This window comes from Emydura macquarii, unplaced genomic scaffold (genome assembly GCF_026122565.2).
Source record: "Emydura macquarii macquarii isolate MOO-44397 ecotype Brisbane River unplaced genomic scaffold, CSIRO-AGI_Emac_v2 contig_1437, whole genome shotgun sequence".
Taxonomy (NCBI): domain Eukaryota; kingdom Metazoa; phylum Chordata; order Testudines; family Chelidae; genus Emydura; species Emydura macquarii.
Window position 1 is genome coordinate 100,681 of NW_027131574.1, and position 71,545 is coordinate 172,225.

At 47.0% G+C, this 71,545-nt stretch overlaps 4 protein-coding genes and 1 pseudogene across 4 annotated transcripts; 2 read left to right on the top strand and 3 right to left on the bottom strand.

Annotated features, from left to right (window-relative positions):
* Window positions 1-11,451: 11,451 nt before the first annotated feature.
* On the top strand, window positions 11,452-12,709 carry LOC137156316 (olfactory receptor 51G2-like). Its single transcript, XM_067553039.1, has one exon. It carries the CDS (start codon window positions 11,491-11,493, stop codon window positions 12,424-12,426), a length of 936 nt encoding a protein of 311 aa, XP_067409140.1. The 5' UTR covers window positions 11,452-11,490; the 3' UTR covers window positions 12,427-12,709.
* Window positions 12,710-20,908: 8,199 nt separating this feature from the next.
* LOC137156317 (olfactory receptor 51G2-like) lies at window positions 20,909-21,844 on the bottom strand. The gene has a single exon (XM_067553040.1). The coding sequence runs from the start codon at window positions 21,842-21,844 to the stop codon at window positions 20,909-20,911; it is 936 nt and encodes a 311-aa protein (XP_067409141.1).
* A 15,682-nt stretch (window positions 21,845-37,526) lies between these two features.
* On the top strand, window positions 37,527-38,535 carry LOC137156309 (olfactory receptor 51G2-like). Its single transcript, XM_067553033.1, has one exon. It carries the CDS (start codon window positions 37,600-37,602, stop codon window positions 38,533-38,535), a length of 936 nt encoding a protein of 311 aa, XP_067409134.1. The 5' UTR covers window positions 37,527-37,599.
* Window positions 38,536-51,529: 12,994 nt separating this feature from the next.
* LOC137156318 (olfactory receptor 51G2-like) lies at window positions 51,530-52,465 on the bottom strand (annotated as a pseudogene).
* A 5,723-nt stretch (window positions 52,466-58,188) lies between these two features.
* Window positions 58,189-59,958, bottom strand: LOC137156310 (olfactory receptor 51G2-like). Its single transcript, XM_067553034.1, has 2 exons — window positions 59,038-59,958; window positions 58,189-58,212 (listed from the first exon to the last, which is right to left on the bottom strand). Exons 1-2 carry the CDS (start codon window positions 59,956-59,958, stop codon window positions 58,189-58,191), a joined length of 945 nt encoding a protein of 314 aa, XP_067409135.1.
* Between the last annotated feature and the right edge of the window lie 11,587 nt (window positions 59,959-71,545).

Below are 71,545 nucleotides of genomic sequence, written 5' to 3' on the forward strand. Positions count from 1 at the left end.
GTATAATTATATTCGTTATGTAGTTGTTAATATTCATGTTATAGGTGTTAATGTAACCAAATAAGGGTGCATGGGGAGTTGCTGGAAATGTATACATTTACATACTGTTATGGATAAAAGAATTGTAAAGTAACACCCTCGTTGCTCACCCGCGACGTCGAGGTGGAATGAGCAGGCAATAAAGGGTTCTCTCTCCCCAATCCGCCCCCGGGACAACCTGCTTGATTATTTCTAACACCAACTAAGGAAGATGAGCAAAAACATAGTCTTGGATTTACATGACCGATCGGAAGCGAGGCATTGCCAGACTGGATCGGACCTGTAGTTGTTGAGCTACTACTCTCTTGTGGGGCCAGCCCCTTTGCACTCCTTGCTGCCATTGCCATTTGAGGGCTCTGCTGGCCTGCCTCCTCCCTGCAGGGATTGAGTGTCCCCACCACTTCTGCTGCTGCTACTACCTGTGGGGGGGGCCCTTCCTGGCAAGATGGAACCTGCTGCTGCTGCTACCCCAGAGCCTGCTGCTGTTACTGCCTGGAGGAGGACAACCATCGCTGTTGCCTTTGTTGTGAGCCCCTGCAGCCCCCTGGTATTTTTTTGTTTTGCCCCTGTTCACTGCACCCATGAGCTGACACCACCCCACCCCAAATAAGGCCCCTATAACCCTTCCTTATCAGCACCCTCCTCCCCTGCCTGCAGCCTAGCAGGGAGGAGAGGTCAGCCATCCCACCCACTCCCTCCCTCCGTGCCCCCCTCATTTTCCCCCGGTGCTTGCCCCTGTGACCCTTCCCTGTGAGTACTCTCCTTCCCCACCCGCACATCAGCGGGGAGGAAGGGTCGGCCCTTCCCCCCCCCCTTGTCTTCTCCCACCTCCCCCAGTGCTTGTTCCTGTCCCCTCCCTCCAATGGATGGGGAGATTGTGGGGGGAACTCCTCCCCCAGTCAACCCCATCTACTGCTATGACCTATGCTGCTGCCGGATCTGATGTCACCACCGTGTCCATCGGGGCACCGGCGGCAGCAGGCATGGGAGGGACCTCCACCTCTGCTGCTGCGACTTTCTCAGCTGGCAGAAAGGGCCAGGGGAAAAAGACAGGCAAGAACCCTGCCAGGATGGCAAAGCTTCCCGGGGCAGGGGCTGCTGTCCACACTGCGGCCCCACTATCAGACATGGTCACCCCTTCTCCTGTTGTCCCCTCCACCAGTTTTGGGGGTGCTCCTGCCTCAACCCCCAGAGCATACGCCCAGGTAGCCGCCACCCCTCCAGCCTCTGCCCCTCATCTGCCCATGCCGCCTCCTTGAATAACATCTCTAGTGGCCGAGGCCCCTTCCCCACCCTGACCTGGAGGCACGGCATCTGTTGCCTCCTGCTGGCCACCTCACCCCACGTGGAGACTTATGTGCAGGCAATGGTGTGGGTGGTGGGGCCCTCGGCCATTGCGGCAGCCTCCAAAATGTACAGCAGGGTCATCTTCTTTCTAGCATCAGCGGCCACCGCCCAGGAGGTGGTAGAGAAGGACCTGGTGGTGAGGGGCATCTATGTTCCCCTAGAGCCCCTGGAGGACCTGAGCGTACGGGTGGTCCTTACCTCCATCCCGCCCTTCTTCCCTAACGCCGCCCTGATCCCCTTCCTCTCCACCCTGCGGAAATCTATCTCCATTATCAGCCCCCTCCCATTGGGCTACAAGGACCCTGCCCTCCATCACATTTTGTCCTTCTGCTGGCAGGTCCAAATCCAGCTGTTGCCGGCAGCACATGATGGAGAGGCCCTCTAGGGGTCCTCCCTGGTGCCCCATCAAGGGGCCCAGTATCTGAAGCACTATTCCTCGGGTGAGGCCCGGTGCTTCCTCTGCTGGGCGATGGGGCACATCCAGAGACACTGCCCCCTTGTCCAGCACGGAGGAGCACATGGGTCCCCTGATGTCTCAGTGTGCACTGGCCCTGTCACCGCTGGCACCCATGAGTGCCCGGCCCCCGTGGATGCCCCTCCTCCTCCTCCTGTGCCTCTCTCCACCACCGCTCAGGACGCGGGGGCAGCCCCCCTGTTGCTCCCAGACAAGAGGAAGGGCCTGTCGCCACCACAGAGAACTCTGGGACGGGGCCCCTGGAGGAGAGGGCAGCCAGGTTGGCCCTAAGTCTGGGAGAGGGCTTACCCCAGGGGAAGGTTTCCCATCACCTTGCTGCCTGCCCCTGCCCCCTCGACACCCGATGCCATTGCCCTTGCCACCTGGCCCTGTCCCCAGTGGCCAGTCCTCCACCACCATCTTGGAGAGCTGGGTGCTCATTGAGGGGAAGTGTGGCAAGCGCAAGAAGGCCCAGAACCTCCCCACCAACTTGGTTGGGAAGGAAGTACCTTGAAAGTCTCTGTCAGAGGTTGCCACTGATAGGACCTCTTCTGTGCCCCCGACGAGGTCCAGCGGGAGATGTCAGTTGAGGAGGAAGTCACAGCAGTGTAGAGGGGCACCACAGTCCCTCTCCTTGAGGCCCTTTTAGATTCCCTCCCTGGAGAGGCCTCAGAGGGATCCGCCCCTGCTGCCTGGTCATCTGCATTCCCCGTCAGTGCTGAGATGATTGCCGCCTTGCCTCCCAGTGGGGTGGCCTCCGTGGTGGCGGAGGAGGACTTTGGCTCCATCTTCGAGGCCCCCCCAGCATAGGTCCCAGGGCTGCTCAGTACAGGAAGCCGATGGGGGATCCGTGCTGACACCTAGGGGTCAGGTAACACGACTGACAGAGACTAGAGCTTGGCTGGAAAACAGAATTTTCCACAAATAAAAATTTGACCCATAGTAAAATGTTTCTTTTTCATCCATTTGTTGGGGGTTTCATATAAAACTGATCATTTTTCATTGAAATTATACTCAGTTGCCATGGTGCTGCTGACAAAGGGAAGAAAGGAGAACAGAAGAATATGGACCCTGGACTTCAGAAAAACAGACTTTGACTCCCTCAGGGAGCTGATGGGAAGGGTCCCCTGGGAGGCTAATTTGAGGGGGAAAGTAGTCCAAGGGAGATGACTATTTTAAAGAAACCTTATTGAGGGCGCAGGAAGAAACCATCTGTGTGTGCGGAAAAAATAGCAAACAGGGCATACGAACAGCTTAGCTTACCGAATAACTCTTATATTAGCTTAAGCACAAAAAGGAAGCTTACAAGAAGTGGAAGCTTGGACAGACGACTAGAGAGCAGTGTAAACATCCCGTTCGATCATGCAGGGGGGAAGTCAGGAAGGCCAAATCACAATTGGAGTTGCCACTGGGAATGGATATGAAGGGTAACAAGAAGAGACGTGAAGGTTCCTACAGCTATGTTAGTAAGAAGAAGACGGTCAGGGAAAGTGTGGGCCCCTTACTGAATGGGGGAGGCAACCTAGACTGATGATGTGAAAAAGCTGAAGTGCTCTATGTTTTCTTTGCCTCTGTCTTCACAGAAAAGGTCAGCTCACAAACTACTGCAATGGACAGCACAGAATAGGGAGGAGGTGAGCAACCCTCAGCACTGAAAGAAGAGGGTCAGGACTATATAGGTAAGATGGACTATCACAAGTCCATGGGACTGGATACAATGCATCCGGCAGTGCTGAGGGAGTTGGCTGATGTGATTGCAGAGCCATTGGCCATTATCTTTGAACACTAGTGGCAATTCGGGGAGGTCCCTGATGGTTGGAAAAAGATAATTCTAGTGCCCATCTTCAAAGAAGGGAAAAAGGAGGAACTACAGACCAGTCAATTTAACCTCAATCCCTGGAAAAATCACAGAGCAGGTCCTCAAGGAAACCATTTTCAGGCACTTGGAAGGGAGGAAGGTGATCAGGTACAGTCAGCATGGACTCCTCAAGTGTAAGCGGGGGATGGGCCTGCTGTGGTGAGGAACTTTCCTGGCTCACACACAACCCTGGTGCAGTTAGATAGCAAAAGGATCTGAGTGCTCGCTCCCACTCTCTTTACCCAGAGACCCGCCTGACCTCAAGGGCTCCCCGTCCACTCTCATCTGTGGTGGGGTGCCTGTAACCCCGACAAGGCTGGGCCAGGATCAAACCCCCAATCTTGCCATGGTCCCTTAGGGCAGAGGCTAAGGTGTCCCCACTGAGGGCACTAACTCTGCACCGGGTGCATCCCTGACCCACTGATCAGTACATGCAGTGCACAGTCATACAGCGTATTACACAGACACCAACTGGACAGCAGACACACACACAGACAAGAGGGGAAGGTGGAAGGCAAACACCCAGCGCTGCCCCTGGCCCAGGGACCACACACGGCGTCTGTGGGGTGTGAGGGATGCTCACAGTCTGGGTCACATGTCGCAGGCCCTGGCCCAAGCCTGCTGTGGGGCAGGGATGCCGTGGGTCTCACACGGGCTCTGGGGCAGCCTCACGCCCCAGGCGCTAGGGGGCAGGGCCCTTCTCCCAGCGTCAGCCCCCCGTCGGGGTCACGACCCCTGAGTCTGGCCTGCGCGGCCTCTGAGGTGGGGGCATCTCCCTGCGCCGGGCCCTGCCCAGGTTCACCCCCACGTTGCTGCCCAGCCGCTCACTGACCGCACCCGGCCCAGACGGCCCCAGCCCCAGCCCCAGCCCCAGCCTGGCCCCGCTCTTTGCCCAGCTCCTGGGCCTCTTCTCTGCCTCCAGCAACCAGCTGCTCTGTCCTTAACTCAGCCCCGCTCTTGTCCCAGGCCCAGGAAGCTCCAGCTCACACGGAGAATGGGACCCCCCTGCCCTCCTGGCTCCCTCATTGGCCAGCCCATCCTGTCAGTCAGGCTGACCTGAGTTGGCCTCTCTCCAGTGGCCCTGGGGCTGTCTCTGTTTCAGGACCCTGCTCCCTCAAGAGATGCCAGCCAAAAAGACCAGCTCAGTCTCAGTGAGAGACTGATAGACCCTTATACAAGGGCAAGTCATGCCTGTCGAACCTGATTGCCTTCTATGATGAGATGACTGCTTCTGCGGACGTGGAGCAAGCGATTGATATGATATACTTGACTTTAGCAAAACTTTGATATGGTCTCCCACAGTATTCTTGCCATCAACTTAAAGAAGTATGGGTTGGAAGAATGGACTATTAGATGGTTAGAAAGCTGACTAGATCATCAGGCTCAGTGGGTAGTGATCAACAGCTCAGTGTCTTTTTGGCAGCCGTAACAAGCGGAGTGCCCTGGGGCCAGTCCTGGAGCTGGTTTTCTTCAACATCAATAATGATCTGGAGGATGGCGTTGATCACACTCTCAGCAAGTTTCCTGATGACACTAAGTTGCGGGGAGTGATAGATGTGCACATGATTTATGAGGAGAAACTGAGGGAACTGGACTTTTTTAGTCTGCAGAAGAGAAGTCTGAAAGGGAATTTGATAGCAGCCTTTAACTACCTGAAGGGGGTTCCACTGAGGATGGAGCTAGGCTGTTCTCAGTGGTGGCAGGTGACAGAACAAGGAACAATGGTCTCAAGTTGAAGTGGGGGAGGTCTAGGTTGGATATTAGGAAAAACTTTTTCACTAGGAGCACTGGTGAAGCACTGGAATGGGTTACATAGGGAGTGGTTACGTAGACGTTTTTAAGCCTGGCTTGACAACGGCCTGGCTGGGATGATTCAGTTGGGGCTGGTCCTGGACTGAACAGGGGTTTGGAATAGAAAACCTCCTGAGGTCCCTTCCAAACTTAACCATCTAAGATTTTTTGATTTGATGCCCATTTGCACCTCCCTGGATCCCCAAGAGAAATTGGATCTATTTTGTTTGCCTCTTCCTCGTAACAGCAATGAAGGTGGCACTGCCTGAGTCTCTGGCTGCACTCTGGGTATGGAAAAGTCTAAACCGCCTCCCTAGTCTGTGACTGGGGTTTTGTGGCTCACCAGTTACTCTAACCAGCCTTCCCTTCTCAGTCCAGCCCCTCCACCCTCTACAACGGCCCTGTGGACGTGCCCCTAGAACTGGGGAGCAGCATTCGGGTTTTCCCCTCTCTGGGTCCTCCTCAGAGGGGGACCACCCCTCCCGGCTACCTCTCACCGGGAGCAGTCTTGTGCCCTTCTCAGGGCAAGCAGTCTAAGGCCAGGCCCTCAGGCAGGGCTGGCAAGGTAGAAAGCCGCTCTGCAACGGCACGGTGGGGAAGGCTTTCTCACAGAGGATAGGGATGGGGGGAGGGGGACGTAGGATAGGGATGGGGGGAGGGGTCCCAGGCTCTGTACTGCTCTGGCGGGTCCACTTCCAGCTCCCAGGCCCCGGGTGTCTCAGGGGGGTTCTCCTCAGGCTCGTCATCAGCGGGGAGCCCCGATGGGTCTTCTTCCGGCTCCCAAGCCATGGGGGCCTCTGGTGGGCCCTCCTCCAAGTCCCAGGCCGTGGGGTACCTGCGGGAGGCCTCTGCCAATCCCCAGGCTGGGGTTAAGGCCGGCCACTCCCTCTCAGCACAGCTCCCCAGCCCAGCCTTAGCTAGGAGCTTAGGAGGAGACACGTCCTTCCTGTTCGGCCTTCTCTCCCCAACTGAGCTCACCAGCCTGGTTCTTAAAGGTCTAGCTCCGCCACCATGCTTCCGGTCAGGTGGGGCCACTAGGGCCTTTAAAGGCCTAGGCCCGCCCCCTTGCTTCCGGTCAGGGCTTCCCCTGGGGCAGGTCTCTGTCAGCCAGGGTGGGTCTGGCTCCCTCTCTGGGTCCTCCTCAGAGGGGGACCACCCCTCCCGGCTACAGGCCCCTTTAGCAAATGCTGTTGCACTGGCTAATGTGACAGGCCTCGGTAGCACATCACCAATGAACCTGTGCTCCCAGGGAGCTGGAGAGGGTCCTAGAGCAGTTGTGGAGGCACAGAGATTGTGGGTGGGAGGGCCTGGCTATCGGTGTATCACTGAGATCTGTGCATAGCTTTGGGGATCCATGGATGCTGGGTCCCCCTGTTTATATCTCAGGGAGAAGGTAAGGGACCTGCCCTACTGGGACAATCTGAGGGAAATTTCAAGGTAGAAGCTGTGTGGAATCTTCCTTCTCCAGCCTGCACCGTGGTTAGTAATGCAGGAAAGGGGGCTGCTGGGAAAAAATCTGACCCTACATAACTATTATTAGTCTGATTTACTGTATTGCAGCAAGATTACAGCTGTAACAGCATCAACGGTACCACCCGGCTGCCCTTGAGGGACCCTGTGACTCCTCTGAGCCGTACGCACAGCGCTGACAGCCTGGATTGCAGGAATAGAGCCTGTGGCAGGGCTTGTGCTGCTGTCTAGTTTGGTTTCATCACCGTGCATCCCCTGGGATTGGGCTTCCTGCAGTTTGCCTTTGGCCATGACAGGGTTAAAGCTGGCACACACTGAACCAATCAGCTGAGGGTCCCAGGTGGCAAAGTGTTCCCCAAGGAAATGGGCAAACACGCTTCATAAGGACAGTTGCAGCCTGTCTGAGCAGACACTGCCTGCTGCCCGTGCAAGCTCTGCGCTGACTCATTCTCCGTTACGGTGCAGATCTCTGTTGGCAGCTGCTCCCCTTCTCGCAGGCATTGGGTACGTTGGCAGGTTTCTGTGTCTTTAAATCTTTCAAACGCCAAGGGAAGGGTGAAGGCTGCCAGCTGTTGAGATGGGTAGAAGTTCTGTGCAGTGGCAGCTGACTCTGCTGGGCTGTGGGTGTGACTCAGTGACAGGGGCTGGAGAGCAGGCAGCACTAGGTAGCTGGGGGACCCTCCACTACATGTGCCCGTGGTCTATGGGGGATCATTCCAGGTAAACAGAAACCCCAGATTCAAAGAGAGCTCGGAATGTGAAATCCCAAATGCCGCGAGTCAGGATTTCTCAGTGGGTCCCATTTGCAGAAGTGCCGTGTGCTCTGGGCTGGAGAAGACCCTGTGGAATATCAGTGGGTAGTTTCCAAATCACCTCAGGTTAATTTACTGCTCAAATTTTAATCGGCAAATCCCTGTTGAAAGCTTTTATTCCCTGGTTCATTTGTGATTGCAGGAATTCAGAGCTGTGTTGCTTTGTGGTAAAAGGTCAGATAAGGCACATGGAATAGTTCTGTTTTCTGAGTGAATGAGGGCTCCAGCATTTCTGCCCTGAAGAAAACCCCTCACAGTTATTGGGCTACCTGCATCTCTCCCTCCTCTCTGGTCTCCAGATGCCAGATGTCAGCCTCATCCCTTTCCCTCTCCTTTGGGGGAATCCCACCATTCTCCCACCCTCAGACTGGGCTCTGGACTACAGTGCACTGTGGGCTAACTGGGCTTGCCCAACAGGTCTGACTGGGTTCAGTACCTGTGCTTCTTCCCTTTGGGAGTCTGTGATGTTTGGGAGAAGAGTGACCAGCCATCCTTCCTGAACCAAAGTAATTTTTAATCTGAACAGTAGGAATAAAACATCACATGAGAGAATAAACGGGTTTTATTGTCCCTTACCTCAATCACCCCCAACTCTGAAGGGGGCCCAGGTAGCCTGAACATTTTCTCACTTCCCCAGCGGTGTCTGTGTGTTAGTCTGAAATGGGGTCTTCACATCGTGAAGCTCAGGGGTTGTCTCTTAACCGCCCTGATGTGTTTACTGAGAGATGGCTTTTCTTGTTTCTGTTGCTGTTTGTTTTTCAGCAGCCTGTTATTAAACTAGGATTAACCATACTGGTAAAATCCTGATATTTAACCCACGATACCCCATACAATCAACAGCCCAAGAATTGGGTTTAACATACACATTCATAATTATGGCAGCTGAGCTCCATGCCTGTAACAATACCGTTCCAGGCTGGTGTGTATTTTATGAATATAAAATATAGACAGTCAGAAAGAGAGAGAGCAATAGATGAGTTTCATGTGTGAAATGAAGTTTGATTTCCATGAATACTCCAGCTTTTCACTTTAAACCTACTTCCTGCAAACCCTCATCATTGCTGAGAAAGAAGAGCTGGGTTTCAATGTAGTAGAGCAGTGATTTTCCACCCATCATCCACGGACCTCTGCGGATCTGCAGACTAGGTGTAAAATTTCCAAAGGTATTTGCACCTGCATCTCACATTCTGTAGTTGTCCGGAAATCAAAAAAGATTGCAAACCACTGTACTAGGGAGTTAGAGCTCAGGAAATAAATATTGTATATGCTGATCCCAAAGCCTGCAAAACTCCAGCTAAAGGCTGCAGATTGGTATAATAGAAGCTGAGGAGAACCAGTCAGCTACTAACCCAAGGTTAGTGAAGCTACTAGCTGTAAAAGATTCCATAGACTTTCGTTTGCTGACAGGCAATGAAATGAGGGCTGACGGGCTGCAATCTTTTCAGGTTCTGAAGAAATCCAGATGACACACGTTATGTTGTAGGTCCCCCTCTAACCTGAGAAATCATCTCTGAAAGAAGATCTGAAGGGCAAGAATGGGTTCACATGTGTGTGCTAAAGTTTACTTCTATAAATGTTATGCCAAAATGTTTCATCGTAATACAATTATTACAAACCAAACTTTCTTTACATGCATGTCTATCGAAAGCCAGCATCAGAAGTGTTGCAGCAGGAGTAACTTTATTACGTAATGGCTTTTGCTTTAGAAGGTATTTCAGAGATATTCCAAATTCTGTTTGCAATGGGTTTGTGCTATTAACTCTTTTTTAACTGAGCACTTGTATCATATTGTCTCCTGGTAACTGACCAGAAGCTGTTTGTAATACTCACATTAAGAATTGTGCACACAATAACACTGATATAATGGAACAAGGTGTTTCAAAAAGTCATGAAACAAGAGAGCCGCTGGTCTGTGTTTCAGCAAAGAGTACAGATGAGGTGCAGTCAAGGGGACCATATAGTGGTTGTATGTAATTTACACCCATCACCGGTTAAGTGAGCATGTCTGAAGTAAATTGCATTCTCAACTGGATAGATATTAGTGCAAAACCAGTTGTAGCAGGGTGTTAAGTGCCTGCCCTGCTTCTGCTTCTGTTCACAAAGTCAGAGGCCAATGGACCCTCAATTCAGGAATCACTGGTGCAGTTTAATTTACAGGTTGTGCTCCCACCACATTTTCACCGTACCAAGTTTGCCTTCTAGCATCTGCACCCAGGAGGGAGGAGCTATCGCTCTACTACTACCTCTTGTCTCCCGCTCCTGGATTCCCACCTCTCAGCTCCTAATGCAACCTCAAAGCTAACTGGGCAGGCAGCTGTCTCTGGTTCTCTTATTAGGTGCATGTTTCTCTCCAGCCAGTTCTAATTTACCTCCCTAACTTGGAGCTGGCATGACAGCTGGCTTCCCTCCTCTGATAACTTAATGTAGCTCCAAGGCTAAGTGGGCGGGCAGCTGTCTCCGGTTCTCTAATTAGGTGCAGGTTTCTCTCTCTACCTCCCTAACCTGCAGCTGACATGACAGAGGGCAGACTAAGCAGTTCTTGCTCAGATACCTGTCACACCGGTGTTTACACCATTTATCACTTGGGCCACCAATCCCTCCCCCGCCCAGCTGAAGTAACTCATTGTGTTAGCTTGGAACTTGCCAAAGATCTACAGAACCCTCGCATGACGTGAGTGTGGGGGTCCTGTGAGGGTAAAGAGAAGCTTTTAGGATGATTGACATGTCTGGATCCAGTCAACACTATCCAGGAGAAGTATTCGCCTTCCCTTGGAGGGATTCTTGGGGGTCACAGTGTAACACCGAGAGTATTTGTTAAGTGAAAGTTAATAGAACCTGATTGTGATCGAATTTACACATGTAAATCTGAAGTGATAATGCTATGGTCAAGGTTCCTCAATTCAGAATCTGGCCCTAAAATTGTTCTGTGTACTACAGAGAGGCAGTGGTGTAATCTTTTGGGAGTGGAGAAAATAAAATAAAAAAAACCCGAGGTAATAAATAAATGGATAAATAGCATCAGTGCAGGACAGATAATACAATGATCATTTCATCATATGCTCACAAGGTCACAACTCAAAAATCACACAGTGCTCAAGTAGGCTGTGGAACTCACAGCCACAAGATATCAATGGTAGGATTCAAAGACAGATGGGAGCTTTAAATGGGAACCAGAAAATCCCATTACAGTAATGAGAGTTTTTTAAAATGGCTTGAGAGGGCTATAAACCTTCCTGATTTACACCATAAAATATTTTTAGTTAGTGTGTCAGGAGGAATCTTTCCTTGGAAGAAGGTGATCTATCAGCTGTCTATTGCAGGCCTTCTTCAACCTTTCTCTGAATCTTTTGGTACTCGCCACTGGAAACTGGGCTAGATGCACTAGAGATCAGATCCAATCTGGCAATGCCTATCTTCCTATAGGTGGTATACATAAGACTATAAGAATGGACATATTGGATCAGACCAATGGTCTATGTACCCCAGTATTCTATCTTCCAACAGTGGCCAATACCAGGTGCTTCAGAGTGAATGAACAGAAAAGGTAATAATCAAGCGTAAATCCAAGATTCTGTTTTTACTGATCTTTCTTCACCTCTTGGAAAACTCTAGACTTGCACAGAGAGCAAAATGATTTCATGTTTAATATTGTCTAATCTCCTGTCATTTTTCCTTTCAGGAAGTAAAGTTCAAAACTCCTCGGAGCTGCCCAGTGCATCATGTCAGCTATCAATGACACCAAATTACAACCTCCAGTGTTCCTTCTCACCGGAATACCTGGGCAGGAAGACGTCCACGTCTGGATTTCTATCCCCTTCTCCATAATATATGTTACTTCGCTAGTGGGAAATTCATTCATTCTGTTCATTATAAAAACCGATCCAATCCTCCATGAACCCATGTACATTTTCCTTTCCATGTTGGCCATCACAGACATTGGCTTATCATTATCCACCCTGGTGACAACACTGGGCATATTCTGGTTTAACTCTAGGGAGATCAGCCACAATGCCTGTTTTGCCCAGCTGTTCTTCATCCACTCGCTTACATTCACTGAATCCTCCGTGCTCTTGTCAATGGCCTTTGACCGCTTTGTTGCGATCTGTAACCCGCTGAGATATGCTTCCATTTTAACACAGCCCAGAATAGCCAAGATGGGACTGGTGTCTCTGCTAAGAGGAGTGGTCGTAATAGTCCCACTCCCCATTCTCCTGAAACAGCACCGGTACTGTCATGCCAGAATCCTCTCCCATTCCTACTGCCTGCACCAGGAGGTCATGACGATGGCTTGTTCAGATATCAGAGTCAACATCATCTATGGTTTCTTTTTACAAGTCTCTTCACTGGGGTTGGACTTGCTGCTCATCCTCCTATCCTATGGGATGATCCTCAAAACAGTGCTGAGCATCGCATCTCACGCAGAGCGTATCAAAGCCCTGAACACCTGCGTTTCCCATGTCTGCGCTGTCCTGCTCTTCTACATACCAGAGATTAGCTTGTCTGTAATATACAGATTTGTGAAGAGCTCTTCTCCTTTGTTTCAGATTGTCATGGGCTATATCTATTTGCTAGCCCCGCCTCTGATGAACCCAATTGTCTATAGTGTGAAAACCAAACACATTCGTGTGAGGATAATCAGGGTGTTCATCAAGTGAAGAGTCAGTTCATTTCCCGGCTCCAGAGAATCAGCAGAGAATCCAGCCGGTCCAGCTGGCAGGTTGGTTTTAAGGTTTGGGATCTGCTCTGCCACTCAAGGTCCAAGGTCACACAAGGAGTTTATGCCAGGAGTTTGGAATAAAATGTGGGTTGTCTTAATTGTTGTCCCCTGCTTTACCCATCAGTCCTTTTGTTGTATCCTCCTAATCTCCTAAACAACAACAGGTGCTGGCCAGGATTTTCATGCATCAACTATGCATACTTTAAATAAAAGACAAATAGATCAAGCTCACTCGGGTGCCCTGGGTTCTCAGTTTAGAGCAGAATATTTTATTATTTTTCAGTCTTTACCAGGGCCAGGAATGTGCCTGGGGATGTGACGTCCACAAAGGAGGACATGAACCCTGGGCACTGTGACAGGATCTGACTAGATGGCTACTGGAGAGTGCTAATATTTGAGTTCCAGGTGGGGTTGGCAGGCGCAAGCCCTCCCGCTGCTAAAGTCCCCTCCCCCAGCCTAAGGAGACTAGCCACTGGACCCAGGACTTAACAGATTTTGTGGGACAACTGATGAAAAAACAGGAAGGGGCGTGAGGGTCACAGATTTAAACAAAGGGAACCAGACAGGGACACCGAGCAGAGAACTCCAGACAGCGCCCACTGCTCCCAGAAGGTGTCTAGGGAGACAGCAGGCGCTGGCCAGAGGAACTCTGCCCATATGCGTGAATGAATGGAAAAACGGAAATAGGACCCACAATCGCAGAGCACCCCACCAGAAGCTGAGACAGCAGTCATGGGTATGAGACAGAGGGATTCTGAGAACTCGGCCAGAGTGAGAGGCAGCTCCAATGGGTCCCAGTCACCCGGGCTGATCGTGAGAAGTTCGTTCCAGAGCCCTGTGCGGGTGCTGGCTTCGGTTGGATCCGGGGAGAAGAGGCTGGCATAGAAGGCCCTGGTCCTTCCATGCATCTGCCGGATCCATGAGGGGGCGCTGTCCTCTGCTAGAAGGCAGGTGACATGCTTTGTAGCCCTCCTCCATTTCCGCAGGGCATAGAAAAAGCGGGTGCCGTGATCCATCTCCCGAAGGAGGCAGCATCCTTATCCCGAAGGTCTTCGAGGGCCTGGAGCTCCTCCCGCTTTTCTTGGCGTGCTCCACAGAGGGACGGACCCTCAGGGCTGGCGGCCAGGCCCAGCTCCAGCAGCCATTGATGGACCTGTCCTCCGTGGGCCTGTGTAATTCTTTTTTGGGCCCAATTATATTTTTGACCTTCACAACATTCCCTGGCAACGAGATCCACAGGCTGCCTGCCCGGTGTGTGAGAAAGATCTTCCTTTTCTTTGTTTTAAATCTGCTGCCTATTAATTTCATTGGCTGACCCTGGTTCTTGTTTTATGAGAAGAGATAAATAACACTTTCTTATTCACTTTCTCCAAAACCAATCATGATTTTATAGATCTCTAGCACAACCTATTCATAAGCCTAGTCTTATTAATCTCTCCTTATGTGGAAGTTGTTCCATCCCCCTAATCATTTTTGTCATCCTTCGTTGTACTATTTCCATATCAAATATATCTTTTTTGAGATGGGCGAACAGAACTGCATGCAGTATTCAAGATGTGGGCAAACCAGGGGCTTAAACAGCGGCATTATGATATTATCTGTTATATTACAATTAGTAGTTCTACAATTTCATGTTTGCGTACCATCAGAACTCTTGGATGAATCCCATCTGGTCCTGTGCTCACACATTACTGTTTAATTTATCAATCTCCTGCTTACAATTGGTCTATTAGAGCTACGGTTTATTATTAAGCCCTGCATGAAGGATCCCTCTATGGCCAACTGCTGGGTCCCATCCCACTCCAGGCCCATTTGCTTGTGCATGGCTTTGATGCTCTTAAATGCACCAGATACCGGATCAAAGTGCCTATTTTGCCTATAAGTGCCCAGGGATCATGTCCTGCTTTGTGCGCTTCACATCCCCAGGCACACTCCCGGCCCTAGCTAGGACTGAAATATAATAATAAATTCTGCTCTAAACCCAGAACCCATGACAATCGAGTGAGCTTGATTTTTCTTATTTTATTTAAGTTATGCATAAGGAAAGCATGGAGATCCTGGCCACCAGTTGCTGTTGCTTAGGAGATTAGGAGGATTCAAGAAACGGACTGGACGTTTTTACGTGTGACAGGAACATGCACAGCTGTGTGTAATAGTAGCACAAAAAGAGGAATAGTTTTAATCTCTTTTACTTCCAGATCATAAACTTCTTCTCCCAGCTGTAATCTTGCTGCAATACAGTAAATCAGACTAATAATAGTTATGTAGTGTCAGATTTCTCCCCGGCAGCCCCCTTTCCTGCATTACAAACCCAGGGTGCAGGCCAAGGAAGGAAGATTCCACACAGCTCCCTACCTGGAAATTTCATAGAATCATAGAATCCCTCAGATTGTTCCAGTAGAGGACATCCCTTCCCTTCTCCATGAGTTACAAAGAGATTGACCCCGCATCAATGGATCCCCAAATTTACTCACACATCTCAGTGATCCCCTGATAGCTAGGCCCTCCCACCCACAATCTCTGTGCCTCCACAAGTGCTCTAGGACCCTCTCCAGTTCCCTGGCAGCACAGGTTCATCGGTGATGTGCTACCAGGGCCTGTCACAGTAGCCACTACCACAGGATCTGCTGAAGCGGCCGTTGTAGAGGTTGAGGGGGCTGCATGCAGATTGGAAGGCTGACTATAGTAGCAGGTGAGATATAGACTGGGCGGGAGGCTTAGACCTTTCCAAACCCAGAAAGAAGCCATAGACTCAGGCAGTGCCATCTTCATTTATGAAGAGAGGGAGACAAAAAAGCCTCCAATTTCTCTTGGGGATCCAGACAGCTGCAGCTGGGCAGGGCCATGGCGACTGAATTATCAACAGAAAATGATCAGTTTTCTATGAAAAGCAACCCCCCAAAATGGATGAAAAGCAAACATTTTATTGAGGATCAGAATTTTTCATGGGGTAAAATCCTCTGTTTTCCAGCCCAGCTCTAGCTCAAACCAGATCTGAGTGTCCTAACGGCAGAGCCCTTCTCAGCCGGCCTCATGGAGGAGCAGCCAGTCCAAACTGGAGTGGTGTTGCAACCCCATGCGCCTACTGGCAACTCCACTACCCATTCAAACTTGGCCTGCTGCCTTTCCTCAGCTTTAATGATACAAAGAGTGCTACAATTCCTGAGGACAGAGAACAGGTACAATGAGCACAGAAGGAACGCCAGCCAGACCTGGGCTGCTTTGAGACCTGGGACTCCAAACAAAATGAAGGTGGAAGCACTGAAGCTGCTGCTGTCAGAAGCTGACATGTGGGGTGTGATGTTATTGTCCAGCTGCCTTTACAGAAGCCTGTAATGAAAACTGTTCTAGTTATCGTGTCACACTGAGTGTTATCAGAATCAGTCCCTCAGTGTCTATAGGGGGTTTATAGTCTGCAAATATTTCCCAGTACATTGCATCAGTACTGGCAGCTGTAGTCCCTCATATTGGAACGTCAGGTAATAGGTCTGTACTTGCAGGAGCTCGTTGGGGCATAGAGGATACATTCCTTTCTCCCTTGTACGCTGCCAAGAGGCCTATTGGCATTATTCCAGACAGGACAGCTGATACACCGAAGGGTTAAGGCTACCATTTTCCATTGTCCAGTTATCTGTGGGATGTCACATTTTGTGCATCCACATTCAATGATATTAAGGCCAGAAAGGTCTGTCACAATCATCTATGCCTGCTGCTATTAAAATTTAGTAGGGAAAGGCTGAATTGGACGGGTAGCAAGACACCCGGATTCTTTTACGAGGACTCCAAAATCGATGGGAAAGAACACCCCAGGTTGAATCAATGAATAATTTTATTAATGATTACAAGCAACAAGACAAATGACAAGACTTCTTACAATCAAACAGTTATACAATTAACATTTACACTTATTCATTACTATTTATGGTACCTTATCTATTACCTATCCTTATCCTCCTTATCCTACAAGCATTGTTTTTTTAGCAATTGCCTAGGGGAGACATTATCCACAGATCTCAATTAAATCCCCCCGATTCCCTGAGTCTATAGACTCCTGAACTATTCTGTGGTTAACCATTTCACGTGGGTTTTGGCTGTCTTGCAGAAGTCTGCCTAAGTGCATCCGGCATTCTGTGGGTTCTCACCTTCGGCAGATGAACTGCCGATGAGCACATCTTGCGGTTAAGCATATTTCTGTGGTTCCGGTTTAGCTCTACCTCCGGCAGATGCCCTGCGGTTGAGTATATTCCTGTCATTACTTGTCGTAAGTTCCTTATACCACCCTGGTCTGTTGCAATTTCCCTATGCCGTGTGGTCAACTGCTGTAAGTTCCCTGTGCACTTTAGTCAATTATATTTTGCTAGGCCTTGCTTTTTATCAGGCCTGCTGTCCAATTTCATTATATCACGCTATGCTGAGCTTGTGCAAGACACAGGCCAGAGAGTTTTACTCAACTAGAGCAGATCTTTTCATCTAGGTCTGTAGAATCGCTGGTGCCATTGAAAAATTATGATCACACCCGGAAAAATTATGGGATAGTTTTAAAATAACCAGCTTTAAAATTATTCTATTTTGGGGTTCTTTTTATATACCTCTGTTTTCTGAGTCACCTGCATTGGGTTTTCTGGTTTTCTGCAACTTATTTTTAAAAAAAATCTTTTCAAAAGATTTAAATGCTAAGATTCCCATGCAGCTTCTGGATCTCATAAATAGGGGCTTTAAGAAAAAATAGGAAATAGTGCGATTTATTTCCAGCTTCCAGCCATTAGATTGATTTATAACTTTCTGTGCTAGATTGAAGGGCCCATTGTTAAACATTTGTTCCTCATGCAGGTGCTCACAGACTGTGACCAAGACTCTTTGTTCAGCTAACTAGATTGAGCACCTTGAGTCTCCCTCTACAAGACATGTTTTCTAATCTTTTGATCATTTTTGTGACACTTCTTTAACCTCTCTCTAATTTATCAACATCCTTCTTGAATTGTGTACACAAGAACTCACAGTCAACCTGGGACTGACTAATACACACAGCTCCTTCTCCTCCTCTGTCGTTTCCAACTAACCATAGCAATATAAAGAGAGGTGCAGGGAGTAGAAGTAGGGAGGTGGTTTCACTTCTGTAGGTGGCACTGGTAAGACCAGTGCTGGAATACTGCATTCGGGTCCAGGTGCCTAAAATTTATTTATTTTTAAATGGTAAAACCGGAGAGGATGCAGAAAGAGCTACAATAATGTTTAAAGAGCTGGAGAAAATGTCTTACAGTGAGAGCCTTCAAGAGCTGAACCTGCTTAGCTCATCCAAAGGAAGACTGAGCGCTGACTTCATTACAGTATAAAAGCACCTACACAGGGACATAATTCCAAGTCCTAAAGGGTTCTTTAATTTAGCAGGATAAGGTATAACAAGAACTGGCGACTGTAAACTGAAGGCAGGCAACTTACACGGGAAAATTAGTCACACGTTTTTCACAGTGAGGGTGATTAACCAGTGGAACAAACTCCCAAGGGAGGTGTTGAAATCTCCTGATATCTCCAAATCAGGTCTGGCTGCCTTCCTGGAAGATATGCTTTAGATATGAACACAAGTTAAGCTTTAGTCAAGCCCATTACAGGAGTAAATGGGTGAAATTCTGCAGACTGTGATATACAGAAGGTCAGACTAGATGATAAAATGGTCCCTTCTGGCCTTAACTTCTAAAAATCATTGTTTTGAGTGGATTGTTATCTTGGATGCAACTTGAAAAAGTTGCTACACTGAATGCTTAAATGCACTAAACAGGAAGATATGCTGGCCAAGAAGAATCGGGTCGTCAAAGTAAAACCGGGACATATGGTCTCAATACTATCTAAACCAGGTGTCTTCCTGTTTTGGGATGGAATCTCACAATTGTCCACCACTTCGAGCTGGGTACAACACCCTATCTAGGCCAAATGCTTATTAAAATGCAGGTCAGACTGGACACCTGAGTCTCTTCCCTTTGAGTGCTTGTGACCAGAGCTCTACTGTCACAACCAGCCTCTTTTAAACATGTGGGTTTATTAGCAAACAGCACAAAGAATTAGAGAAAATGGTTTCAAAATAATCAAGCAGCTGTGACATGTCTGCACCCATCTATCTCATGCAGCACTACAGGCTAAGTTAGACAGGCTTTGCTTTGGAGACACAAGAACAGAGCTGGCCAAAGGGAAGCGAAGGAACTTGTGGGATGCATCCTGGTTTCCCTGTGACTCTGAGAGAACACCTTCTCATTTGTTTGACCCTTTCCTGAGAAAGCAGCCTTTACTCAAAGCCTCCCTGTGGGAGCCTGGGCCCAATCACCATCGTGCTCAGCTCTGTCTGTGTCACGGCGTCAAGGGGTGAAACTGACCTTTGCCCTGAGACTGCTTTCTCCCAGCCAGGCCGTCTAACATGACGTCCCATGGCCGTTGCTCCATAGTTTGGCAGTTAGACCCATTCAGCCCCAATGGCTTGAGAACACCAGTCTGGTGTGTGGCCTGAAATCCTTGGCTTCCCCGTGACACTCCAACCCTCCCCTCAGAGATCCAGCACTTAAACCTCACTGTGGGGAGCAGATCAACAGTCACCCCAAGCACTGCCTCATTTGCCCCCAACACCCTGGGGCTGGAGTCACTGGGATTCCCAGAGGCTAGCTGTCACAGGAGGTTGTGGTAAGGCTGTGGCCTCTGACAGCCAAATGTCAGGGGCGTTGCTCTTTGGATCCCTGAGACACCTGATCTTAGGGTCTCCCCGGCCGAGTATCTGAGCACACTGAATGTATTCATCCTTCCGCTACCTCTGTGAGGCAGGGCAGGGCTATTATCCGCTTGTGTGGAGCCTCAGAGACAGTTGGGGGCTTGTCCATGGTTACGCAGGGTAAGGGAATCAAACCCAGGCTCCTGACACGCAGAGCAGAGCCCAAACCACAGGACCATCCTCCCAGCTGAACTGGCTGGATTCTCCCTACCCCAGAGCTGCCCCCTGCACTGTGGCGAGAGGGGATGGCAAGGCGCCAGTTAAAGGAGTTTGATTCTCTGGCCTTTACCCCACCATCCCTCTGTAAAATACATCCCTTTGCACTAGGTAGCATTTGTGCCAATTTTCCTCAGGTTTATAAGGCAACACGAGGACTGGGGCTGTGGAAGAGTCAGGCCCATCAGGCCCAATGGGATTATGCATCCCAGCTAAATGGGAAAAACAAAGGGAGGATTTTCCACAGAGATTAACGCTGGATGGCTGCTCATTGCCAGACAGAGCACAGCTGCTGTGCGCCTCACACTATTCAACTGCACAGATTTCAGTAAGGTTATTGCTCATATAGTTGCTATGATTCTGACTGTCCAATTGCCTCATTTCTTGTGTCAAATTCCCATGCAGAAATTGTGAGTGCTGTTAAACAGCTGCCTAAGGCATCCCAGCCAGTGGTGCCTGCGAATAGAGAGGCAGTGTGACCTAGAGGATAGAGCAGTGCACAAGTCCATGGATTCTGATCCCAGCTCTGCCACTGGTCTGTGGGATAACCGTAACTAAGTCATTTCATCTCTCTGTGCCTCAGTTTCCTTATTAGTTATCTCTTACCTAATGATATCCAACATTCTGTTAGATTTTTTCACTGTTGCTGCACATTCAGTGGATGTTTTCAGAGAACTTTCCACGGTGACTCCAAGATCTCTTGCTTGGGTGGTAACAGCTAATTTAGACCCCATTATTTTAGATGCAGGTGGGATTATGTTTTCCAATGTTCATTACTTTACATTTATCAATATTCAATTTGACCTGCCATTTTGTTGCGCAGTCACCCAGTTTTGTGAAATCCCTTTGTAACTCTTCGCAGTCTGCTTTGAACTTACCTATCTTGAGTAATTTTGTATCATTTTTTTATCATCCTTTTTCCAGATTTCCCATTTATGAATATGTTGAACAGTACTGTGCCCAGTACAGATCCCTGTGGGACATCACTATTTATACCTCTCCATTCTGAAAGCAGACCAGTTATTCCTACTCTTTGTTTGCTAACTTTTAACTTTAGTACCGCTTTCCTGGGTCACGCAGCAGCCAGAGTGCTCAGGAAGGGACAGGACTGTGACTGCAATTCAGCTCTGCAGCTTTTCTCATGGCCGCTGGGTGTTTAACCAGAGACGGGATAGAGACAGGTCATGGACAATGGGACAAAACATCCACGTTCCTTCTCTGTACTGATGTATCCACAGCAATTCTGAGGTGTGAACTGACACCAATACAGCTATTTATGCGATAATATCCAACCCATTCTTGGGCTCTACACAAACACAGTCACTTTGTACATGCTGCTGCCTGCCTTGGTCCCATTCCCCCAATGCGCTGTCCTCCCTTAGCAGCTGGTGAGGGAGATCACTAGCTCATCTCCCGTGTCACCAGTGATGGAGCTGGGTGACGAAAGGACCCTTCACTTTATAATCATCCTGATTATCCTCGCACGAATGTGTTTGGTTTTCACACTGTACACGATTGGGTTCATCAGGGGAGGGATCAGCAAATAAATGTTGCCCATGACAGTCTGAAGCAAAGGAGAAGAGGTCTTCACGATTCTGTATATCACAGACAAGCCAATCACTGGCATGTAGAAGAGCAGGACAATGCAGACGTGGCAGACACAGGTGTTCAGGGCCTTGAGGCGCTCTGTGTGGGACGCAATGCTCAGCACCGTTTTGAGGATCATCACATAAGAGAAGAGGATAAGCAGGACATCCAAACCCACTGAAGAGACTGTTATAAAGAAGCCATAGATGATGTTGACTCTGATATCTGAACAAGTCATCGTCATGACCTCCTGGTACAGGCAGTAGGAATGGGAAAGCATGTTGGCTTGACAGTATTGGTACTGTTTCAGCAGAATGGGGAATGGGAGTATTAGGACAACCCCTCTTAGCAGAGACACCAGTCCCATCTTCGCTATTCTTGGCAGGGTTAAGATGGAATCATATCTCAGCGGGTTACACATTGCAAGAAAACGGTCAAATGCCATGCACAAGAGCACAGATGATTCAGTGAATGTAAGCGAGTGGATGAAGAACAGCTGGGCAAAACAGGCGTCATGGCTGATTTCCCTAGAGTTAAACCAGAATATACCCAGTGTTGTTGGCATGGTGGATATTATTAAGCCAACGTCTGTGACGGCCAACATGGAACGGAAAATGTACATGGGCTCATGGAGGGCTGGATCTGTTTTTGTAATGAACAGAATGACTGAATTTCCTAATATTGAAGCAACATATATTAAGAAGAAGGGGATAGAAATCCAGACATGGATGTTTTCCAGCCCAGGTATTCCAGTGAGGAGAAACACTGCAGGTTGGAATTTGGTATCATTGACAGCTGACATAATACTCTGGGCATGTCCAAGGAGTTTTGAACGTTTCTTCCTGAAAAGAAAAATAAGAGGAGACTAGATGATATTTAACGACACATCATTCTGCTCTCAGTGAAAGACTTCCAGGAGCCCAACTACAGAAGATCAGCAAAAATAGTCTTGGATTTACACCACCGATAGGAAGATAGGCATTGTCAGACTTGATCGGACCGTAGTTCATCTAGCCCAGTATCCAGTGGCCAGTACCAGATGCTTCTGAGGAAGATAGAAGAACCTGCAGTAGACAGCTGTGAGATAACCTGCTTCCACAGAAAGTTTCCTCCTAACACGTACTAGTTAGAAAATTTTTGTGGTGTAAATCAGAAAGGTTTATAGTCCTCCCAAGACTTTAAAAAAAAAATCCTCACTACTGTAATTGGCTAACTTCTGAGTTCAGGAACATCGACTTCAACAGAATCACTCCAGATTTACATGTGTAAGTTTACACAAACTTTCCCGGTGATACACACAAACTTTCCCGGTGATACATACATCCCCATGAAAAACTAAAGTGTTTTGCCTAGCCATGCGGACTAAATCCAGAGAGGCTGATCATCCTACAGGCTCACAGGACCCCATCCTCTCCCCTGACAAGGGTTCTGTAGATATGTGGCAAGTTCCAAGCTAATACAGACAGTTACTTCATCTTGGCGGGAGAGGGATTGGCATCACAAATTATGAATTGTGCAAACGTTAGACTTCACTCATATGCAGTTGAGTGTGCAAGTTAGTTCAGTTGTACTCATGTAACAGGTGATGGGTGTAAATTACATACAACCATTATAAAATCCCCTTTCCTAAACCTCATCTCTACTCTGTGCTGAATCACAGACCAGCAGTTCTGTTGTCTCATGTCTTTTTGGAAAGTGTCACACAAGTACCACAGAGTTATTGTGTATTTGACCCTGAATGTAAGTGCTAGAAACAGCTTCTGGAAATGTACCAGGAGACAGTATCATGCAACTCCTCAAGGAAGAAAGAATTAATGGTACGAAGCCATTGCAAAGAGTATTTGGAATACTTTCTGCAGCAAAGGCTATTAAGTAGTAAAGTTACCCTTGTTACACTTATAAAATAAATGGTAGAATCTTATTCAGGGGATAAGGCAGCATGCCGCGTTTATTATGAATACAGAAAAGAAAAATATTTCAAAAGAAAACAATTGCCTAAAACACACTCTCATTCACTCACTCTCTCTCTCTCTCACACACACAGAGTTCTGCAGGAGGGATATAATTACCGCTCCTCTTTCCTGTAAAGATACCAACAACTCCGCTGGTGGCTTTTGATAGACATGCATGTAATGAAAGTTTGGTTTGTAATAACTTTATTACAATGAAAATTTTGGCATTACATTTATAGAACTATCCATAAGCACACACATGTAAACCCGTTCTTTCCCACCTAATCTTCTTTCAGACATATTTTCTCAGGTTAGAGAGGAAACTAAAACGTAGCATGAGGCATCTGGATTTCTGGAGAACTTCAAAAGATTGCAGCCTCTTGGCTGTCATTTAATAGCTTGTCATCAAAGAATAGTCTAGGAAATCCTCTGCAACTATTTGCTCCTATATAATTGGGTGAATAGCTGACTGGTTCCCCTGCCTGTTCTGTGAAGTCAATCTGCAGCCTTTTTTCCGGAGTTGTACAGGAATTGGGATCAGCATATACAATATTCATTCCCTGGGCTCTCACTCTCTACTATACTGCTTATTACCTTTTTTCATTTCCGTAAACCTAAACAATTTTAAATGAATGTTTGAATAGCTTTGGAAATCTAACACATAGTCTACAAACCTCTATGGGTCCGTGGAGCACAGGTTGAAAACCACTGGTCTAGTATAGAGTAACCCCAGAACCTTTCATTCTGCTACAATGGGGGTTTACGGAATGTGGGTTTAAAAGTGAAATCCATGAGTATTCATGGAAATTCTACTGCATTTCACACAAGAAAGTCATCTATTGCTCACTCTCTCTGTCTCTGTACTGTATTCATAAAATACAAGGCACCCTGGAACAGTATAGTGACAGACAGTATTTTGACAGCTGAGCTGTCATGATTATGAATGTGTATGGTAAACCCAATTCTTGTGCTGTTGATATGGCTATATTGGTGTTAAATATTGGGATATTACTGGTATGGCTAGTCATAGTTTAATAGCAGGTCCCTGGAAAACAAGCAGGAGGGAAACAATAGCTAAAGAAAATCCATCTCTCACTAAACACTTCAGGGAGTTTAAGAGACAACCCCTGAGCTTCAGGCTGTGAAGACCCTATTTCTGGGCTCCAACCAAGTTACACAGTTTGTATGGCCAGTGCTTGGAGTCTGTCCAGATGTAGGGCAGGTTGTTCTGAGAAGCTCCTCAAACTGACAGACACACAGACACCACTGGGGAAATCAGAAGATGCTCAGCCTGCCTCTGTCCCCATCTGAGTTGGAGGGCTTGAGAGACATGGATTAGAGGAATCCTTGACCATGGGATGCTGTTCCAGAAAGAAGGACGTCTGAGGAGAGATGGAGTTTACCTATCAAGGAAGGGGAAGAGCATATTGGGATACAGGCTGCCTAATCTAGTGAGGAGGGCTTTAAACTAGGTTCAAAGCAGGTAGGAGACCAAGGGCCAGAGGTAAGTAAAAAAGACCTGGGAGAAGGGCTGGAATTTGGGGGGAGCATGGGCTGTTATAGCAGGTGCAGGGGAGAAACAGGAGAAAACTGGGCGGGAGAGAGGCTTTACTGGATTTGATTTTGGCCAACAGGGAGGAACTGTTTGAGAATTTGAAAGTGGAAGGCAGCTTGGGGAAAAGCGATCATGAAATGATAGAGTTCATGACTCCACAGAATGGGAGGAGGGAGAACAGCAAAATAAAGACAATGGATTTCAAGAAGGCAGAATTTAGCAAACTCAGGGAGTTGGTAGGTAAGATCCCATGGGAAGCAAGTCTAAGAGAAAAAACAATTGAAGACAGCTGGCAGTTTTTCACTTGAAAGATATAAAGACAGAGAAACCTGCCAACGTACCCGATGCCTGCGAGAAGGGGAGCAGCTGCCAACAGAGATCTTCACCCTAACGGAGAAGGAGTCAGTGGAGAGCTTGCACGGGCAGCAGGCAGTGTCTGCTCAGACAGGGTGCAGCTGTGCTTATGAAGCATCTTTGCCTATTTCTTTGGGGGCCACTTGGCCACCTGGGACCCTCAGCTGACTGGTTCAGTGTGTGCCAGCTTTAACCCCTCACGGCCAATAGCAAACTGCAGGAAGCCCAGTCACAGGGGATGCTCGGTGATGCCACAACACTGGACAGCATCACAAGCCCTGCCGCAGGCTCTATTCCTGCAATCCAGGCTGTCAGCGCTGTGGGTACGGCTCAGAGCAGTCACAGGGTCCCTCGAGGGTGGCTGAGTGGTACCGATGATGCTGTTACAGCTGTAATCTCGCTGCAATGCAGTAAATCAGACTAATAATAGTTATGTAGGGTCAGATTTCTCCCTGGCAGCCCCCTTTCCTGCATTACTAAACCAGGGTGCAGCTGGTGAAAGAAGATTCCACACAGCTCCTACCTGAAATTTTCCCTCAGATTGATCCAGTAGGGCAGGTCCCTTCCCTTCTCCCTGAGATATAAACAGGGTGACCCAGCATTTATGGATTCCCAAAGCTATGCACAGATCTCAGTGATCTCTGGATAGCCAGGCCCTCCCATCCACAATCTGTGTGACTCCACAACTGCTCTAGGACCCTCTACAGCTCGCTGGGGGCACAGGTTCATCCGTGATGTTCTAGCGCGTCCTCTCAGAGTAGCCACTGGCCACAGGATCTGCTGAAGGGGCCGTTGTAGAGGATGGAGGGGCTGGACTGAGAAGGAAAGGCTGGTTAGAGTAGCTGGTGAGCCACAAAACCCCAGTCACAGACTGGGTGGGAGGTTTAGACTTTTCCATACCCAGAGTGCAGCCAGAGACTCAGGCAGTGACACCTTCATTGCTGTTACAAGGAAGAGGTAGACAAAATGGCTCCAATTTTTTGGGGGGGGGATCCAGGCAGTTGCAGCTGGTCATAAACTCAAAGAATCTTAGAAGATGAGGTTTGGAAGGGACCACAGGAGGTCTTCCATTCCAAACCCCTTTTCAGTCCAGGACCAGCCCCAACTAAATCATCCCAGCCAGGCATTTGTCAAGCCAGGCCTTAAAAACCGCTTGTTATTGAGCAGGATGCAGGAATCACAGGGTGAAATTCTAGGGCCTGTGCTATGCAGGAGGTCAGACTAATCAATCATAATGGTCCCTTTTGGCTTAAAAAACTAAGAATAGAAATATATGTGACCAAGGACAACATTTCACCTGCAGACGATGCAGCACCCCTTATCCCACCCTGTCTTGCTTCACCAAAAGTTAGTCCCTCCAAGAAAGGATTAAATTGCCACAGGGAGACAGACAGACAGAAAACAGCTCCCTTGTGGCTGTGCAATATCTTGCCCTGACTGCATGGGTTGTTGCAATTTAAGCTCTTGGGAAGCCACTGAGATTGATTTTAGCATCAAACTTCCTCATCTATGAGTGAGGAGCCACTAGACCTCAAGGCACCCCAATTCCCCTTCCCCCAAACAAAGCAGTTTCCTGCATTGCGTGTATTGACAGTCATGCTCCCGCCCAGATGGGGTCTCCGTCCTGATACACAGCTCTGCACTGGCCTTTGATTCCTTCTTTAACCCTTCCTCTTTCCTGAACCAAATCCAGACTTTTTCCCCAGTGCTCAGAGCCCCAATCTGAATTGTCCTGATTCACCTATTTTGGGACCCTGTGAAGTATCAGTTGGTGCTAGCGCATGTTAATATGAACTCTCTTACCCTGGAGAGAGCTGGGAAGTGTTCCTTTTTGCCAGCTGGCAGAACAGATCGAACAGACACTGGGGAATGTATGAAGATGCTTTGGTGTCTCTCTGCATTAACCACACTTATAGCATTCCCAGATCTGTTTGGATTTTTCCTCTGGACATCAACCCTAGTTAGCATCTGTTGTGCTGTAAATGTACACAAGGGAGTGACACCTCCACACCCCCATCTGTTGCCTTCGATGGCCAGCAAAAATGTGTATTGTGGCAGACTATTTTCAGACTATTTACATGTTAAACTGACTCAACGTCTGTCATTTCAGGCAGCCATGGCAACGCCGCAGTGTTTGCTGACGGCTGTGATTCTGAATTTCTTTCCTTCCATTTGGTCTTTTACTGGCAGTTTAGAAACACAAAGTCATTTTTCCTCCCATCAGTGTAGGTTTGGGGAATGGGCTTTCAGGCTTTGAAGGGATGGCATTTTTTTTCCTGAGAGAAATGATCCACCCATTCATCTTTCTTTCTGGCTGGCCGGCTGGCCCCTAACCCTCTCGTATCTGAGCAGTGCCACTCTCCTTTGACCAAATTCTGCTTTAACTGGGGAAACTTCACTAAAGTCAATGGGGCATCTCAGAAATGCATCTGAGGGCAGAGTTGGGTGAATCCATGTTTATTTTTGGTGGTTTGGGTCAACTTCAGACAGGCTGTTGCACCGTTCATGAGAGCACAGTGCATTTCAGTCTCTTCCCCTGAGTTCTTTGTTCATCGAATGACATCAGGAGAAATCTGGAGTAGGAAAATTAGCTGCCTGGATCTCCTCCTTCCTCTGAGGGATGTAATTTAGTGATACACAGCGTCTATCTCCCTGAGGGCTGATTTCCTTTCTGAAATTGCACTGGGAGCTTGGCTTTCAGACCTATATTAAGATCAGGACTTTGAAAGGGAAAGTGACGGAATTTCAGTTTCTAAAAATCCCTCTGCCACATACATTATACTGGCTCTGATTTGCAGAAGCACTGAGCACTCACTGCTGCCACTGGGAACTGTGTTTTGAACGCATAAAGAAGAATCATAGAATATTAGAGTTGGAAGGGACCTCAGGAGGTCACCTAGTCCAACCCCCTGCTCAAAACAGGACTAAACTCAGGTAAATCATCCCAGCCAGGGCTTTGTCAAGCTGTAGCTTCAAAACCTCTAAAGATGGAGATTCCACCACCTCCCTAGGTAACCCATTCCAGTGCTTCACCACCCACCTAGTGAAAAACTTTTTCCTAATGTCCAACCTAGACCTCCCCCCCTGAAACTTGAGACCATTGCTCCTTGTTCTGTCATCTGCCACCACTGAGAACAGCCTAGCTCCATCCTCCCTGGAACCCCCTTGCAGGTGGTTAACTGTTATCAAATCCCCCCTCACTCTTCCCTTCTGCAGTCTAAACAAGCCTAGTTCCCTGAGCGTCGCCTCATAAGTCATGTGCTCCAGTCCCCTCATCATTTTTGTTGCCGTCTGCTGGACTCACTCCAATTTGTCCACATCCTTTCTGTAGGGGGAGCCCCAAAACTGGACACAGTACTCCAAATGTGGCCTCACCAATGCGGAATAGAGGGGAATAATCATTTCCCTCGATCTGCTGGCAATGTTCCTATTAATGCAGCCCAGGCCAGGGTGACCAACCTTCCAATTTGGTTTTTACTGACATGAAGATCTAAAGTTTATTTTTTTTACTGACATCACTAAAAATATCATAAGCAATACAATAATGTCACAGAAGTGTGTACTCACTTTATGAACATTTTCACAACCAAATTGCCTAATGTGTTATTATAAATATAAACTCTGTGCTCTCGATATTTCGTACACAGGGATTCGGAATTACGCAGTTGTGTTAGCTGCAGTTAATAGATCAATCAGGTTCCTCAGGCCTGTGCAATAATAGAAAACAGGAAGTTGATAAAGTCATGGTCAGTGTAGTTTTATGATACAAGAAGTGATTCTGAATGACGACAATAAATGTCAAAACACAGTATGTTTTATTTCTACCCAATTTCATGGACAGTTTCATTTGTTTACAGGTTTATGGCCAGTGTTAAAATTGTACATTTTTTATTCACTGTCCAGAAATTTACAGACGGTTGGCACCAGCTTGCAATGGAGAGAATTAAGAACTGCTATCTGCAGAGATTGAGGAGACAGTGGGTTTGGGAGCTCTTCTGAGTTTAAAGCTGTTACTAGATGCCTCCAGCACCCAGATCTGTTTGGTGTTTCGCTCTTTAAATCAGCATTAAGAACCAAATCCTCGACTGGTGTAAATCAGCATCACCCTACGGACTTCAGTGGAGCCACACAGATTTACTCCAGCGGGGACCCTGGCACTGAGTCAAAGAAGTTAGTAATGGAAATCACTTTCAGACTGCCCAGTTCCTGTCTCTGTGAACACAGGGTTGAGCCCGAGTGAGTTTGCACGGCCTGCATTTAACAGAGCTGAGCTTTCTGCCCTTCCTTTGGAAGATTCTTTCCTTCGTTAATAGAACAAAGTTCATGTAGGTCATGAAGTTGGTGTGATATCAAGTCCTAATTTTGCCTCACTGAAGTTCATCCCCAGACTTTCTAGTCAAGCCCATATGCATGTCCCTCTGCTGTTTATACCCTGCAGATGGTTGTAGAGTTTTGGGCTAACTTTGGGACATTAAGCACCTAACCCTGCTGTTAGCTTATTTTTAATGCCGTTTGTGCAGGGCACCCGGAACAACAGTCATCTCTTGGCTATGTCTGAGTAATAGTTGCCTCTCTGCTTCCTTTAGAAAGTGAAATGACCTACAGAGCTTGCTTATGTTTGCAGTTTTCTCTTCTGCTGTTTGATTTTCCATCACGATGTAGAAAGCAATCAGCTTTGGGATCTCTCTGAGGCAGACAGACTCTCTCTCTTATCTGAATTTGCTGTCTCCTCTACCATACATATCACTGTTGCCGTTAAAAATGTCAACATTTGCCAGCAGAGGGTTTGGTGTATCCATGATGAGGTGGGAGGGTTGCACTGCTTTAGCCATACCAGTATCGTTAAAGCAGTATCATTTTTATATGGACACAAATCCTTTATTTAGGTTAAAACTGTAGTCCTTCAATACTGCTGCAGGCAATCTTTTGGCATATTCTTGACTTTTAATAACAGCCACTGAACACATTGGTTTATTTGTGTATTTATTGATCTTTGGATTTCACAATGATCAGTGTGCTCTTTCCTACTTCACAGACATTGGGGTAAATCCTCTGTGATACGACCCGTGCCCAGGGTTGCCAACTGATAATGCCAAGGTCAGGGCAGGCTGCAAAAGGAGAGCAGATTCTCCCCACGCTGGTGGGTGACACTGAAGCCCGGCTTCCAAACCAGCCACGAACTGCTTCTGATTACCCCACACTGGATATCACAAAGCCAGTCCACAAGTGCCCACAGCCCCCTTCACTGCATTTCAGCTCCAGGCTCCCAAATCAGTGTTCACTTAGCCTTGATACAGAACTTGATGTGAGACTCAGCAAAGCCTCCATCACCTTTGGCAAACTTTACCTCATGTGTCTGGAACAACAACCTGCTACCCCTGAATACAAAGAGTCCGTTTATCAGACTCGTGTTCTCAGTATCCTCCTTTACAAGTGTGAAATCTACTTCCAGTGTAGATATGTCTTCAGGCTAAGCTCAGTGAGGCCACACAGCTGCTGCTGCTCCAGAAATCCCAGAGCCTGTCAGTTTTTGCCTGCCAGGAAGTCACAGGCAATTGGTGATTAGTTACTGTGTTGATGAAAAATTTTGTTTTTTTTATGGGCAACTTGACATCACCCAGACTGCTAGGTCCCATATTAATGACTCTGCCTTCAGCCATGTGATGTTCACCCTGACAGCGGTTCCTAGGGATGGAGGAGCAGATCTCCTGGATGGCTTTCCCTCTCTGTGTCCTATGTGTCATAATGATCTTAGGCAACGGCGCCATTCTGTTAGTTACAAAGACAGAAAAAAGTCTCCATGAGCCCACATGTTATTTCCTTTCCACATGGGCCATCGTGGATTGGGGGCTGTCCCTGTCGGTGCTGCCCACAGTGTTACATGTACACTGGTTTAACTCTAAGGAAGTTGCTTTTGATAGCTATGGAGGCATAGAGTCAGGCGTTATTGTTGCAATGGCCTTTGATCACTTAATCACAATCAGTTTTCCTCTGAGCTATGCCTGGCTCCTCCCGAACTCAGCAGGAGCAAAAATAGCTCTTGTAATTTTAACCAGGCATGCTTGTGTGGTCTTCTCAGTCCCCTTCCTTATTAAACACTTGCCCTGCTGTGGGTCCAGTTTATTTACCCACGTCTGATATTTGTATCACTGTTTGCAATGAAGCTGGCCTGTGCAGACATGGGTGTCAGCAGCATCTAAGGCTTATTGGCGGTCATTGTCATAACTGCGTCGGATGCAGTGATTCTGCCCCAGCCTTACGTCCATGCTCAGCATTGCAATCAAGGAGGAGCATCTCAGGGCCTGAACACCTACATCCCACACATTTGTACCATCTTAATCTTCTGCATCCCATTTAATGGCATGGCTCTGATACACAGAGTCTGGGAACAGCTTTCCTGTGTTTTCCACATGATAATGGCCGATGTTTATCTATTTGCACCTCCTGTCTTAAATGCCCTCATGTACAGTGTGAAAACCAGATAGATCTGCAGAAAGACATTCAGCATATTCCATCCATAAAATGTCAGGTGCTAGCATCCGTTCTGGATGGGGACACACTAAATTAGGGGAGAACATTTTGTGCAGATTTGGGTGATGCAGTCTTAGAAGCATCTGATAAGATGTTACCTGTTGTTTGGTGTGTGCGGTGTACCAAAGTTAGTCCTTATAGATATTATTTTATTTTCCATTACAGGAGCATATAGAGAACCCAAGAGAGCACAAGACCCATTTTGCTAGTTGCTATACACACAGGCCATGTCTGCACTACAAAATTAATTCAACCTCACTTAGGTCAGCATACAGCCATCGCAGTAATTACATCGCTCCTGCATGTCTACACTCTGCTCCTTGTGTAGGTGGATCATATCCTCACCAGGAGCACTTGTATCAATTGTTCTGTCCGTGTGGGGCATTGTGGGACAGCTCCTGAAAGCCAGTAATAGTCAACGTAAGGTCTACACTGACACTGCGTCAACCTAACGGCATTGACCTTGAATTTACGTCGCTCATGGAGGTGGAGTTAAGGCAGCATAGCAAGGCAGTTACAGTGGCAGGGGTGAAATTTAAGTGGAGACATTCCATGGTTAGGTCAACGTAAGTTGTAGCGTAGACCAGACCATACATAATAAGCGACAGATCCTGCCCTAAAGAATTTACAATCAGAAAGACAAGATACGCTGTAGGTGAAGGAAAGGAAGGATTATTATCCCCATTCTACAGACATAAAGAGATTAAGACACTCCTAGGTGCTAAATAACACATATAATCCTGAGTGAGGTCTTTTCTAAGGTCACACAGGAAACCTGTATTAGAGCAGGAGTTATATCTAGATCTCCTGCGTCTTACTCCAGTTTCTTACCCACAAGATCATCTTTCTTCACAAAATCAGGGTGTCTTCGGATCCAGGGTTTTGGTTCAACATACTATAGAGCTGAGGGACAGGGGGAAAGTTTGAAACTAGATTTGAACTTGAATGCCGAATTCTTCCGAAGTTTGAGGGTGCTGAAACCTGGAGTTACCATTTGATCTCATCTCTCAGTTAATTTTTAAATTGATAAAATATGTTCAGTTGCCATATTGTAATCTTGATCATGTTCCATTGGTTTAAGTTAATGGCGTCATTACAACAGCTCAGTGTTACTGAGGTTACTAAGTCTGTTTCAGCTCCCATGTGATTGCCATGCTGATCTTAATGATTGACTGCACGTCTAATCTTCTGGAAATAGACAGCTTTGTACAGATGGGAAATTGGAACACAACTTGCCCAAGGCATGTGCTCTAGAGAAAGGAATTGACCCCAAGTCTTCTAACTCCTCCGCTAGTGGCCTAACCACTGCCTTAGCATTAGCAGTAATTTTTTGTTCTACAATAGTGCAGAGGGGGCCCAGTCGGGGCCCCTGGTGCCTGGCACCACACAACCACAAGCTAGTGCCTACCTCCCCGAAGAGCTTCCAAGCCAAGTACCAGGTAAGAGACGGCACAGGGGTACAACAAACAGATAGAGGAGCATGTGTGAACAAGATCTTTCACAAGTTCAGGAGCAACTTCCCTACAGCCAAACAAGCCTTTCAGGAAAGACACACCTTCTCTATCTCCCTCTGTGCCTTTTACCAGGGGTGTAGACAAGGAAGTCAGATTTTATGCTACTTTGTAACTTCTTATTTGAATCCATCATTTCTTTTCTATGTTAATAAAGAAAACTGTATCAAATGAAATACCTCGCTGATATGTGAGCTCTGCATGCTGTAGCTAAGCCTCACCAGCTGCTGTAACCAGCCTTCCCTTCTCAGTCCACCCCCTCCATCCTCTACCACGGACCCTTCAGCAGATCCTGTGGGCAGTGGCTACTGTGACAGGCCTCGGTAACACATCGCTGATGAACTTGGGTTCCCAGGGAGCTGGAGAGGGTCCTAGAGCAGTTGTGGAGGCACAGAGATTGTGGGTCGGTGGGCTTATCTATCAGGGAATCACTGAGATCTGTGCATCACTTAGGGGATAAATGGATGCTGGGTCCCCCTCATTATTCCTCAGGGAGAAGGGAAGGGACCTGCCCTACTGGAACAATCTGAGGGATATTTCCATGTAGGAGCTGTGTGGAATCTTTCCTGCACAGCCTGCACTCCGGGTTAATAATGCAGGAAAGGGGGCTGCCGGGGAGAAATCTGACCCTACATAACTTTTATTAGTCTAATTTTCTGTACTGCAGCAAGATTACAGGTGTAAGGGCATCATTGGTACCACCCGGCTGCTCTCGAGGGAGCCCTGTGACTCCTCTGAGCCATACGCACAGCACTGACAGGCTGGATTGCAGGAATAGAGCCTGCGGCAGGGCTTGTGCTGCTGTCCCATGTGGTTTCATCACCGAGCATCCCCTGGGATTGGACTTCCTGCAGTTTGCCATTGGCCGTGCTGGGGTTAAAGCTGGCACACACTGAACCAATCAGCTGAGAGTCCCAGGTGGCCAAGTGGCCCCCAAGGAAATGGCAAACATGCTTCATAAGGACAGTTGCACCCTGTCTGAGCAGACACTGCCTGCTGCCCGTGCAAGGTCTCCGCTGACTCCTTCTCCGTTAGGGTGCAGATCTCTGATGGCAGCTGCTCCGCTTCTCACAGGCATTGGGTACGTTGGCAGGTTTCTCTGTCTTTAAATCGTTCAACCGCCAAGGGAAGGGTAAAGGCTGCCAGCTGTTGAGATGGGCAGATGTTCTGTGCAGCAGCAGCTGACTCTGCTGGGTTGTGGGTGTGACTCGGTGACGGAGGCTGGAGAGCAGGCAGCACTACATAGCTGAGGGACCCTCCACTCCTCTGGTCCATGAAGGATCATTCCAGGTACACAGAAACCCCAGATTCAAAGGGAGCTCGGAGTGTGAAAACCCTGTTGACCCGATTCAGGGTTTCTTAATGGGTCCCATTTCCAGAGGTGCCATGTGCTCTGGGCTGGAGAAGACCTCGTGGAATATCAGTGCGTAGTTCACAAATCACCTCAGATTCATTTACTCCTGGAAATTTATTCAGCAAATCCATGTTCAATGCTTTTATTCTCTGACTGGATTGTGAAGGCAGGAATTCAGAGCTGTGTTGCTTTGTGTAACAGGTCATATAAGGCACATGGAATAGCTCTGTTTCCTCACTAGAGGAGGGCTTCAGCATATCTGTTCTGTAGATGCCCCACAAAACTACAGGGCTACCTGCATCTCTGCCCCCTCTCTGGTCTCTGAGTGCCAGATGTCAGCCTCGTCTCTTTCCCTCTCCAGGGTAGAATCCCTCCATTCTCCCACCCTCAGACTGGGCCCTGGTCACAGCACACTGTGGATCAAATGGGCTTGCTCTGCAGGTCCGACTGGGTTTGGCACCTAGGCTTCTTCCCTTTTACAAGTCTCTGACCTATGGTGCGAAGAGTGACCAGTCAGCCTTCCTAAACCAAGTATTGTTTAATTTGAACAGTAGGAATAAAGCATCACATGAGAGAATAAACAGGTTTTAAAACAACAGTCTGTTCGTCTTTCTGAAGCCCTCCCACTGTGATGGGCATCCAGGCAGGCTGAGCATTTTCTGACTTCCCCAGTGGTGTCTGTGTGTCTGTCAGTCTGAGGAGCTTCTCAGCACCAGCTGCCCCACCTCTGGACAGACTCCCAACACTGGCAGAACAAGCTGTGTAACTTGGCTGGAGCCCGGAAATGGGGTCTTCACAGTGTGAAGCTCAGGGGTTGTCTCTTAACCTTCTTGAAGTGTTTAGTGGGAGATGGATTTTCTTTACTTATTGTTTCCCTTCCTGCTTGTTTTCCAGCAGCCTCCTACTGAACTAAGACTAGCCATACTGCTCATATCCCGATATTTAACTTACATAGCCATAAAATCAACATCCCAAGAATTGGGTTTAAGGTACTGATTCATAATAATGGCAGCTCAGTTCCATGTCTGTCTCCATATCGTTCCAGGATAGACAGTCAGAGAGAGTGAGCAATAAATGACTTTCATGTGTGAAATGAAGTTTGATTTCCATGAATACTCATGCATTTCACTTTGAAACCCCCTTCCTGCATACCGTCATCATAGCTGAATAACAGATGCAGGGTTACAATGTACTGGTCTACTCTAACCTGAGACAATATCTCTGAAAGAAGATCCGAGGGGAAAGAACAGGTTTACATGTGTGTGATAAAGTATAGTTCTATAAATGTTGTGCCAAAACCTTTCATTGTAATACAATTACTAGAATTTCATTACATGCATGTCTATTGAAAGCCAGCAGCAGAGGTGTTGGAGCAGGAGTAACTTTACTACTTAACGCCTTTTGCTTTAGAGAACATTTCAGAGGTATTCCAAATTCTGTTTGCAATGGGTTTGTGCTTTTAACTCTTTGTTCAGTGAACAATTGTATGATTATGTCTCCTGGTAAGAAACCAGAAGCTTTTTTTAACATTTACATTCAGAATTATGCACACAATAATTCTTCTACAATTGTGCAAGAAGTTCCAAAAAGTCATGAAACAACAGAACTGCTGGTCTCTATTTCAGGAAAGAGTAGAGATGATGTGCAGTCAAGGGGATCATATAGTGGTTGTATGTAATTTAAACTCATCACCAGTTACACGACCATGTCTGAAGTAACTTGCACACACAGCTGGATATTAGTGCAAAACCAGTTGTAGCAGGGTGTTCAGTGCCTGCCCTGATTCTGCTTCTACTGCGTTTACAAAGTCAGTAGGAGACCCCCGGTTTCAGGAACCACTGGTGCAGTTTTATTTATAGGCTGTACTCGCACCACCTTTTCACCGTACCAAACTTCCCTTCTAGCGTCTGCACCCAGGAGGGAGGAGCTATCACTCTACTTCCACTTCCTGCCTCCCTCCCCTGGCTTCCCTCCTCTCAGCACTTAATGCAGCCCCCAAGGCTAACAGGGCAGGCAGCTGTCTCTGGTTCTCTAACTAGGCACAATTTTCTCTCCAGCCAGCTCCAATTTATGTCCCTAAACTGAAGCTGGCATGACAGAGGGCAGACTAAGCAGATCTTGCTCAGCACCTTGTCACACTGGTGATTGCACTATTCATCATTTACGACACCAGTCCCTTCCCCAATCAACTGAAGGAATTGACTGAGTTAGCTTATGAGTTGCCAAATATCTACAGAACACTTGAATGAGGAGAGGATGGGGATCCTGTGAGGATAAAGAGAAGCTTTTTTGATGATTGACCTGTCTGCATCCAGTCAACACTGGCTGGGCAAAGCATTCACCTTCTCTTAGAGGGATTCTTGGGGTCACAATGTATCACCAAGAGCGTTTGTTACGTGAAAGTTAATAGAGCCCAATTCTGATTAAATTTACCCATGTAAATCTGGAGTGATGCTGTTCAAGTTAAGGTTCCTGAATTCATAACCTAGCCCTAAGAATTTATCCTGTGTACTGCAAAGAGACAGTGGTGTAATTTGGGCTCTTAGGAACAGAGAAAATGAAAAAAAATATAATGAGGCAATAAAACACATTTATAAATACCATCAGAGCAGGACAGATAAATACAACGACCATATTCACCATGCGTTCGCAAGGTCACAACTGTAAAATCACACAGTGCTCAATGAGGCTGTGGAACTCACAGCCACAAGATATCAATGGGACCAAGAGTTTAGTAGGATTCAAAGAGGGAAGGAGGCTTATATGAAGAACCAGAAAACCAATTACAGTAGTGAGGTGTTTTTAAAATAGCTTGGGAGACGTATAAACCTTCCTGATTTACACCATAAAATAGGTCTAACTAGCGCGTGTCAGGAGGAATCTTTCCCTGAGAGCAGGTTATCACATAGCTGGCTATTACACGGCTTCTTCTAGCTTCCTGTAAAGCATCTGGTACTGGCCACTGGTCTGACTACAAGTCTGATCCAGTCTGGCAATGCCTATATTCCTATCAGTGATGCACATAAGGACGGCCATACCAGGTCAGAGCAATGGTCCATCAAGCCCAGTATCTTGTCTTCCAGCAGTGGCCAATACCAGGGGCTTCACAGGGAATGAACACAACAGATAAGCACCAAGTTTAAATCCAAGATTATGTTTTTACTGATCTTTCTTGAGCTCCTGGAAGTCTCTAGACTTGCACTGAGAGCAGATTATGTGTTATTCGATATCATCTAGTCTCCTCTTATTTTTCATTTCAGGAAGTAACTTTCAAAACTCCTCAGACCTACCCAGTGCATTATGTCAGCTGTCAATGGCACCAAATTCGAACCTGCAGTGTTCCTTCTCACCGGAATACCTGGGCAGGAAGACGTCCATCTCTGGATTTCTATCCCCTTCTTTTTAATGTATGTTATTTCCATATTAGGAAATTCACTCATTCTGTTCATTATAAAAACAGATCCAAACCTCCATGAGCCCATGTACATTTTCCTTTCCATGTTGGCTGTTACAGACCTTGGCTTATCGATATCCACCATGCCGACAACACTGGGCATATTCTGGTTTAACTCTAGGAAGATCAGCCACGATGCCTGTTTTGCCCAGCTGTCCTTCATCCACTTGCTTACGTTCACTGAATCCTCTGTGCTCTTGTCCATGGCCTTTGACCGCTTTCTTGCGATCTGTAACCCGCTGAGATATGCTTCCATCTTAACCCAGCCGAGAATAGCCAAGATGGGACTGGTGTCTCTGCTAAGAGCGGTGGCCCTAATATTCCCATTCCCCATTCTCCTGAAACAGTATCGGTACTGTAAGGACAACATCCTCTCCCATTCTTACTGCCTGCACCAGGAGGTCATGAAGATGGCTTGTTCAGATATCACAGTGAACATCATCTATGGCTTCTTTGTAACTCTCTCTTCACTGGGGTTGGACTTGCTGCTCATCCTCCTATCCTATGTGATGATTCTCAAAACAGTGCTGAGCATTGCGTCCCATGTAGAGCGCCTCAAGGCCCTGAACACCTGCGTCTCCCATGTCTGCATCGTCCTGCTCTTCTACACACCAGAGATTGGCTTGTCTGTGATATACAGATTTGTGAAGAACTCTTCTCCCTTGGTTGAGATTGTCATGGGAAATGTCTATTTGCTAGTCCCACCCCTGATGAATCCAATCGTGTACAGCGTGAAAACCAAGCCCATTCGTGCCAGGATATTAAGGGTCTTCATCAAGTGAAGGGTCAGTTCATCACCCATCTCCAGAGAATCAAACCCCTTTAACTGGCCCTTGCTATCTCCATTCTCCACAGCGCAGGGGGCAGCTCTGGCGCAGCAGAGAATCCAGCCGGTCCAGCGTGGAGGCTGGTCCTGTGGTTCGGGCACTGCTGTGCGGCTCAAAGTCCAGGGTCACACATGGAGTCTGTGCCAGAGCTTGGAATTAAATGTGAGTTGTGTAAACCCTGGTGCCCTGCCTTACCCACATGACAATCCTTCCTTTTCCCATCCACAGGATAGGAGCACAGAGTCACGACCTAGAACTAAAAGTGATGAAAACTGTTCTCCTTTTTGTGCTCCTGTTACACACAGCTGTGCGTTTTCCTGTCACTCATAAAAACATCTAGTCCTTTTGTTGAATCCTCCTAATCTCCTAAACAACAGCAGATGGTGGCTGGGATTTGCACGTGTTAATTATGCATAATTTAAATAAAGTACTAAAAGATCAAGCACAGTCGATTGTCCTGGGTTTGGGTTTAGAGCAGAATTTATTATTATTTTTCAATCTTTGCCAGGGCCAGGAGCGTGCCTGAGGATGTGAAGTGCACAAAACAGGACACGATCCCTTCGCATTTACAGGTTAAAATGGGCAATTGGATCTGGTATCTGATGCATTCAGCAGTACCAGAGCCGTGCCCCATGTGGATGGGCCTGGGAGTACGATGGGACCCAGCAGTTAGCTATACAGGGATCCCTCTTCCAGGGCTTAATAATAAAGCCTCGCTCTTATATAGCATGGCAGTTATAGACCAGTAAGCCTAACTTCAGTACCAGGCAAACTGGTTGAAACTATAGTAAAGGATTATCAGACACATCGATAAAAACAATTTATTGGGGAAGAGTCAACATGGTTTTTGTAAAGGGAAATCATGCCTCACCAACCTACTAGAATTCTTTGAGAAGGTCAGCAAGCACATGGACAAGGTTGATCCAGTGGATATAGTGTATTTAGATTTTCAGAAAGCCTTTGACAAGTTCCATCACCAAAGGCTCTTAAGGAAACTAAGTTGTCATGGAATAAGACGGAAGGTCTTTTCCTGGTCAGTGTCTGGTTAAAAGATAGGAAACAAAGGGTAGGAATAAATGGGCAGTTTTAAGAATGAAGAGAGGTAAATAGTGGTGTCCCCCATGGTCTGTACTGGGACCAGTCTAGGACCCTCTCCAGCTCCCTGGGAGCACAGGTTCATCGGAGGGCCTGTCACACAAGCCACTGCCCACAGGATCTGCTGAAGGGGCTGTTGTAGAGAATGGAGGGGGCTGGACTGAGAAGGGAAGGCTGGTTAGAGTAGCTGTGAGGCACAAAACTCCAGCCACAGACTGGGTGGAAGGTTTAGACCTTCCATACCCAGAGTGCAGCCATAGACTCAGTCAGTGCAACCTTCATTGCTGTTACATGGCAGAGGCAGACAAAAAGCTTCCAATTTCTCTTGGGGACCCAGGCAGCTGCAGCTGAGCATCGAATCATAGAATCATGGAAGATTCACGTTGGATTTTATCCCGGCAGGTGTTGCCTCATTTTGGGTGTTTAGTAATGTAAGTGCGGTTATAGACTCACCAATGAATCTGATCAGAAGACAATGAGGTTCTAGTCCCGAAGTCAGGCTATGCAGACTTTTACAGGGACCCCAGGGTGCACAACAGGAATGCTCACAACCAATATGTATAGTTTTACAGACTTTTATTGAGGTAGCAGAGAATGATAGACATATGAATAAACAAATGGATAATGATTAGGATTACAGTCTTGTTTTAAATATGTATATATATATATATATATATATATATATGCTGTACGCTTCGGATGAAATATACTCACATTCTTCCTTGATGACCTGGTAGAGAGATGTCCAACTCCTGCACACTTGATTGGGAGGTGAGAGCTAGGCAGTGATAGGGAGCTGAGCTATAAAGCACTCATACTAATACTAAGTATACACTAAGAAGAAATGGTCCTGACAAAGGAAAGATATCTATCCTATTGGTAAATATTCTATTAGTCGTATTCTTTCTAGAAGAAAGCACAAGCACCCACACAAGCACCAAGCACCGATTAATGTGGTTTGCCCCTTTTATATGCTGAACAATATGGGTCCTCCTTGAAAGTCCAAACGTGTCTTCTTCACCCACAAATTATGAGAGTACACATATTCGATAGGCTGGCAGGTTCATGAATACTAATGACCTATCCATATTCTTTCCAGACTTTTTGCTCATCTCACCTTTGTTATTTCTGGCCATTTCTGTGGTTTGTTTGTGGTGTACCTGTGAAGTTTACTTGGGGCATAAACTGAGGCCCCCTGTCTAGATGCCTCCTGACTTATCTAGGGTAAAGGTTATAACTATATATATATATATACATATAACTTATCCTTTAATTCATCATAACTTATCTGGGCCAAAGGTCCCGAACATATGTATGCTAATGGCCTTAGCTTTTCATACAGGATGTGGCCTGTAGGTATCTTGCATTACAGCTATAACACTTTAACATGAATCTATGACTCTATTATAATAAAACAAATACTTAAGTTTATAAGGAAAAGTATATACATGCAAACAAGTGGGCTACTCCTATAGATTACAGAGATCATTTAGTCCAACCCCCAGCTCAAAACGGGACCAACGCCAACTAAATCATCCCAGCCAGGGCTTTGTCAAACTGCACCATAAAAACCTTGAAGGATGGTGTTATGCCAGGCACCACTGCTCACAGCTGCCTGCAGGTTCTGGATACCACGTGAGGAATAAAAACAAACCCACACCAGGTAGGTACACCTATCTTTAATCATGGCTTACGCTCCAAACAGCAACGGGAGACTCTAGGGCACGCTGTGAAGCAGACTGCCAGGAAATTTTGCTGTGCAGTCCAAGTGGATTCATGGCCGAGTCTCATTGCACAGTTTGCATTTCAAGCTTTTATACAGCATTCTCTAGGGAACAGCAAGCATTGGCTAATTTACAGCCCCTGACCTTGCTTCCTAACTTTCCTCTTCTTTTGGCACCACAAACAAATTCCCACGGCCTTGCACAGGTTGTTTACTAGGCCAAGTAGCGCCTCTTATCAAACTGGTTCTGACCAGACCCGTCAAGCCCCTATCTCTATCCAACGCGTCACAAACATCTTCCGCGGCCTACAATCCACCGCTTGGCGAGGCGGGTATGGTCTGACCGTAAGTGATGCGCTGCAAATACATAACACTCCTGTTTACTTTCTTCAATCTGCAACAAACATAAACATTCCAAATACTAACCACTACAGTTACCACTAACATAGGTACAATTGGGCATTTAAAAACTTGCTGGCCACAGGGGACCAGTTTAAAAACATATCATACCAATGATGTACTATTAACAGTTGGACATGATATGCTGAGCGGACCACTCCTTGGCTGTCAATTGTCATTCCAACTGTTGCTACCCTGGCCGAAGCCTCGGCTCGGGCAAACAGGTGCTGCCCTCATCGCCCTTCTAGTTGTAATTTGTGGGTTTGGGGCAGAAATACATGATATTCCTCAAGCCATTGATGTAGTAGGGTAACCTTTACATTCTGTACCTGGGTCTCGTAAGCAGTGAGTGTATAGCTTCGCCACGTGTCAATATCCATCAGGGAGATAACTTCATCCCTGCAGTCTACCCCTGGTCCTACATAAATTGGCCCAGATGACCACCTCACTATGCTGGCTGTAACCACGAAGGCCGAGAACGGGCTGCGTTGATAGACATCGGTGCCATTTATGACCTATTGATGCCACATACATTCTCCAGGCACAGGGTGAAGACATGGGATCAATTCTCGTCCGGATAGGGGGCACACCCAGCCTCACTGCCAAAGGGTGCAACAGGCCACGTTTACCGTAAAATCCTGTGAATCAATCATGCGGGAATCTACTTGGTGAAGCCAAAACCTTGCTCCCATCTGAATGAGAAGCATAAAAATTGGGCACCAAATATCATCTTGCCATGGAATTGCCGGGTGCCGGCGGGCCTGGCACAGGTGGTGCTGGCACCAGAAGTGTTTAGGTTCCACCCACCACCCAAATATGCTCCTGGTTCCGTCTGGTGTTCCAGTTACAGTTCATGGTGATGTTTGCTGCCAACACACCCCAGTCCCTGTGGCCCCCTTAAATTGTGGTCCAGTTGACACACGGGTTCATTGTAGCGTTCAGATGGGAGGCCGTCAGGCTGCACATGGCATAGACGGGATGAGGACCCTGCTGGCAAGCTGATCATTGTTGCCACGCGAGAGTTTCTCCCCAGATCATGCTCACGAGAATAATCTGGTGGTAGGGACATAAACAGGCTGGTTATCATTTTTCAACAAATTTGCAAATGTATCCCCTGGGCCCTCAGCAAATATCTCCCCCTCTTTTGGGGCTTTCCCTGGGGTATGAACCCATACCTTTTGCCCCGTACTCACACAGCTGTCGAGTCCCCTTCTAGTAGGGGGCCCTGGACATTCATTCACCACTACCTCAGGGGTCAGGGCTCGCTCACATATCAGCTGGGCTATTCGGCAAATGGTAACTGTCGCAGGACCAAGATTATGTAAAAGTGCCTTTACTACCCTCCTGTAATCGGGGTCAATCACCCCACCCAACACCACAATGCCCTGTAGTGCCAAACTTGAACGGGGTGCTATGCACCCATAACACCCATGAGGAAGTTCCATACCCAATCCTGTGCAGATTAGGTGTCTCGAGCCCGGGGTTAATGAAATCTCCGGCAATGAGCTCCTTAAATCCAATCCTGTACTGCCCTCTGTTACTCAAATGGACAAAGTTGCTGTGGGGGACACACTGCACACCCACAGTGCTCGCACTTTGGGCACTGTGGGTGGGTTCACATGTCTTTAGTAAGGTGTGGTGCCCTGCACCGGCCGATTATTCAAGATAAACACTGCTTGGTCAAGAACTTTTGTCCACCCCTTCAAGGAGTGGTCTGGAGTCAACTTCTTTATTTGCTCCGTTAGTGGGCCGTTGTATCACTCGATCAGGCTCGCTGCTTGGGGGTGATATGGTACGTGCTGCACCCACCAGATTCTCAAATCTTCAGCCCACTGTTGTATTGTCTGTCCAATAATATGGGAGCCTTGGTCACTTTATACCTTCTCTGGGGTTCCATTCATCTTAATCAACTGGCTCACTCCGTCTATGGTGGTTTGCTGGGCGGTGCCGCTGGATATACCTGCAGAACTCCAGAAAAGGTGTCTACCATGGTCAAGGCATGCTGTTTACGATTTTCCACTGGTAGTGGTCCGATGAAATCCACTAGCTACACTTGGCCCGGACGGGTCCCTCGCTTTAGGGACCCAGCGGGGTGCTTCATCCAAGTTTGTATTTGCACAGTTGTGCACACTGGGCAGTTCTCCAGCACTGTCTGAATCACATCCCGGTTTGTTGGGATGCCTCACTGACGGGCCCACTGCGTGGTGGCCTCCATTCCTCTCTGGCCTCCTTGTTTGTGTGCCCAGTGGACCAGTGCCTCCGCAACTGGCTCAAGCATCCTTACTGCTGCCAGCTGATCAACTTCTTGATTAGCCAGGTGGGCTGACCGGCCCCCCTTTTGGTGGGAGTCAACATGTCCAATAAAAATCTGTTTCTTTTGTGCTGCTTGCCACAGTCCTTCCCAGAGCTCTCCCCCACCCCAGACTGGCCGTCCCTGAATTGTCCATTGGTGTTCCCTCCACAGTGGGCTCCATTGGGTCAGATCCTTATAGACGGCCCAGCTGTCTGTATAAATGTGCGTGGGGCCTTCTTCTTCGTCCAGTATGGCTAGTTCAACTGCTTTTAGCTCCACATACTGGCTGGATCCTCCAGTCCCTTCCACGTAGATGATGGTGTCCTCTCCTGGTCGGTATGCAACAGCACGCCAGCGGCACTGCCCCTTCTTGTAAGCGGCAGAGCCATCAGTCCGTGAACCAGGCTTTAGCCTGCTCCCCCTCTGAGAGAAGTTCGAGTGGGTCAGGGGGGCCTCTCCGAAGGGGGCTTTATCTAGCACTGGGCCGGGGAATGCAGCTTGTTCAGTATCAGCTTCAAACTCAACGCCACCCATCAGGTGCTGGTGAGTGTCTGATGGTGCTTCCCCCCTAAGGTGGGCCCTCTCTTGCAGATAAAGTTTCCACTTGAATAGCGTTTGGCTCTGTGCCACCCCTGTACATGCTCCCAGGCCTCGGTCATTCACCCATCCCACAATGGGTAGCTGTGTACGCACGGCCACAGGGGCTGCCTTGGTCAGTCTCTCAGTTTCTAGGAGGGCCTGATACACAGTGGCTATCTATTGCTCTAACAGGGTGTAATGATCCGCTGAGCCCCCCTCCACTTCTTGGACCAAAATCCTATAGGTACTTGGTGCCCGGCTTGGCACTGCCAGAGGCTCTAGGAGGCTGCCCCGTCCTGAGCCAGCAGCACGTCTAATTCAAATGGCCGACCCTCCACAAGGTGTCCTAGTGCTTCTTACAGGAGGAGCGCCTCCTTGGCTGCTTCAAAGGCAGTCTGCTGCACAGGTCCCCACTCAAATACAGCTTTTTTTTCTTGACACGATAAATGGGCCGTAACAGCAGACCTAAATGTGGGATGAACGGGCACCAGAAGCCCAGGAGGCCTGTGAAGGCTTGTGCCTCCTGTATTGACGTGGGAGCCTTCAGGTCAGCCACAGTTTTCAAAACTTTCTCGGAGATCACTCGTTGGGGCCCCCGCTGGATCATGCCCAGGAACGTTACTTCTCGGGCTGGGCCCTGTACCTTCTCGGAGTTAATCTCCCACCCCCTTTCTCTCAGGTAGTGCATCATCTGGTCCAGGGTCTGTCGGACCCCCTCTGGGTCATCCCTTGGCAACAGGATGTCATCTATGTAGTGGACATGCCTAACTCTCTCCGTTGGGGGGGGGCCCGATTCCAAGTCCCGAGACACCATTCCATGGCTTGGCTCTCCGGGGCCAGGGGAATGGAAAAGAACGCATTAACTAAGTCTAACACGGCGTACCACTGCCCCGCCTCTTGAGCCATCTGCTCCACAATGGTAATGATATCAGGGACAGCTGCGCTTAGCAGCGGCGCATGCTTGTTCAAATTCCAATAGTCCACTGTCATTCTCCAGAACCCATCGGGCCTGCGCACGGGCCACACTGGACTATTGTATGGGCTGGTGGCAGGGAGTAAGATCCCTACCTGCAACAGATCTGCAATAGTCTCTTCTATTTCCTTATGTCCCCCCCGGCAACCAATACTGGGGGGTGTGCACTGGAGAAGGGGGGAAGGTACTACCAATGGGGTCCATTTGGTGTGCCCCCTCGGGACCACCTTCATGGCCCTGATGCCCATGGGTTGCCCAAAACTAACCCGCCCCCCCAATCTATATCCACTTCTCTTCCAAACAGGAGATCTATTCCTACAATATACTTTGGGATCATAAACACCAGAACAACAGCCAGCAAGGGGGGGGCCATCACCTCTGGCAAGCCACAATCAAACTGGCTTAGCCTCTATCTGGGCTCCCCTATATCCATCCACTGCAACCTGCGCCCCCGGGAACCGGCTGGGGTTCCCGTGGACCAGTGTCATCTCGGCCCCCGTGTCTACGAGGGCCATCACCCGGTGGGGGTTTCTCCCTTTTTTCCAATAAATAAATAGCAGTACATAAGGGCACCAGTGCCCTATGGTGTAAGCTCGTACCACAATGCCTGCGGGGGGACCTGCCACCCCTTTGTACCAGCGGGCTCGGGGTCCTTCATTAAATCAACCCCGGGTACAAGGATTGCTCAGGCTCGTTGGGGGGGCGGGGCTGACAGGGTGGGTTCTGCCTCCTTCATCCCCAACTCCCCCCTCTTTATTTTTTTCTATTCTTTGCAGCGTTCTCACAGCACCACACTGGGCTGCCCACTTTTCCTAAACTACAAAAAAAACAACACATTTTTCTACCCCCTTTTGAGGGTGGCAAATCATTACTTAAAACACTTCTTTCTTTCACAAATTTTCTTGTTAATTGCAAACAAAACAAAGGGATTATCTCCATACTTTCCTGTGCCCGGCTGACTTTTTCACAGCCATAACTTTGGTTTTTAAAAGCCATTGCATTTTATGAAGCCTGGAAGTACACAAAGGGTTAATTTACTCACAAAACCAAATCATTAAACCAAGAACTTTCCTTTGATAACACTATCACCCTCTGCATAGTTCCACAACTGTTACCTTTAAACATTTCCACATCTCTTAACTGTTTAATTCCCTTCAACTTTTGTAGTATTAGCTTCTACCAAAGCTACTTTTCTTTCTTTTGAATCACTCACTTTGCCTTTCATTTACTATACTTAAACTTCATTACATTATTCTTGGATGCCATAACTTTTAACACTTGAAATGTATCCAAAATTCCTTCTGTTTCTCTGAGCTTGTTAACAGAAGTGCAAGTGTGTGTGGGGGGGAAACAACTAATTAACCTTGTAAAATCATTTCAAATTCCAGGCTGACAGTAATACACTCTTTAACCCTTTAATCAGGGATTCATAACGGCTGTGGTTAGCGGGGGTTTTCCCTTGCAGTGTCCAGATCACCCCGGAGCTCCTGCACCCCCTTCTCCGTTTCATGGCGTCGGTCCTCTAGGGTGTGGAGCACGGTCAGCAGCAGCCACCCCTGCTCCCTCACTGCCTTCCGCTCCGTCCACCCTCTTTTCTCCAGCTGGAGCTTGTCCATTGCCCTTGCCAGCGCAACCGGCGTAACGGCCCCCACAATCTCGAGCTCTGGCCATGCGGTTGGCGCAGCCCACCGACCGACCTTTTCAGCCACGGGTGACCACATACCGGTACTGGGCCACCCGGGGATGCAGCTGACACCCTCCCTCTTGTGTCTTTGTCCCAAACAACAGCATGCTTCCTTCCCCAGTATCCTGTTCGTGAAGCCAGTTGTTATGCCAGGCACCGCTGCTCACAGCTGCCTGCAGGTTCTGGATACCACGTGAGGAATAAAAACAAATGCACACCAGGTAGGTACAATTATCTTTAATCACGGCTTACGCTCCAAACAGCAACGGTAGACTCTAGGGTGCACTGCAAAGCGGGCTGCCAGGGGATTTTGCCATGCAATCCAAGTGGATTCATGGCCGAGTCTCATTGTGCGGTTTGAATTTTAAGCTTTTATACAGCATTCTCTCGGGAACAGCAAGCATTGGCTAATTTACAGCACCTGACCTTGCTTCTTAACTTTCCTCCTCTTTTGGCGCCACAAACAAATTAACACGGCCTTGCACAGGCTGTTTACCAGCCCGAGTAGTGCCTCTTATCAAACCGGTTCTGACCAGACCCGTCAAGCCCCTATCTCTATCCAACGTGTCACAAACATCTTCCGCGGTCTATGGATGGAGATTCCATCACCTCCCTAGGTAACCCATTCCAGTGCTTCACTACCCTCCTAGTGAAAAAGATTTTCCTAATATCCAATCTAGACCTCCCCCACTGCAACTTGACACCATTGCTCCTTGTTCTGCCATCTGCCACCACTGAGAACAGCCTAGCTCCATCCTCCCTGGAACCCCCTTTCAGGTAGTTAAAGGCCACTATTAAATCCCACCTCATTCTTCAGAGACTAAGCAAGCCTAGTTCCCTCAGCCTCACATCATAAGTCATGTGCTTCAGCCCCCTCATTATTTTTGTTGCTCTCTGATGGACTCTCTCCAATTTGTCCACATTCTTCCCATAGTGGGGGGCCCAAAACTGGATACATAATGCCAGATGTGGCCTCACCAGTGACGAATAGAGGGGCATTATCACTTCCCTCGATCTGCTGGCAGTGCTCCTCCTAATGCAGCCCAATATGCTGTTAGCCTTCTTGGCAACCAGGGCACACTTCTGACTCATGTCCAGCTTCTTGTCCACTGTAACCCGCATGGGGATTTAAGCAGAACTACCTAGCCATTCGGTCCCCAGCCTGTAGCAGTGCATGGGATTCTTTCGTTCTAAGTGCATGCTTGAGCAGTATTTTTATACTCCTCCCTAGTCATCTATCAAGCTCCCACTTCTTGAAAGCTTCCTTTTTGTGCTTCAGGTCACCGAAGACTTCTTTGTTTAGCCAAACTATTTACCTACCATATTTGCTATTCTTTCTGCACATCGGGATGGTTTGTTCCTGCACCCTCAATAAGGTTTTTTTAAAATACAGCCAGCTCTCTTGGATTCCTTTCCCTCTCATATTAGCCTCGCAGTGGATCCCGCCCATCAGTTCCCTGAGGGAGTCAAAGTCAGCTTTTCTGAAATCCAGGGACCATATTCTTCTGTTCTCCTTTCTTTCTCCTGTCAGGTGCCCCATGGCAACTGAATTATCAGCAAAAAATTATCAATTTTCTAAGAAAATCCACCCACAAAAATGGAGGAAAAGGAAACATTTTACTGTGAATTAAAATTTGTTGGGTGGTGAAAAGCCCCTGTTTTCCAGCCCAGCTCTAGCTCAAACCATGAGCCTCTGTCACTCATGTTACTGGACCCCTAGGTGTCAGCACTAGCACCCTGCCACCTTTCCGTACTGAGCAGCCCTGGGACCTCTGCTGGGGGGGCTATGATGGCTCTATGGCAGAGGGAGCCCCTGGAAATGGCCTGTCTGTGGCGACCCATCCATCCATGGAAAAATCTAAGAACACAAGAACGGCCATATTGGGTGAGACCAATGGTCCATGAAGCCCAGTGTCCTGTCTGCCAACAGTGGCTGGTGCCAGATGCTTCAGAGGGAGTGAACAGAACAGGGCAATTTAGTGAGTGATCCATCCCCTGTCTCCTAGATCCACCTTCTGGCAATCAGAGGTTTAAAGAAACCCAGAGCATGGGGCTGCCGTCCTGACCAGCTTGGCTGATAGCCATCGATGGACGTCTCCTCCGTGGACCTTTGTAATTCTTTTCTGGGCCCAGTTATACTTTTGCCCTTCACAACATTCTCTGGCAACGAGTTCCACAGGCTGCCTGCCCATTGATCTTCCCTTTCAAGAAAATAATCCTGCTTCCCATTGACTTCATTGGGTGCCCCCTGGCTCTTGTGTTATGTGAGAAATAACACTTTCTTAGTTACTTTCTCCACACCAGTCATGATGGTGTAGATCTCTATCACAACCTATTAATAAGCCTAATCTTATTAATCTCTCCTTATATAAAAGCTGTTTCATCCCCCTAATAATTTTTTTCACCCTTCTCTGTTCTATTTCTCATTCAAATATATATTTTTTCAGATGGGCCACCAGAACTGCACGTAGTGTTCAAGATGTGGGCAAACCATGGATTTATAGAGTGGCATTATGATATTTTCTGTCTTGTTATCTATCCTTTTCCTCATGGTTATGAACATTCTTTTAGCTTTTTTGACGGCTGCTGCACAGTGAGTGGCTGCTTTCAGACAACTATCCACAAAGACTCTAAGATCTCTTTCTTGAATGGTAAAAGCTAATTTAGACCCAATCATTTTTTATATGTATAGTTGAGGTTATGTTTTCCAATGTGCATTCCTTTCCATTGAGATCCCTTTGTAAATCTTCAAATTAACTATCTTGAATATTTTGTATCATGTGCAGATTTTTGCACCTCAGTGAGTACCCCTTTTCCAGAATCCTTTATGAATTTGTTGAACAGGATTGATTCCAGTACAGACCCTGGTGGACACCACTATTTACCGCTCTCTATTCTGAAAACTGGCTATTTATTCCTACCCTTTCTTTCCTATATTTTATCCAGTTATTGATCCAGGAAAGGACCTTCCCATGAGAGCTTAATTTGCTTAAGAACCTTTGGTGAGGGAACTTGTCAAAGGCTTCTGAAAATCTAAATACACCATAGCCACTGAATCATTCTTTTCCAAGTGCTTGTTGACTCCCTCAAAGAATTCTAGTAGATTGGTGAAGCATGATTTCCCTTTACAAAAACCATGTTGACTCTTCTCCAACAAATTGTGTTAATCGATGTGTCTAATAATAATTTACCATAGTTTCAACCAGTTTACCTGGTACCGAAGTTAGACTTACTGGCCTATAATTGCCGGGATCACCTCTGGGAGTAGGGAGCCTTCTTTAAAAATGGGCATCACAATAGCTATCCCCAGTCATCTGGTAGAGAAGCAGTTAGTAGTTCTGCAATTTCACATTTGCGTTCCTTCAGAACACTTGGGTAAATACCATCTGGTCCTGTGGCCACATATTACTGTTTAATTTATCAATCACAATTGGTCTATCAGAGCGAGGTTTTATTATTAAACCCTGGGTGAAGGATCTCTGTATAGCCAACTGCTGGGTCCCAGCCAACTCCAGGCCCATCAGCTGCGCAATGGGTTTTCTGCTGAAAAATGAACCAGATTCCAGATCAAAGTGACTATTTTAGCCTGTAAGTGTCCAGGGATCATGTCCTGCTTTGTGTGCTTCACATCCCCAGGCACAATTCGGCCCTGGCAAAGACTGAAAAATAATAATACATTCTTCTCTAAACCTAGAATTCATGACACTCGAGTGAGCTTGATCATTTAGTATTTTATTTTAACTATGCGCAATGAACTCGTGGAAATTCAGGCCACAAGCTGCTGTTGTTTAGGAGATTTGGAGGATTCAACAAAAGGACTGGACGTTTTCACATGTGACAGGAACATACACAGCTGTGTGCAACAGCAGAAGAAAACGTAGAAGAGTTTTGATCTCATTTAATTCCAGGTTGTGACATTCTGCTATCATCCTGTGGCTGTGAAAAGGAGGGAGGGTCTTGTGGGTAAGGCAGGGCACCAGGATTTAGGCAACACACACAACATTCCAAACACTGGCACAGACTCCCTGTGTGACCTGGGACTTTGACCCACAGATCAGAGCCCAAATCACAGGACCAAGCTGCCAGCTGGACCGGCTGGATTCTCGCTGCCCCAGAGCTGCTCCCTGTGCTGTGGACAGCGGGGATACCAAGGAGCCAGTTACAGGGATTTGATTCTCTAGAGCTGGGTGATGAACTGACCCTTCACTTGATGAATACTCTGATTATCCTCACACGAATTGCTTGTGTTTTCACGCTATACACTATTGGGTTCATCAGGGGCGGGACCAGCGTATAGACGCTGCCCAGGACAATCGGAAATATCGGAGAAAAGTTCTTCACAAATCTATATATCACAGCTAAGGCAATCTCTGGTGTGTAGAAGAGAAGGACGACACAGACATGGGAGACGCAGGTGTTCAGGGCCTTGAGGCGCTCTACGTGAGATGCAATGCTCAGAACTGATTTAAGGATCATCACATAGGATAGGAGGATGAGCAGCAAGTCCAACCCCAGTGAAGAGACTGTTAAAAAGAAGCCATAGATGATGTTGACTCTGAAATCTGAACAAGCCATCGTCATGACTTCCTGGTGCAGGCAGAATGAATGGGAGAGGATGTTGTCCTTACAGTATTGGTGCTGTTTCAGGAGAATGGGGAGTGGTAATATTAGGGTCACCCCTCTTAGCAGAGACACCAGTCCCATCTTAGCTATTCTTGGAGGGGTTAAGAAGGAAGCATATCTCAGCGGGTTACAGATTGCAATAAATCGGTCAAAGGCCATGAACAAGAGCACAGAGGATTCAATGAACGTAAGCGAGTGGATGAAGAACAGCTGGGCAAAACAAGCATCATGGCTGATCTCCCTAGAGTGAAACCAGAATATGCCCAGTGTTGTCGGTACGGTGGATAACGATAACCCAAGGTCTGTGATGGCCAACATGGAAAGGAAAATGTACATGGGCTCATGGAGGTTTGGATCTGTTATTGTAATGAACAGAATGAGTGAATTTCCTAATATCGAAATAATGTACATTAAGCAGATGGGAATGGAAATCCAGACCTGGATGTCTTCCAGCCCAGGTATTCCGGAGAGAAAGAACACTGCAGGTTGGAATTTGGTGCCATTGACAGCTCACATGATGCACTGGGCAGGCCCGAGGATTTTTGGACTTCACTCCCTGAAAGGCAAAGTAACAGGAGACTATACAATATTGACCAAGACATCATTCTGTTCTCAGTGCATGTCTAGAGTCTTCCAAAAGGTCAAGGAAGAGAAACAAAAAAGTAGTCTTGGATTTACACATGATGATTACCTGTTCTGTTCATTCCCTCTCAAGCATCTGGCATTGGCCCTGTGGAAGACAGGATCCTGAGCTAGATGGACCATTGGTCTGACTCTGTGTGGCCGTTCCTATATTCTTATGTACACCACCGATAGCAAATGCCATATTGGATCAGACCTGTAGTGCATTTAGTCCTTTTTCCTGTGGCTAGGAATAGAAGTTTCAGAGGAAGGAAGAAGAAGCCATACAACAGACAGCTATGAGATAACCTGCTCCCAGGGGAAAATTCTTCCTGACACACACTAATTAGACATATATTATGGTGTATATCAGGAAGTGTTATGACCCTCTCAAGCTATTTAAAAAAACCCTCACTACTGTAATTGGATTTTCTGGCTCCCCATATGAACCTCCAGTCCTTCTTTGAATCCTACTAAACTTTTGGTCCCATTGATATCTTGTGGCCGTGAGTTCCACGGACTACTTGAGCACTGTATGATTTTACAATTGCGACCTTGCGAGCGCATGGTGAATATGGTCATTGTATTTATCTGTCCTGCACTGATGCTATTTATAAATGTGTTTCATTGCCTCGTTATATTTTTTTTATTTTCTCTATTCCTGAGAGCCCAAATTACACCACTGACTCCCTGTAGTACACAGTAAAAATTTAAGGGCCAGGTTCTGAATGCAGAAACTTTGACTGAAATAGCATCACTCCTGATATACCTGTGTAAATTTGATGAGAATCAGGATCTATTAACTTTCACTTACCAAATACTCTCAGTGATACATTGTTCCCCAAAGAATCCCTTCAAAACAAGCTGAATGATTTGCCCAGCCAGTGTTGACTGGATGCAGACAGGTCGATCATCCTAAAAGTTTCTCTTTATCCTCACAGGACCCCCATCCTCTCCTCATGCGAGGGCTCTGTAGATCTTTGTCAGGTTCCAAGCTAACACAGTGAGTTACTTCAGCTGGGTGGGGGAGGGATTGGAACTCAAATGGTGAACAGTGCAAACACCAGTGTGACAGGTGCTGAGCAAGAACTGCTTAGTCTGCCCTCTGTCATGCCAGCTCCAGGTTAGGCAGGTAAATTGGAGATGGCTGGAGAGAAACCTGCGCGTAGTTAGAGAACCAGAGACAGCTGCCTACCCGCCTATTTAGCCTTGGGGCTGCATTAAGTGCTGAGAGGAGGGAATCCAGGGGAGGGAGGCAGGAGGTGGAAGTAGAGCGATAGCTCCTCCCTGCTGGGTGCAGATGCTAGAAGGGAAGTTTGGTACGGTAAAAAGGTGATGGGAGCACAACCCGTAAATAAAATTGCACCAATCATTCCTGAACCTGAGGGTCTCCTGCTGACTTTGTAAATGCAGCAGAAGCAGAAGCAGGGCAGGCACTGCAACACCCTGCTACAACTGGTTTTCACTAATATCCAGTTGAGAATGTAAGATACTACAGCGACGCTTGTGTGGGTATAAAGTACATACAACCACTATATGATCCCCTTGACTGCACCTCATCTCCACCCTTTGCTGAAACACAGACCAGCGGTTCTCTTTTGGAATGTCTTGCCCAATTGTATCAGAATTATTGTGTGCATAATTCTGAATGTCAGTGTTACAAGCAGCTTCTCTTTCATACCAGAAGACAAAATCATACAACTGCTCACTGAACAAAGACTTAATAGCACAAACCCATTGCAAACAGAATTTGGAATACCTCTGAAATATTTTCTAAAGCAAAAACCATTAAGTAGTAAAGCTACCCCTGCTGCAACACCTCTGCTGCTGGCTTTGGACAGACATGCATGTAATGAAAATTTGCTTTGTAGTAATTGTATTACGATGAAAAGTTTTGGCATAACATATTTAGAACCATACTTTAGGACATACATGTGAACCCATTCTTTCCCCTCGGATCTACTTTCAGGGATGATTTCTCAGGTTAGAGGGGCACCTAAAACATAGCGTGTCAACTGGATTTCTTCAGAACTTGAAAAGATTGTAGCCGGTCGGCCCACATTCAATCACCAGTCAGCAAACAAAAGCTGGGAAATCCTTTGCAGCTAGTAGCTTCCCTATCCTTGGATTCATAGCTGACTGGTTCTCTGCAGGCTTTGGGATGTCAATCTACAGCCTTTATCCACAGGCTTTGGGATCAGCATATACAATGTTCATTCCCTGGGCTCTCACTCTCTAGTACACTGGTTTTCAACCTTTTTCTTTTCTGGACCCCTACAAAATTTCAAATCCAGGTGCAAATGCCTTTGGAAATCTAACACATCCTCTGCAAACCCCATGGGGGCCGGTAACACCCACTGGTCTAGGACACAGTAACCCCAGCACCTGTTACTCAGCAATGATGAGGGTTTGTGGGAAGTGGGTTCAAAGTGAAGAACATGATTATTCATGGAAATCAAACTTCAATTAACACATGTATGTTGTGTATTGCTTTCTCTCTTTCTCTGACTGTCTATGTATTGTATTCATAAAATCCATGCTGCCCTGGAACGGTATTGTGACAGACATAGAGCTGAGCTGCCATAATTATGAATGTGTATGTGAAAACCAATTCTTGGGCTGTTGATATGGATGTATTGGGTTAAATATCGGGATATGACCAGAATGGCTAGTCTTAGTTTAATAGCAGGCTGCTGGAAAACAAGCAGGAAGGGAAACAATAGTTCAAGAGAATCCATCCCACACTAAACACTTCAGGGAGGTTAAGACCCCATTTTCGGGCTCCAGCCAAGTCACACAGCTTGTTCTGCCAGTGCTGGGAGTCTGTCTAGAGCTGGGGCAGCTTGTGCTGAGAAACTCTCTAGACTCACACACACACACACACACACCTTGGGAAAGTCAGGAGATACTCACACTTGCTGGGTCCCAATCACAGTGGGGGTACTTGAGGTAGGAGACACATACAGATTGTTGTTTTAAAACCCGTTTATTCTCTCATGTGATGTTTTATTCCTACTGTTCAGATTAAACAATATTCTGATTCAGGAAGGCTGGCTGGTTACTCTTCTCCCACAGGTAACAGATTCCCACAGGGAAGAAATACAGGTGTTGAACCAGTTTGACCTCCTGGGCAAGACCATTTCACCGACAGTGTACAGTAGCTCAGAGCCCAGCCTGAGGGTGGGAGAATGGTGGGACTCCACCCAAAGAGAGGAAAAGGGACAAGACTGACATCTGGCACTCTGAGATCAGAGAGGGGGCAGAGACGCAGGTAGCCAAGTTACTGTGAGGGGTTTTTACAGGGCAGAACTGCTGGAGCCCTCATCCAGACAGGAAACAGAACTATTCCCTGTGCCTTATCTGACCGGCTACCACAAAGCAACACAGCTCTGAATTCCTGCAATCACAATTCAGCCAGAGAATAAAAGCTTCGAACAGGGATTTGCCAATTAAATTTCCAGACAGAAAGATACCTGAGATGATTTGGGAATTTCTCATTGATATTTCATGGAGTCTTCTCCAGCCCAAAGCAGATGGCACGTCTGGAATTGGGAACCATTGAGAAATCCTGACTCAGGACTTGGGATTTTCAGACTCCGAGCATGCTTTGAATCTGGGATTTCTGTGTACCTGGAATGATCCCCCATACACCAAGGGCACATGGAGTGGAGGATCCCCCAGATACCTAGAGCTGCCTGCTCTCCAGCCCCTCTCACTGAGTCACACCCACAGCCCAGCAGAGTCAGCTGCCGATGCACAGAACATCTGCCCATCTCAACAGCTGGCAGCCTTTACCCTTCCCTTGGCATTTGAAAGGTTTAAAAACAGAGAAACCTGCCAACGTACCCAATGCCTGCGAGAAGGGGAGCAGCTGCCAACAGAGATCTGCACCCTAATGGAGAAGGAGTCAGCGAAGAGCTTGCATGGGCAGCAGGCAGTGTCTGCTCAGACAGGCTGCACCTGTCCTTATGAAGCATGTTTTCCCATTTCCTTGGGAGCCACTTGGCCACCTGGGACCCTCAGCTGATTGGTTCAGTGTGTGCCACCTTTAACCCCGTCATGGCCAATGGCAAACTTCAGGAAGCCCAATCACAGGGGATGCTCAGTGATGCTACCACACTGCTCTGCAACACAGGTCCTGCTGCAGGCTTTATTCCTGCAATCCAGGCTGTCAGCGCTGTGCGTACGGCTCAGAGGAGTCACAGGGTCCCTCAAGGGTGGCCGAGTGGTACCGATGATGCTGTTACAGCTGTAATCTTGCTGCAATACAGTAAATCAGCCTAATAATAGTTATGGAGAGTCAGATTTCTCCCCGGCAGCCCCCTTTCTTGTATTACAAACCCAGGGTGGAGGCTGGGGGAGGAAGATTCCACACAGCTTCTACCTGGAAATTTCCCTCAGATGGTTCCAGTAGGGCAGGTCCCTTCCCTTCTCCCTGAGATATAAATATGGTGACCCAGCATCCATGGATCCACAAAGCTATGCACAGATCTCAGTGATCCCCTGATAGCCAGGCCCTCCCACCCACAATCTCTGTGCCTCCACAACTGCTCTAGGACTCTCTCCAACTCCCTGGGAGCACAGGTTCATCGGTGATGTGATACTGGGGCCTGTCCCAGTAGCCACTGCCCACAGGATCTGCTTAGGCGCCATTGTAGAGGATGGAGGGGGCTGGTTATGGTAGCTGGTGAGGAACAAAGACCGAGCCACACACTGGGCCGGAGATTTAAACATTTCCCTACCCAGAGTGCAGTCAGGCACCTTCATTCCTGTTACGAGGAAGAGGCAGACAACAAGGGTCCAATTTCTCTTGGGGACTCAGGCAGCTGCACATGGGCACTGTCCTGGCAACTGAATTATAGCGAAGAATTATCAGTTTTCTGTGAAAATCACCCCCGAAAATGGATGAAAAGGAAATATTTTATTTTGGGTCAAAATTTATCGAATCTCAATTTCTGGCACCGAGAGGTTTAGGGACACCAGAGCATGGGGTTGCCTCCCTGACCATCTTGGCTAATAGCCAGTGATGGATATATCCTCTGAGAATTGATTTAGTTCTTTTTTGAACCTTATTATTGTCTGGGCTTTCACAGCATCCTCAGGCAAAGAGCTCCAGAGGTTGACTGTGCGTTGTGTGAAGAAATACTTCCTTTTCTTCATTTTAAACCTGCTGCCTATTTCTTTCATTTGATGACCCCATTTTTTGTGTTATGAATAGAAGCAAATAACACTTCCTTATTTACTTTGTGCACAACATTCATGATTATATAGATCTCTATCATATCCTCCCCTGAGCTGAAAAGCTCCAGTCTCATTAATCTCTCCTCATATGGAAGCTGTTTTCCATACCCCCAACTATTTAGTTGCCCTTTTCAGTACTTTTTCCAATTGCAATTCATCTTCTTTGAGATGAGGCAACCAGATCTGTATGCAGTATTCAAGATGCGAGCATGCCCCGGGTTTATAAAGAGGCAATATGATATTATCTTATTATCTTGTTGTTATTATCCTGTTATCTTATCTTATCTTATCATCTGTTCTTTTCCTAATGGTTCTTAATATCCTGTTAGCTTTTTTGACTGCTGCTGCACATTGAGTGGATGTTTTCAAAGAGCTATTCACAGAGATTCCAAGAACTCTTTCTTGAGTGGTAACGGTTAATTTAGACCCCATCATTTCATGTGTATAGTTGGGATTCTGTTTTCCAATGTGCATTACTTTTCATTTTTCAAAATTAAATTTAATTGCCATTTTGTTGTCCAGTCATCCAGCCTTGTGAGATCCCTTTGTAATTATTCAGAATCTGCTTTCGATTTAACAATCTTGAATAGTTTTTTTTCACCATCTGCAAACTTTGCCAGCTCACTGTTTACCTGTTTTTCCAGATCATTTATGAATATGTAGAACAGTACTAGTCCTAGTACAGATCTCTGGGGTACACCACTGTTTATCTCTCTCTATTCTGCAAACAGATCATTTATTCCTATCCTTTCTTTCCTATATTTTAACCACTTACTAATCCAGGAGAGACCTTCCCTCTTATCCCATGACAGCTTTTCTCATGGCCCTTGGGTGTTTAACTAGAGACAGGACAGAGACAGGTCATGGACAATGAGACAAAACATCCACGTTCTTTCTCTGTATTGACTGTATCCACAGCAATTCTGCGATAACATCCCACCAATCCCCTGGCTCTACACAAACAAAGTCACTGTGTAAATGCTGCTGCCTGTCTTGGTCCCGTTCCCCCACTGCGCTGTCCTCCATTAGCAGCTGCTGTGCACAGCCCCTGTCCCATTGCTCCAGGCCTCAATCGAGTCTGAACCTCTCTGTAAAGAGATGAAATCTGTAGCTCATGTCCTCTTGGATGGAAGTGTCTAGGATGCAATAGGTGGCACTTGTTTTTCATCTCCCGTGTCACCAGCCCTGTAACCGGGTGATGAACAGACCTTTTATTTGACGAACACCCTGATAATCCTCGCACGAATTTGTTTGTTTTTCACGCTGTACACGATTGGGTTCATCAGGGGCGGGATTATAATGTAGACATAGCCCATGACAATCTGAATGAAGAAAGAAGAGTTCTTCCCAAATCTGTGTATCACTGACAGTCCGATCATTGGCATGTAGAAGAGCAGGACAATGCAGACATGGGAGATGCAGGTGTTCAGGGCCTTGAGGCGCTCTGCATGGGAGGCGATGCTCAGCACTGTTTTGAGGATCATCACATAGGATAGGAGGATGAACAGCGAGTCCACACCCATTATAGAGAGTGATAGAAATAAGCCATAGACGCTGTTCACTCTGATATCTGTACAAGCCATTTTCATGACCTCCTGGTGCAGGCAGTAGGAATGGGTGAGGATGTTGGCTTTACAGTATCGGTGCTGTTTCAGGAGAATGGGGATGGGGATTTCAACGCCGAACCCTCTTACAAGAGACACCAGTCCCATCTTGACTATTCTGGGTGGTGTTAAGATGGAAGCGTATCTCAGTGGGTTACAGATTGCAACAAAGCGGTCAAAGGCCATCAACAAGAGCATGGCGGATTCAATGAAGGAAAGCGAGTGGATGAAATACAACTGGGCAAAACAGGCATCGAAGTTGATCTCTCTAGAGTTAAACCAGAATATTCCCAGTATTGTTGGCATGGTGGTTATCGATAAGCCAAGGTCTGTGATGGCCAACATGGAAAGGAAAATGTACATGGGCTCATGGAGGGTTGGATCTGTTTTTATAATGAACAGAATGAGTGAATTTCCTAATATGGAAGTAATGTACAATAAACAGAAGGGGATAGAAATCCAGACATGGATGTCTTCCAGCCCAGGTATTCCGGTGAGAAGGAACACTGCAGGTTGGAATATGGTATCATTGACAGCTGACATAATGCACTGTGCAGGTCCGAAGAGTTTTGAAAGTTATTTCCTGAAATGAAAAATAATAGGAGACTTGATGATATTGAAAGAGACGTTATCCTGCTCTTAGTGCAAGTCTAGAGTCTTCCAATATGTCAAGAAAGATCATCAAAAACATAGACTTGGATTTACACTTGATGATTACCTGTTCCTTTCATTCCCTCTGAAGCACCTGGTATTTGCCACTGTTGGACGACAGGATACTTGGCTAGATTGACCACTGGTCTGACCCAGTATGGCCGTTCTAATGTACACCCCCTATACTAAGATTGGTACTGCCACACTGAATCAGACCTCTAGTATATCTAGCCTAGTATCCAGCGGCTAGCAGAAGAGGTTTAAGGAAGGTAGAAGGAGCCCTGCAATAAATAGCTAAGATATAACCTGCTCCCAGGGAAAGTTTCCTCCTGACATGCACTATTTAGGTGTATTTTATGGTGCAAATCCTAAATGTTCATAGCTCTTCTCAGACTTTTTAAAAAAAATCCTCACTACTGTGAGTTTGCCAGGTTCTGAGTTCAGGAACATTGACTGCAACAGCGTCACTCCAGATTTACCTGTGTAAATTCGATCAGAACTGGGCTCGATTAATTTCCACTTTCCAATCGCTCCTAGTCCGACACTCTGACCCCCAAGAATCTCTTCAAGAGACACTGAAGAGTTTTGCCCGGCCAGTGTTGACTGAATCCAGAGAAACTGATCATCCTACAGGCTTCTCTTTATCCTCACAGGTCCGCTATGCTTTCCCCAGGCAAGGATTCAGTAGATATTTGGCAAGTTACAAGCTAACACAGTTACTTTAGCTCAGTGGTAGAGGGGTTGGAGACTCAAATGGTGATTAGTGAAAACACTAATTTTACGCTCATATACAGCAGTGTGCAGGTTCCTTCAGCCACACTCGTGTAACAGGTGATGAGCTATTATAATCCCTTTTCCTGCACCTCTTCTCTACTCTTTCCTGAAACACAGACCAGCGGTTCTGTTGGCTCATGACTTTTTGGAAAGTCTCACACAAGTATTGCAGAGTTATTGTGTGCATGACTGCATGTAAGTGCTAGAAACAGCTTCTGGTCAGTTACCAGGAGACAGTATCATACAACAGCTCACTGAACAAAGCGTTAATAGAAAAAACCCATTACAAAGAGTATTTGGAATACCTCTGAAATACTTTCAACAGCTAAAGTCATTAAGTAGTAAAGTTACCCTAGCTCCTTCCTGTACAGATTCCAGCAACTCTGCTGTTGGCTTTCCATAGACATGCCTGGAATGAAAGTTTGGTTTGTAATAATTATATTACGATGAAAAGTTTTGGCATAACAATTGATAGAAGTGTACTTTAGCAGACACATGTAATCCCATTCTTTCCCCTCTGACCTTCTTCCAGAGACCATTTCTCGGGTTAGAGGGGGACCTAAAATGTAGCTTGTGTCATCTGGTTTCTTTCGAATGTGAAAAGATTGAAGCCTCTCAGCCCTCATTCAAATACATGTCAACAATCAAAGTTCTGGGTGGTACTTTGCTAATAACGAGCTAATAGTTAACTCCTGTATTAAGGAGTTAAGAGTTAACTCCTCTGCCCTGGGTTAGTAGCTGACAGGTTCTCCTCAGGTTCTGTGCTGTCAATCTGCAGCCTTTATCCAGAGTGGTGCAGAAATTGGGATCAGCCTTTACAATATTCATTCCCTGGGCTCTCACTCTCTAGTGCCCTGCAGATTTTTGTAGGGCACTAATTGGGCTTCTTAGTCACCTAAAAATCTAACAATGAATCATTTGGGAGACACCATCCTGGTATCAAGCGATGGCCGAAATTTCTCTAGTACACTGGTTTGCAACATTTTTTTCATTTCCAAACCCCTACAAAATTTCAAATGCAGATGTGAATACCTTTGGAAATCTAACACATAATCTGCAGATCCCCAGAGGTCCATGGACCACAGGTTGAAAACCACTGGTCTAGTACAGAGTAACCCCAACACCTGTTGTTCAGCTACAGTAGGGGTTTGCGGGAAGTGGATTTCAAAGTGAAATGCATGAGTATTCATTGAAATCAAACTTCATTTCACACATGACAGTCGTCTATTGCTCAATCTCTCAATGACTGTCTCTGTACTGTATTTATAAAATACACGCCACCCTGGAACGGTATTGTGACAGACATGGAGCTGAGCTGCCATAATTATGACTGTGTATGTTAAACCCAATTCTTGGGCTGTTCATATGGCTATATTGGGTTAAATATCAGGATATGACCAGTATGGCCAGTCTTAGTTTAATAGCAGGCTGCTGGGAAAGAAGGAGGAAGGGAAACAATAGGTAAAGAAAATCCATCTCTCACTAAACACTTCAAGGAGGTTAAGAGACAACCCCTGAGCTTCATGCTGTGAAGACCCCATTTCCGGGCTCCAGCCAAGTTACACAGCTTGTTCTGCCAGTGCTGGGAGTCTGTCCAAAGGTGGGGCAGCTGGTGCTGAGAAGCTCCTCAGAGTGACAGACACACAGACACCACTGGGGAAGTCAGAAAATGCTCAGCCTGCCTGGGTCCCCATCAGAGTGGAAGGGCTTCAGAGAGACGTACAGACTGTTGTTTTAAAACCCGTTCATTCTCTCATGTTATGCTTTATTCCTACTGTTCAGATTAAACAATAGGTTGGTTCAGGAAGGCTGTCTGGTCATTCTTCTCCCACAGCTCATGGACTCAGAAACGGAAGAAGCACAGGTGCTGAACCCAGTTGGACCTACTGGGGAAGCCCAGGTGACCCACAGTGTTCTGTAGCCCAGATCCCAGTCTGAAAGTGGAAGAATGGTGGGATTCCAACCCCGGGATAGGGAAAGGGATGAGGCTGACATCTGGCACTTGGACACCAGAGACAGGGCAGAGATGCAGGCAGCCCAGTTACTGTGAGGGGTTTTCTACGGGGCAGAAATGCTGGAGCCCTCATCCAATCAGGAAACAGAACTGTTCCGTGTGCCTTATCTGACCAGTTACCACAAAGCAACACAGCTTTGAATTCCTGCAATCACAAACAAGCCAGAGAATAAAAAATTTGAAAATAGATTTGCAGATTAAATTTCCTGGAGCAAATAAACCTGAGGTGATTTGGGAACTACTCACTGATATTCCGTGGGCTCTTCTCTCGCCCAGAGCACACTGCACCTCTGGAAATCGGACCCATTGAGAAATCCTGACTCGGGGCATTGGGGTTTTTACACTCTGAGCTCCCTCTGAATCTGGGATTTCTGTGTACCTGGAATGATCCCCATATACCACAGACACATGGAGTGGAGAGTTCCCCAGATACCTAGTGCTGCCTGCTCTCCAGCCCCTCTCACTGAGTCACACCCACAGCCCAGCAGAGGTAGCTGTCGCTGCACAGAACATCTGCCCATCTCAACAGCTGGCTGCCTTTACCCTTCCCTTGGCATTTGAAAGATTTAAAGACAGAGAAATCTGCCAACGTACCCAATGCCTGCGAGAAGGGAAGCAGCTACCAACAGAGATCTGCACCCTAACGGAGAAGGAGTCAGCGGAGAGCTTGCACGGGCAGCAGGCAGTGTCTGCTCAGACAGGCTGCAACTGTCCTTATGAAGCGTGTTTGCTCATTTCCTTGGGGGCCACTTGGCCACCTGGGACCCTCAGCTGATTGGTTCAGTGTGTGCCAGCTTTAACCCCATCATGGCCAATGGTAAACTGCAGTGAGTCCAATGACAGGGGATGTGCGGTGATGCCACAACACTATAGAGCAGTGCAGGCTCTGTTCCTGCAATCAAGGTTTGTCAGAGATACACCAAATAGGGCCTATGCTGAATGGCATATTGGGCTGCATTAGTATGAGCATTCCAGCAGATCGAGGACTCTCTCCAGGACTGGTGAGGCTGCATTTGGAGTACTCTATCCAGTTTTTGGCTCTCCATTACACGAAGCATGTGGACAAATTGAAAAGATTGCAGAGAAGGGAAACAAATTTTTTTTAGGGGGCTGCAGCACATGACTTATGAGGAGAGGCTGAGGGAACTAGGCTTATTCAGTTTTCAGAAGAGAAGAATGAGGGGGGATTTGATAATAGCCTTTAACTACCTGAAGGGGAGTTCCAGGGGGGATGGAGCTAGGCTGTTCTCAGTGGTAGAAGATGACAGAACTAGGAACAAAGGTCTTAACTTGCAGTGGGGGAGATCTAGGTTTGATATTAAGAAAAACTTTTGTCCCTGTGAGAGTGGTGGAGCACTAGATGAGTTACCTAGGGAGATGGTGGGATCTGCATCCTTAGAGGTTTTAAAGTCCTGGTTTGACAAAGCCCTGGCTGGGATGATTTAATTGGGGTTTGGTTTCACTAGATACCACCTGAGGTCCCCTTCAACTCTAATCTTCTAGGATTCTATGATATCGCAGGGAGAAGAGAAGGGACCTGCCCTACTGGAACAATCTTAGGGAAATTTCCATGTAGGGACCTGTGTGGAATCTTTCTTCCCAGCCTGCACCCTAGCTTTGTAATTCAGGAAAGGGGACTGCTGGGGAGAAATTATTAGTCCATTTTACTGTAGTGCAGCAGGATTATAGCTGTAACAGTATTACCGGTATCATCGGTACCACTTGGCCACCCTTGAGGGAGCCCTGTGACTCCTCTGAGCTTTGTGCACAGCACTGACAGCCTGGATTGCAGGAATAGAGCCTGTTGGGGAGGATTTTCTCCTTACTAAAAAATTTGACCCACAGTAAAATATTTCCTTTTCATCCATTTTGGGGGTGGGTTTTTATTGGAAACTGACCATTTTCCATTTTTCACTGAAAACTCAGTTGCCATGGGGCAATTGAAAAAAGGAAGAAAGGAGAAGAGCAGAATATTGACCCTGGACTTCAGAAAAGCAGACTTTAACTCCCTCAGGGAGCTGATGGGCAGGATCCCCTTGGATGCTCATATGAGGGGGAAAGGAGTCCAAGAGAGCTGGCTTTATTTTAAAGAAACCTTATTGAGGGCACAAGAACAAACCATCCTGATGTGCCGAAAGAATAACAAATATGGCACGCAGACAGTTTGGATTAACAAAGAAGTCTTCTGTGAACATAAGCACAGAAAGGAAGCTTACAAGAAGTGAAAACTTGGTCAGATGGCTAGGGAGGAGTATAAAAATACTGCTAGGGTGAAATCAGAAAGGCTGATGCACAATTTGAGTTGCAGCTAGCAAGGGATGTGAAAAGGGAACAAGATGACGTAGAAGAAGGACACATACTCAAATGAAGTACTTTTTGCCTCTGTCTTCACAGACAAGGTCAGCTCCCAGAATATTGCATTGGGCACCACAGAATGGGGAGGAGTGAGCAGCCCTCAGTGCTGAAAAAACATGTTCAGGATAGTGTAGAAAAATTGGACTTGCACAAGTCCATGTGGCCGGATGCAATGCATCTGAGGGTGCTGAGGGAGTTTTCTGATGTGATTGTAGAGCCATTAGCTCTTATGTTTGAAAGCTCATGGCATTTGGGAGAGGTCCTGTACAATTGGAAATAGGCAAATATAGTGCCCATCTTCAAAAAAGGGAAGAAGGAGGATCCGGGGAACTACAGAACGGTCAGCCTCACCTCAGTCACCTGAAAAATTATGAATCAGGTCCTCAAGAAATCCATCTTGAGACACTTGGAAGAGAGGAAGATTGCCTTGTATGAAGAGATGACTGGCTCTGTGGATGTGCGGGAAGCAGTGGATGTGATATACCATGACTTTAGCAAACCTTTTCATACGGTCTCCCACAGAATTCTTGCCAGCAAGTTAAAGAAGTATGGGTTGGATGAATGGACTATAAGGTGAATAGAAAGTCGGCTAGATCATTGGGCTCAATGGATAGTGATCAATGGCTTGATGTCTAGTTGGCAGCCAGTAACAAGTGGAGTGCCCCAGGGGTCGGTCCTGGGGCCGGTTTTGTTCAATGTCTTAATTAATGAACTGGAGGATGGGATGGATTGCAGCCTCAGCAAGTTTGCAGATGACACTAAACTGGTGGGAGTTGTACACCTGCTGGAGGGTAGGGATAGGTAGAGAATGACCAAGACAAATTGGAGGTTTGGGCGAAAAGAAATTGGATAAGGTTCAACAAGTAGAAGAAGAGAGTCCTGTACTTAGGAAGGGAGAATCCCATGCACAGCTACAGACTGGGTATTGACTGGCTAGGCAACAGTTCTGCATAAAGCCACCTGTAGCTTACCGTGGACAAGAAGCTGGATATGAGTCAGCAGTGTGCTCTTGCGGCCAAGAAGGCTAACGGCATATAGGTCTGCATTATTAGGAGCATTTCCAGCAGGAGGGAAGTGATTATTCCCCTCTATTCGGCATTGCTGAGGCCACATTTGGAGTATTGTGTCCAGTTGTCTTCCACCCCCCAGGAAGGATGTGGAAAAATTGGAAAGTGTCCAGGGAAGAGCATCAAAAATGATTAGGGGGCTGGAGCACATGATTTATGGGGCAAGGCTGAGGAAATTGCACTTGTTTAGTTTGCAGAAGAGAAGATTGAGGGGCGATTTCATAGCAGCATTTAACTACCTGAAAGGAGGTTCCAGGGACAATGGAGCTTGGCTATTCTCAGTGATGGGAGATGACAGAACTAGGAGGGTGGTGAAGCACTGGAATGGTTTACCTAGGGAGGTGGTGGGATGTCCATCCATAGAGCCTTTTTAGGTGAGGCTTGACAAAGCCCTGGCTGGGATGATTTAGTCAGGATTTGTCCTGCTTTGAGCAGGGGTTTGGACTAGATGATCTCTTGGGGTCCTTTCCAAACCTAATCTTCAATGATTCTCTGATTCGATGCTACCTGCACCTGCCTTGATCCCCAAGAGAAATTTGAGCCCTTTCGTCTGCCCCTTCCTCATAACATAAATGAAGGTTACACTGACTGAGTCTGTGGCTGCACGCTGGGTATAGAAAAGTCTAAATCTCACTCCCCTCCTCCCGCTGTCTATGGCTGGGGTTTTTTGCCTCACCCGCTGTAGATGGAAGATGTGTGGAACGGGTGGGTTTTGGACCAGGAAACTTTTCCCTGCAACTACAAAACTCCACCTATCAAATCCACATACCAGCCATAAAACACCTTAATATAACAGGACACCTAACAATTTCAATGAACTGGACTGAGGCTGTATCAGAACCCTCCTGGATCAATTGGGACCGCCTGACACAGCTTTTGAAACAGCTACAGATCGAGCAATGCAGAACGCAGGTTTTGGAAGCCCAGGACCTCCGAGGAACCAATGCCTTCCAACTAGCCGCTGAATTGCCTGCTGACTGTGCTTGGACTGTTATAGCCTGTGCCCTTCGAATAGGCTTAATAGATTGTCATTCGCTCCTCGGTCGTATTATTCATGTTGTAGGAATATTAATCATATTAGTTGTTTTTTTAATTATGTTTATGGGATGTTTAAAACATTGCACTGTCCTAGTCTCTCCCCGAAAGCCATACCTGTAATTTTAGTCATATTGTCCAGTCAATAACCCGTCTCCTTCGTCTCTCCGTAGTATGACCAGTGGATCAAGACATTGGGCCATCTGGAGCTAGGGCCTCCTGGACCAATGTCCCACCGGCCAGTATGCGGGAAGGATGGGCACCTGGGCCTTTCTTTGAAAGAGGGTGGGGAAGTGTAGGAAAGTAAAGTGTTACAAGTTGGATAAGTGGTCAGGCATAAGCTACAGGGAATGAAATCAAGGCACAGGCAAACCTTGTTTCTACTAATTGGTGTAAATTCTAGTTAGAGTCTGTTATGTCTCTTCTTCTCCTCCCTTCCCAGCCATCTGTGCAGGGGATGAGTCTATCACCACTCCTGCGCAAAGCCTTGGTGGAAAGAAAGCATTATCTTCCTTCTCCTCTGGCACGGCTTTACTTCAAAGAATGTTAGTGTAAAATTTATAGGTTTTAAGGTGATGTGCCTGACCTCTGTATGGTAATCCTGTGAACAACAGACAGGGGCGGGTATAATTGTATTCACTATGTAGTTGTTAAATTCATTTTATAGGTGTAAATGTAATCAAATAAGTGTGTAATGGAAGTTGCTAGAAATGTTTACATTTACAGACTGTTATGGATCAAAGAATTGTAAAGTAACCCTCTCGTTGCTCACTTGCAGCATCGAGGTGGAATGAGCAGGCAATAAAGGGTTCCGTCTCCCCAGTGTGCCCCAGGGACAACCTGTTTGGTTATTTCTAACACCCACTACTTTAACCAGCCTTCCCATCTCTTTGCAGCCCCTTCCGCCTTGTAAAACAGCCCCTTCAGCAGATCCTGTGGGCAGTGGATACTTGACACGCCCTGGGAGAACATCTCCGATGAACCTGTGCTCCCAGGGAACTGGAAAGGGTCCTAGCATAGCTGTGGTGGCACAGAGACTGTGGGTGGGAGGGCCTAGCTATCTGGGGATCACTGAGATCTGTGCATAACTTTGGGGATCCATGGATGTGAGGTCACCCTGTTTATTTCTTTATAATGATCTGGAGGATGGATTGGATTGCACCCTCAGTAAGTTTGCAGATGACACTAAGCTGGGGGGAGTGGTAGACATGTTGGAGGGTAGAGAATGACCAAGACAAATTTGCGGATTGGACCAAAAGAAATCTGATGAAGTTCCACAAGGACAAGTGCACGGAAAATCACATGCACTGCTACAGACTAGGGACTGAAGGGATAGGCAGCAGTTTGGCAGATAAGGACCAGGGGGTTACGGTGGACAAGAAGCTGGATGTGAGAACTGTCAGCAGATTGAGGGAAATGATTATTCCCCTCTATACCGCACTGGTGAGGCCTCATGTGTCCAGCTTTGGGCTCTCCCCATCTACAGAAAGGATGTGGCTTAAACTACCTTAAAGGAGGTTCCGGGGAGGATGGAGCTAGGCTCTTCTCAGTGGTGGAAGGTAACAGAACAAGGAGCAATGGTCTCAAGTTGCTGTGGGGGAGGTCTAGGTTGGATGATGTTAGGGATAGCTTGCACTAAGCTATCCCAGAGGTTTTTCCTCAGAGGACTGATTGGACACGTATTCATAATTGTAAACAAAACCAGGTGAAGAAGCATTTAACTATTTAAACAGATTACAGCTTGTTTTTGAACAGCACTTTGGCATTCAAGACCACATGAGAAACGTGCTGGAAGCCCTTTCTGTGGCCTTTGTACAAGGTTTAGATCCTAAAATCCAAACCCAACTCAAAACTATCACAATGGCATGGCAAACTAAAGCTCCTTCTGAACTAGCGGCCATTGCAAAACATTGTGCCTCGAACGTAACTCAGAAGAAGGAAGGTATGGAAACTAAATTAATGGCCCTGCAACTCTCAAATTTGCAGTATAATTCCCAGATTCCAAGGGGACGGGGTCATGGCTGGCCCTACAGGGGATATGGTCGAGGAGGAGGTCAGGGCAGAGGAATATTTCCTCCGAGACCTTCAACCCAGACCAGCTCCTATCCCTTCCCCTCATCCATGGGACCTTGCCACAACTGTGGTCTTCAGGGCCATTGGAAGAACGAATGCCCTCATCGTCCCCCCAACCTTATCCTCCTTTTCCCCTGCAAGGGCAATCAGAATTCTACCCATCTTTCTCCCAGCCCCTTGATTCAAATGGTCCTCATCAGACATGGTGGGAGGGAAGGGAAGGAGAGGTACTATTGTCCCCTCTTCTAGGAACAACTCTAGGTGAACTCTTTATTCTGTGCACTGTTAATGGCATTTCTGCCCTTTTTCTTGTAGACACCGGCACTTCCTGGTCCATTCTCAAGCATGCGGACTTTCCCCAGGTCCCTCTGTCTTAGGAAACTGTTAAGGCTGTTGGAATTTCAAATTCTCCTATTTCTCATCCCATCACAAAGTCCTTGTGTATTTCTATAGGTTCACTTACCGATGAACATACCTTTCTCTATGGCTCTGTGTATCCTGTGAACCTATTAGGTAGGGACTTTCTTATTAAGCATAATTGTGTGTTGTACTGTTCCCAAGTAAGTCTTAAAGTTGATTTAGCTTCCACTGAAGATCCTACTGTACTACTTATTTTGTCCACTTCTGCCGAACCAACAGACGCTAAGAACTCTCTTGATCCCCTTGAAACCTTTTCAGAGGAAGTAGCAATATCTTCCCTCCCACCTTCCTTATGGTCGGCACATTCAAATGACGTAGGACGTATTTTAACTGCTAAACCTGTAGTTATTTCTCTGGATCCCTCTAAACCCCTTCCCTGCAGGCTCCATTATTCTCTAAGTAAGGAAGTAGAGCAAGACATTGCCCCAGTTATTTCCTCTCTTTTACAACAGGACATTATCATTTCTACCACCAGTCCTTGCAATACCCCGATACTGCCTGTTAAAAAGCCCAAGAAAAATGCATGGAGATTAGTTCAAGATCTCCAACCCATAAATCAGGTGATAATTCCCAGCTTCCCTGTAGTACCTAACCCAGCTACTATTTTGTCCTCAATACCTCCGTCAGCCACCCATTTTGCCATGGTTGATCTTTGTTCTGCCTTTTTCTCAGTCCCCATTTCTCCTGAGTCCCAATTGCTGTTTGCTTTTACTTACAAAGGAAGCCAATGCACTTGGACCCGTTTGCCCCAGGGTTTCACCAAATCACCTTCATTTTTCTCACAAGCTCTCAAACAAGATTTGTCTGACCTCTGCTTCCCTGGAAGTTCTGTTTTAATACAGTATGTTGATGATTTACTCTTAGCCTCTTCTTCAAAGGAAGTCTGTCTTTCAGACTCACTTTACCTCCTCTCCGCATTGGCTTAAAAGGTACCCAAGTTGTCCAAGGACAAAGTCCAATTTTGCCACCAGGAGGTCACTTACTTAGGGCAGGTTATTGGCTCGAATTCTAGAAAAAAATTGCCCCAGCCGCATTAAAGCACTTCTTTCAGTTCCCCGACCCACTTCTGTGTCTCAAGTTAAATCCTTTTTGGGCATGGCTGGATATTCCCAACAATGGATTCCTGATTATGCCCTCATTTCTAAACTTTTACAAAATCTTCTTTCGGAATCCTCACAACCTTTTGCTTGGACACCAGAGGCAGAAGCCTCCTTTTTGTCACTAAAACAAGCCCTGGCCACCACCCCAGCCTTAGGCCACACTGATTACACCAAACCCTGTCTTTTGTTTTCACGTGACAAAGGGGGATTCTCTCAAGCGGTACTTGCTCAGGAACACAGAGGCGGAAATCACCCCATCGCCTATTTTTCCAAAGCTCTTGACCCAGCTGCAGCAGTCCTGCCACCTTGCTTCCATGCAGTTGTGGCAGCCACCTTGGCCGTGGACTCCTCCTCCTCCCTTGTTCTGGGCAGCCCGCTCAAATTGTTTGTTCCATATGCAGTACAAACCATCCTGCTGCTCACTCAAACTCAACACTTGTCCGCAGCTTGATCCTCAAAATATGTGGTCCTTGTCCTTTCCTCCCCCCAACATTACCATCCACCGCTCTCATCCACTTAACCCCTCCACTCTTTTCCCCACCCCTTCCAAGGGACAGCCTCATGACTGTTTGGCTCTAATTGATTCACTCACTAAACCTAGACCTGATATTCTCTCTAGCCCTTTTCCAAACACTGATTTT

Bases quoted from the DNA above. Each gene is read 5' to 3' on its own strand.
- LOC137156317 (XM_067553040.1), bottom strand. From the start codon at position 21,844: ATGTCAGCTGTCAATGATACCAAATTCCAACCTGCAGTGTTTCTCCTC.
- LOC137156310 (XM_067553034.1), bottom strand. From the start codon at position 59,958: ATGTCAGCTGTCAATGATACCATATTCCAACCTGCAGTGTTCCTTCTC. The intron at 58,213-59,037 runs GTGTTCGTCAAA...TTACCACTCAAG, and splicing joins TTCGTGCGAGGATTATCAGG to AAAGAGTTCTTGGAATCTCT.
- LOC137156309 (XM_067553033.1), top strand. From the start codon at position 37,600: ATGTCAGCTGTCAATGGCACCAAATTCGAACCTGCAGTGTTCCTTCTC.
- LOC137156316 (XM_067553039.1), top strand. From the start codon at position 11,491: ATGTCAGCTATCAATGACACCAAATTACAACCTCCAGTGTTCCTTCTC.